The sequence below is a fragment of the Sinohyriopsis cumingii genome, chromosome 5 (assembly GCF_028554795.1).
Source record: "Sinohyriopsis cumingii isolate HCF-2022 chromosome 5, ASM2855479v2, whole genome shotgun sequence".
NCBI classification, from domain to species: Eukaryota; Metazoa; Mollusca; class Bivalvia; order Unionida; family Unionidae; genus Sinohyriopsis; species Sinohyriopsis cumingii.
The window spans coordinates 49,268,908-49,340,996 of record NC_142965.1 but is presented as its reverse complement, the minus strand read 5'-3'; the positions used below and the strand labels follow the sequence as shown (position 1 = coordinate 49,340,996).

At 35.5% G+C, this 72,089-nt stretch overlaps 1 protein-coding gene across 1 annotated transcript; it reads left to right on the top strand.

Annotated features, from left to right (window-relative positions):
• The first annotated feature begins 30,483 nt into the window (after positions 1-30,483).
• LOC149799125 (uncharacterized) lies at positions 30,484-36,594 on the top strand. The gene has a single exon (XM_089958139.1). The coding sequence runs from the start codon at positions 30,484-30,486 to the stop codon at positions 36,592-36,594; it is 6,111 nt and encodes a 2,036-aa protein (XP_089814265.1).
• Positions 36,595-72,089: the final 35,495 nt, after the last annotated feature.

Sequence of the window (72,089 nt, the reverse complement as noted above, 5' to 3'; positions counted from 1 at the left end):
ATCCGGTAGCTTTCTATAAAAGCAACAACAAAAAAAAAGAATAAAAGAATAACAAGTAAAATAAAATAAAAAGACGAATTATTTGTCTTCTCAAAGACAAACCTCAACATGATATTGAACCACATATCCAAGGCGTTTAAGTTGATCCTCGATGAAGTCGACAAACATTTGGCCAATGCAAAATAAGATATGAGCTGCGTCGTACAAGGCATTCGCTTCGGTTGTCATCAACGAGGTGGCAAGAAATGGAACAATAGCTAGAGGGAAAGCAGAACCGCGAAGAGATTATACGAAGCATCACTGCAAATTATCAACAAGATGTATTTCGTCTGTTTAAACAGCTGAACACCAAAAACGACTGAAACAATACGGCCGCTAAACAGCTGTGGCGGCAGCTTTCTTGCTCTCATACTCAGACTCAGCAATTAAACATAGATCAAAACATAAGGCCTAGTCCCAGCGTGCCATCATCATAGGATGTATTTCTTTTACTTTGATTACAGCTTCTGCGACATGTTTTTTTTTTATAAAAAAATTATTTTTGTGAGTGCATAAAATAAACCAAACACTGGCAGCCTCGCGTTCAACCGCTATCTTTCGATATGGTTTTATCTGTAACAGCATGTCGTGCACAATCAGTGTTGGTTTTAGCAGCATCTTTATTTATGACCACCAAATAACCAAGTCCCAGAATAGTGAGTGTTGTACTTGTCACGTGTAAAAGCACATCATTAAGAAAGAGCATGCGCACATTTCGCATTGCTCATGTTAAATACGCCTTTGGATCTTAACGAACAATTTTTTAACAACCTTTAAGCAGCAGAGAGGGTGAACAGACCACTTGCTGGGAGGTCCATTTTTAAAAAAAATAAAGCTTCGTACGACAACTGAAAATAAAAGGTCAATAACGTCAAACCGAAGTCTCGAACAAAAACTGAGACTTTCTCTAACCGAGTTAGTTTTTGTTTTTAATTTTTCTTTGTCGTTTGTGTTTTTCAAAATTTTGTTTACTCACCTTGACACTCCGTTGTGGTTGCACACTCTCTGCTGCTATAAATATGTGAGCAATTGAATCATTATTATATCAATCTCTCAACCAAAGATTTTACCAAGACCTATACGATATCGTGATCGAAGATATGTAAATTTATTGTTATAAATCCGTCTGGAGTAGATTATGCTTTTGAAAAGAAGTTTTTGAACTTAATCATGCTCATGTCCCTTGAACACCAAGTCTGATGAATATTTCGCAGAGTATGTGTATCGACTCCATTAAACACGACTAAAATATTACAATTATCTCTGATCCCTTGAGGTATTTGTATATATCGCTGAGTAACATAAATCACGTCTGTGTTTGTATGCCTGCCTCGACAAAATATTCTAGCTGGATTTGATTGTTTGTCCATCATTACATCATCGTATACTACGAAATTATTAATAAATCCGTCGAGGTCATCTACAGATAGGGCTTCATCAGTATCGTTGATAAAATCATTAATATCATTGCCGTCCTTGTCCAACAATTTTACATTTTCATTAAAATCTTTAAGTACATCATAACATCTCTGATCATCAACTGACGGGGCTACTACATACAACTTATCCTATTTGAGCCATCTCATTATCAGATTAAGTAATAATTGCGTCTTACTAGACCAGGATGGACCTATGATAATTGCTCTGATAGAATTTGGTAGCGCTGGATGATGTTTTACTGGCTGTTGCTTTCGTATCGCTGAGAAATCAATGACATCCATGTTATACAAATATAATAAATAATATGAATCTATATTGTGTTCCGTGTAGAGCATCCACACCCACAAGTGGATTAACAACAATAACAACAAAAAATAAAAAAACTTGCACTTACAGGCAAATGTGTGAAGTGTGGTACAAATAAATATAAATTTATTTTGTCTTGTATGAAGACAGGTGGTGATATCGCTACTTCATTAGGAAAATTACCAGAAACTCCATATGCTAAATACCCAGGAGAAAAACATCTTCCAGGATATAATTATTCTGGTCCTGGAATCCGACTTGATATCCGACTTGACGAACGAGATCAACCAAGACCTGGAGAGTATCCAATAAGTGCAATTGATCAAGCATGTCACATTCATAACGTAACTTACACAAATCCAGATCTGCAACAACGACATATTGCAGATGTAAAGTTGATTCACTCGTCAAATTCCATTAAAAAACAAATCTTTCAGAGAATCATTAGCTAATTGGTTCGTAAGTTCCGCGATGAAAAGTAAACTAGTATTAGGAGCTGGTAATTAATCAACCAATTATTATAAAATAATGGAATCGATTTATAATAGCCCAAAAGCATATTGAATGGGTAGAGCAGCGATTAGTAAGCTCGCTGATACTGCAAATGTTACATTTTCTGTTGCTGCACATTGGTTAGCACGACAGGCAATATGGCAATATTAGCTACCACCACCTAAAAAAAATCCACATGCACATTTTGAAGTCAGCACTCATAATGATGTTCACCAAGCAGATATTTTATTTTTACCACACGATACTATTAAAATTGGTAGACGCCAATCACGTGCATACAAATACGCGTTGACTGTTGTTGACGTTGCAAGTAGATATAAGGAAGCAGAACCACTATCAACTAAAACGGGAGATGAAGTTGTATCTGCTTTTGAACGAATTTATCAACGAAGACCCTTGCGATGGCCACAACTGCTACAGGTTGATCCTGGCAAGGAATTTCTTGGTGCAGTATCATCTCTGATGAAAAAACAACGTCAAAATCGGACGAGGACATACTGCACTTCATCGCGATCAGGCATTTGTTGAACGATTTAATCGAACACTTTCTGAGCGGTTATTTGGATATCAATATGCGAAGGAAATAATTCAGAAAGATATGAGATCTCGCGAATGGGTTGCAAGATTACCAAGTGTGATAACTGCGTTAAATAATGAAATTACTCGTGCAATTTCTATGAAACCCATTAATGCAATTACAAAAAACATATACCAATACAACCACATGACTTTTCAAAACAACCAGTACTAGGTAATGTTACTGTAAGATATTTATATGAACCGGGTGAACTTGAAGGTGGTAAAAAAGAGCGACTGATCCTATGTGGAGTATTACGACACACAATTTCCAGCGTGGTAAGCTCTACGGATAGACCTGCAATCTACAGATTAGTTTCAACTGCTCCTCAACGTGGATTTGTACGCAAGCAATTACAAGTAATTATTGAAGACACACAATTACCACCACATTCACTTTTCTAAACTGGCACCTCGACGTCGATTACATTCAAGACAGGTCAGCATCACATTTTCGCGTGTGTGACCAAGACTACTATGAATTCTATCTACGGTATATTATTTGGATTATTAATTGAATGCTGTCACAACATTACTGTGTTACAGCTCGCATAATGATTATTCTGTCGTTGTTTCAATGCCATGATAAATGCAGCATCGAGACCAAAGTCGCGCTTATCTTTTTGTCACACTGTTTATAGCTATTTTTTTCTTGCTATATCGTCGTTCATTTCATGAATTTGATTATTTTCTGTGAAGTCTATGATAACTCTCCGCAGCTGAGATATTCTTCTCACTCGAGACAGTTCGAGATAAATTAAGTTTGACCATTCGATACGATCATCAACGATCCAAACATTTGTATCAGAGATGGTTAATCCTTGTGATGAATGAATTGTTATTGCGTATCCTAGAGTCCACGGAGTTTTGTCCATAGTTAACGCTCTCTCAACAACACTGACAGGATCTAAAACAATATCATTTAATACAAGATTTGGTTTGTCTAACGATGGTTGTATATCAGCGTCGATATTTTGTCGTCGCGTATCTGCTGGTCGATAACACAATGGTACGGGTAGATTTGAAACTTTTTCTTTATGTAACAAAAATAATTGTTGTTGAAGTGTATCACGAACTATCTTTCTAGCCGCAACCATCAAGTCATTTGGTCTCCATAAATTTAAAAAATTGTTTATAGGAGTTTCTGAAATTATCTCGCGCATTATAGCATACTGAACTTTATTCGGTTGTAGTCTGATTAATTTCTTAAACTTTTTTCATTCTGGATCAAGCGCTCTATGATCATCAGTTATTTCTTCATAATAATTCACAAGTTTTTCAGCCATTTATGTGGAGATAATCCAACAAAATGTGGTGGTTGACCATGATCACCACACATTATTACAGCAGTATTTTTTGTCAATAACCAATCAAGAAATAGTTTTAACGTTTCTGATGAAACGTTACATAATTCATCCCAAACAATAATCCCTGGAATATGTTTCTCGCCCATGCGTTCATGAGTCCTTTATCTCCCTTCCATCGAAAGGATTTGTGAAAACTGCATGATTTAATATTTCTTTCTTTCATTTCTCTTGCGAGTATGTGTGTAGGTGTTAATACAACTATATCAAAATTCCAAAATAATTCAATCGCACGAGTTGTTTTACCAGAACCTTCCAGACCCATTGAGAAAAACAGTCTTATTTCTGGTCACAGGATCATATACCGATGGCACAGATGACAATTTTAATATTTGACTTTTTTGTTAATAAATATCCTTAATTTCAACGTCGGCGTATTCAGAATAATTGAGTATATTTCTTGTTTTATTCACCATTCACCCCATGATGCATAAGTACCGATATGTAGTTGTTCTAGCAAACCTGTATTTTTTTTTATTGATATAAAATGAATCCGTAGCGACTCTGACAGCAAACCCAGAAGCTCTACTTATCATCGGTAATAGGTTTATGGAAACGTACGCGAGCATTGAATATATTAAATGAGTCAACTGCGGTGACTCACCATCATTTTAACTCACAATTGTACCTAATTTAATTCCGTCTGATATATTAACATTTCTTCGACTTATAAATGTGATTATATTCGTTGTATCAGCAATTATAAAATTATTATTATTATTATTATTATTATTATTATTATTATTATTATTTAAATCAGGCCTGGATTCTATCACAGTCATTACTTCATTGTAAATTTTAATCATCTCCGTGAACTCAAAATCTGATATTTTTCTATCACTAATACTTGTTGATAATAGGGAAGATACTTAAGAGCATGCTAGCGTCGCTGTGTGTAATTTTATTACATAATCATGGAAGTTATTCATTTGTGCATGTACTTATTTATTTTTTGCAATAATATTCAGAAGGTCAGCATTAATTGTTGCAGCTGAAACACAAATTGTATCATTTGCTGGTGATGCCATTGTTATTGTTGATAATAATACGCCGGTTCCAGCAAGACCAGCAGACGCAGAATACACAATTATGTCAACAACAAATACAAGTCTGCGATATTCTTTACTTTTAATGTATATTTATCAACGATATTGTTTAGGTTTTTACGCCATTCACGTGTTTGATTATATCTAAAACGTTTAACGTTGATCGGAATGCTCATTATATTTTAATTAGGTGGAAATTTGGCGACAAATTCCTAATCCACTTCCGGTTTTTGGTTCAGGAGGTTTTCCAATCAGTCCAGTATAGAAAGCTTCTTCCTCTTCTTCTTCTTGTAATTGTTGTTCTCTTCTTTTTACACGATCTTGAAACAATTCAAATTATTCTTTATTATCAGCATCTTTAAGATCATTAGAACTAAAACCAGTACTGATGAAAAATACATTTTAGTCCAACCATCTTCTGTCCAGGATCCAACATATTCAGGTTCTAAATATCTAATCATTTCATTATGATTTGCAGCAATATCTACTTGTCTATTATAATCCGCATTTCTAATACTCTGTAAACCCTCAGTCGTAAATTTTTCTTTAAGAACAACTTCAGTTTTTGGCTGAGGTTTAGCGTTAGATACAATTTGTGTTGCTGACGTTGTTGTAATTGCTGTTCTCTTTTTCTTACCTCTTTTTTTTACTTTTTGATAATTAGGATCATCATCATCTTTGAGAGAACTTTGTTTAGTAAAGATGAGATATACATATTTAATCCAATCATCTTTCGTCCAAGGTTTAGCATATCTGATTCTTACATATTTTCCAATTTTATCATAATTTGCAGCAATATCATAAACTTCTGCTTCTGCATTCGTGATAGCATTAAAATCTTTAATCGTCAATTTATTTTCAAGAGCAACTTAAGGTTTAGGTTTAGGTTGACTTTTAAGATGTTGCCCTATCTTGAGGTTGAGCAGCAACTATTTCACCCGGAAGATCTCTTAAAATATTTTTTGTCTGTTTGGTTCTTCTTGCTATCTTTTTAGCTTGCTCAGCAGTTTGTTTTAATGCAGGAATAAGACCTTCACTGGCTTCTTCAACTCTTTAAGTAACCTTTGTAACAGGTTTACAAAAATTGTTCTTTATTTTCTGCATATTAAACTTGTGCTTCTTGTCGTTGCAGTTTTTGTGTAAGAGCATATGGAACAGTAATATATCTTCTAATTGCTTCTAATCTTTCTCTAGCTGATCTACTAGTGTAAGATTCCATTATTGATATAATAATGATTTAATTACTCACACATTTATAGCAACAGAGAGGGTACGACCACAAATGAGTGTCACGGTGGGTAAACAAAATTTTGAAAAACACGAACGACAAAGATAAAGAAACATAAAATATAACCCAATTAGAGAAACTCTCGGTTTTATTGTTAGAGGTTTCGGTTGACGTTATTGACCTTTTATTTTCATTTTTCGCAGGAAGCTTTATTTTTCAAAAATGGACCTCCCAACAAGTGGTCTGTTCACCCTCTCTGCTGATCTTTATGATATCAATTATCAACCGTCCATTCTGGCCTCCAACAGATTCATTGATTTGAAACCTATGGATCCGTTAAAACCAGAGCACGTCCAACTAGTTCACATTATAACGTTCATGCGATGGATTTCCTCTGGTAGTCACTTGGTTTGATTGATGCACACAGTAATTCGCATCGGTTAAACTAGAATGGAATGAGAGCGCTTACAGATTATAGGCCTATTTTCCCTTATAACCAGACCACAGTATTAGTTGAACATGTATAGTTCAGACTAACTACCGTTGCCTTCATACTTAAGGACGCCCCAAATGTACAATATTTAATGTCAGGCGAACAGCCATTTAACATATTCTGAAATGTTCTTATGCATATATTTGGGGATAAATCAACCTTACTTGCAGTGGTGGCCTAAAATAACACATCGCCAAAAGAACTCGGTATGACAACAGCCTAAATTGGAAAAATTATAAAATAACAACATCTAACCCCGATGACATGGGATATTTGAATGGTTACAGCTGTAATCTTTATGATTACTCAACACAAAGTAATAAAATATAGTAGTGTCGTAAATAAAACCGCTTGTACCAAATGAAAAGCCATCGATTTTATAAATTAGTATTTAGTTTATATAAGCACGCTTAAGTGAGTTGTGACCGTATGGATTTGCTGATGAAAACTAGTGCAAAAGTTACAACCACTGGGACAGAAGTATATTTTTATATTTATTTATTTGGGGACACCTGGTAGTCTGTAATAATTCATTCCTGTAGCCTGACACCTGGCAATCAGTATTAATTCGTTCCTGTGGTACAACACCTGATAACCTGTATCAATTCGTTCCCATATTATGATAGTTAATTGCGTGCTGGACTTGGATCGATGCTGGTTGTATACATAGACTCAATTATCTGCACTTCTTCTTCCAGGAATATCAGAATACCAGAATTAACCTCGGAAGTCCTAGCTTTCGTTTTACTCAGGGAACATCAGTGGGGGTTGAATTCAGGCAAGTGATAATCTGAAAGTTTCAGGAATTTTTAGTCTTGTTTTGCCCTAGAAGCTCCAATGGACTTAAATTCAGACACATATGTAATGAGTGGAGGCGAGATCCTTCCACAATGACGGTATGGAACTGAACAAATTCTGCCGGGGTGAGGGCGGAGGGCAGTCTAAGTGCATAAACTATATAAATCATCTTAGGATTGAGAGGTATGGGTTATGAGATGACCTTTTGCGTCTCCGCCATTCAACATTTTTTCTCCAGTATTTGTACCTTTTGACATTTTAAGCACCAATACATGACATCAAAAGCCACAAGCCCAATGACAAGACAGCCTTTTAAAGGCCTGCTGATCCAGTCCACATCAGATTGGGTGGGGGAGGCTGGAGCAGGACCTTCTGGTTGTAGAGGGCAATTCCGATATAACAAAATGAAAACGTACAATATAATTAATATTGCTTGATATTAGCAGAGAATTAAAGAGGTAAAGAGTCAATAACTCCACTTGGTAAACGTCGTATGTTTTTCAAAGCAAAGGGAATAGGAGCGACATAATATGCCTCTCAAACAATTAAAACAACACCACCAATAGAATCAGAGAAATCTGAAATAATCTTTCAAAACTGTTGCAAAATTGTAAGCATTTGAGGACTTATGGGCTTTACTACAGTTATTTATTTTTATAAAAAAAAACACAAACCTCAGGCTATGTGTGCTGTTGTAGCATTAGTTTCCCCTCTCCCGCTTAACTGTAACATTACCTGAGGTACTAAATCACTCATGTTGTTCTAATCTACAATATCATCTAACGAAATCGAATACAAATTATATTTATGCTGCAAAAGACTTTGTTTCACTAGTGCAAACTTGCTCATTTATTAAGGTCACGAAAGAACCAACTTCTTTTAAAAGTACCAGCTTCTTTTACAACTGATGTTTTGGTGTCAGACTCAGGGTAAATCATTGCTACATTTGATGTGCATGCACTTTAATGCCTTAAATCACGCATAGATGTGTTACGTTGTTTCAACGAAGTCGCACCACACCTATGAGCAACATCAAAATAAGGGAGGGGGCATTCTCCTCCCCCATTTTTAAAAATAAAGTGAGAAGTATATAGATGTATCTCTTTGATCTGACCACTCCGGTGGCCTAGTGGTTAATGCGTCTGCCTCGGATGCGGAAGGTCGCGGATGCTAACCCCGGCGAAATCATACCAAAGACTTATAAAAATGGTACTAGCAGCTGCCTCGCTAGGATTTCAGCATTAACAGGTTAGTGTTAGGACTGGTCGGCCTGGTGTCAGGATAATGTGACTTGGTGGGACATCATGCTACATGTCTGCGGCATGATGCTCCAGTGATAGACATCACTATAAACAGTCACACTGCAGACATCTTAGCGATACAACTGAAAAATTGTTAAAGCTACGTCAATAATCCAAATCACACACACACACACCGGGACATGTATCTGTGTTGACTGAATTCAAGTGTACTTAAGTCAAAGTCTAGGAGGTCTATATTGCTGATAAACCACATTGCGCATTTGACAAATGAGTTTCTCACAGACGTAAAGGTCGTGTAATGTAAGTACATAGACAGAGAGGGCACTGGATCTTAGTGCATTCAAAATAATACCACTGTTTCGCGTTAAGGCAAATCAATAAATTGACTGACAAATTTCGAGTATTCCAGTACCCTGTTAATAGGTGTGACATTTCATATCAGTAAAGATTGATTAATGTATTTTCATGGCTGGTACACAAGCTGCAAAGCAACAAACTATCGAAAACTGGACACTACCATAATACTAAATCTACTAAACACTAAATAGCAATGATATGCAGGTATGCTATAAAGTTGACTAATACAGATGCAGACATGCCATAACCTGTCGCTGATTCTTCTAATATGAGGATCATATTATTTGCTCCACTGTTTCTTTCACTTTTCAAGAATAAAATAAGCTTTAAAAATGACGTCGGGAGGATAAGTTGAATACAATAACATAATAACGGTCAGAGACTTGCAAAATGGCTAAAATTAATTCCAAGAGCTTTCTTTCTAAACGTCAACTTCAAAACATTGCAAGCAAAATGCACAAACGGTGGAAAATTAAATCGATGTTGGTTAAAATCAAATACTCGCTTATAATACACATTCACTAGGTATTTTTAAAACTGCGCCCGTGTATACAAAACGATACTGGCTTTAACAAGAAAAGATTCCAATAAAGGCAATCTCACCACATCCCACCACTTTCTCATTCTGAACCATATACAAGAAACTTTGGGTTCCCTTAAATATTCATCCAGCAGAGCAAAATGCGTCCCTTTGCAATGTTCACATCTTTCTTTCCTGTTTGGATTACCCGAAAGCAGATAATGATATCAAATAATCCTGGTACGTGGAGGGGTGCATGGTTGGCTTACGTAGCGCACCGATTAAAATTATAAAAGGAAAAAGACCAAGTAACATTCTGTGTAGAGAAAATAACTGGTTGTAAGACAGAGTTAGACAAATGAATCATTACAATCTTCAGTCATTATATTGATGTGTTTGAAGTGGATGCTAAGGTAATAGCCTAGGAATCGTTTGATTCATTTATGTTACAGAAAATGCATATTTTCAGGCTTGCGTAGACCAGATGCAATATTGCAATTCAGAATAAGAATATCGTTGGGTAATGATAGATATGTACTTCTAAACGGTTGCGTGTTTTGTAACGGTTATTTTGCTCCAAAAAGAACATATTTGTTGCCAAAAATTGTGTCTTAAGTTTGCAAATTTATTTGCGGAGAATTTATTTCTCAAACTGTTACTATATATGAAATTCTTAAATATGTTGGAATAGGCTGTATCAGTTGCTATTAATGCCAAATTAAGCTGCCTGAAACATTTGTCATTTGCATGTTATCGTATGTATTTTGCACTATTTTGTAGCATTTCATAAATCATTTGAAATTAATACATTGTATTTGTAGCGTGTAATAAATAAGCAGAACATAAAGTCAACCCCTATAAAATTTCTCCCTTGAAATATTTCCAAATTTAATTTTTACGATTATGGATACCCATGGCTATTAGAAATATACCAAACTCATGTGCAAGTCATGTGACTGTGAAACACAATTTAAGCTTCGTCTATAAAGTTAATTCTTACCGATTTGGAATGCCTTCGATTATCAGCAAGCGACAGCGCAAATTAAGTGTTCCTTTATTTTTGGATCATAGTTACATACGTTGTGTTCTTACAATATTTACATATACATGATAGGTGAAATGGACAACTGTTAAATTATGTAAACAATGTGAGACAAATCAAGCCACCTTGGGCCTATTGCTACAAATGTTATTAATATATCTATTTACATACCTTTCTGATAGTCATTTTCAACTCTACAGGTAGCACACCGGATTAAATTTAGAATGATCCTGCGCACGGCGTTCAGCCTCCATCTTTCAGAGTAAGTTGTCTGCTTGTAGTTGCCTGTTGCAACGACTACTTCTGAAAACATCTGGAAAGAAAGTCATCCATGAAACTTGGCATACAGTGCCATCTAGAAGTCTATTTGACCATAAAGAAAATGGTGCTCCTCACACACCAACATAGCTGCCATGGTGCTATCATTAAAAAAGTTATCACTGTTCTACACAATGAAGCAAATTATTACCTAAAGAGTGATACGTTAACGAAGACTAAACATGAAACTATTGGTATATTTTTATTTCCTTTTGCAGCCGTTTTAAGAAAGTGGAGTAATTGACAACGAATGTGATGACCAGACGGTGTAATCTAGCATAGCATTATTATGGCTGAGCTAGAACAGACCATATTCAAACTTGTGAAAAAATACCATCGCTTCAAGACGACTGAGGGGGCAAATGTATTCGATGTAAAAATTATTATTTTATCATTGACACGTGAAAATCGAATTTTCAATTACTTCCTATTTACAGACATGTTTTTATATTTATCGAGGGCAACGCCTTCTTTATAACACCGGTACGCACTAACTTAAGAAAACTTGCTCGTAACCATCACCCGTTTTATTTCTGTTGTAGCCCCAGGGGAGTGGGTTAGTGCAAAGTTGTATACTTGCTATTGTTTTAGTAATTTTATTTTAATTTTGTCTTTTCCCACGTACGGGATGTTAAAATAAAAAGCAAAACAAAGAAATATAAATACAAACAACGACCACAAAACAAAACAGCATCCCCAAAATATGACGAGATCACCTAGTCACTAGCCAAATAGCCACCTTGTCACTTAGCCGAATATATAAACGATTGCTATGACATGAAACACACAGCCAAACGAAAAGAAACTTATCCAAACCAGCTAAAAATTCTGGCTTTGGATGAATTCGTAACTTTTGCTTCTTACTGCTGACGATGACACCACTCTTGCAGTATATTAATATTCCTCGTTTCAATATCTGTAATGCTGATGCCTCCCCTTATTTAGAGTTTCTCTCTCTCCTTCGCCCCTGTCTCTCATACATATGTACTGCTACTAAATAATGATCATGATAATGAAAGTCAGAGAATATACAGATACAATTATTATATGTTGCCAACATAAAATAATAAGTAGAAGCAGAAATGGTAGAAGAAGCAGAAGGGACAGATGCTGAAGAAATAGACAAGTTGTAGAAGATGAAGTAGAAGAAGAAGAAAAAGTAGAAAAAGAAGTAAAAGATGATCTAGAAGTCGAAGTAGAATGAGGTTTAGAAGAAGTTAAAAAAGAAGTCAAGGTAGAAAAAGTAGAAGACGGAGTGGAAGAAGAAGTTAAAGAAGTACTAGAAGAAGAAGTAGAAGTCGAAGAAGATCATATGAGAATAAAGGCAAATACCATTATAAGAAATATCCTAAACACCTAACTGCATTGAACCTTTATGTCACTTTAATTGTGACTAATAAAACAGAACACAAAATAAAAATCTGCATACATGTTGTTGTTGTTGTTGTAGGGTTTAACGCCATTTTTCAGCACGCAATAGGCTATACATGGCGGCCAGTATTAATGGTGGAGGAAGAAACCGGGAAATCCCCGGAAAGAACCACCGACCCTCGAGAAGCTACTGGCAAGCTTTCTCACATATCCACATTGGCCGAATCCGAGACTCGAACCCACGCAGACAGAGGTGAGATGGCAGTGATCCGTAACGGTCAACGCTTTAGACCACTCGGCCACTCGGCTGCATACATGTAGATATAATCATAAATATGTGCGCATGCGTGGATGCATCAAAGGATTTTAATACCTGAAAATAAATTTGAGCATGATAATGCATTCATGTGATATGATGTTAGGTATAAAAAGGCAGTTTACATCTATGCATTGGTCGTATCTAACACTTCGCAACTTATCTAAATTATTGAAAAAATCTTTTGCATATATCATTGAAAACTAGAAAGTTTGTTTTGCCAATATTGTGGAAAATTAGAAGTTTGCAATGCCAGTATTTTTGAAGACTAGAAAATAAATTTAGTTTGCATTACCAATATCGTTGAAAATTTTAAAGACTGTATTGTCGATATCATTGACAACTAAAACGTTTCTATTGCCAATTTCATTGACAACTAGACATTTTGTATTGCTAATATCATTGACACCTAGAACGTTTATATTGTCAATTTGATTGACAACAAGAAAGTTTGTATTGCCAATATCACTGACTAATAGAAAGTTTGTATACTTAAGCCTATCTTACCCTACTGACGCTATGACAGTGAAATAAAACGCCAGTTATCTTGCACTTTATTTCGTTTACACACTTGACATATTCTGTCGTTCACACCAAATGCGGAATATCAACCAAGTTAAAAGTGCCATGTGTAACTTGTGACAAATATGATCCTTCCTTTATGTTCAAATCTGATTCAATTTAAAATCTAGCTTGAAGATATTAAGTGCTCTAAAGTTTGACGAACCGAACTTCTCAGTCCATTCCGGTTAGTAGTTTAGAAACAAAGAGTTATCGAAATCGATTGAATTAACTGAGAATTTATTTAAATATTTGTCTGCGAAATCTACATGATTAAGTATACAAATAGGGAGTCCTTGACCGAAGGGATATAGCATCTCTGTATTACGCTTGTTATTGGTTATCTCATTCAGTTCCTTCATCCAAATGTACGTTAATCTGTGTTATCTGAACTTTGCACTTACTGATGAGGGTGATCATATTTGGAATGATATTTCACAATTATAAATAGCTGACAATTCAATTGTAAAATCTGAATGCAGCTTCATGGGTATGTGGGTGGAGAGAGGGACAAGGAAAAACAGATGAAGATATTTGTAATAGCTGCCATTGTTTTCTATTCTACCGGTTGCTACTAGTATAAGTCACACAGATAACTATGATCCTGTGGAAACAAACCACAAAACATCATTCTCAATAAAGATTAACCATGCACACATGACCGAAACTGTCGGCATGGAAAAGAGCAATAAAATGACATCATACTTAACTTATAATATCTGTTTAAATATTGTCGAAATAATTTACTTGTCAGATGTGAGTACCAGAATCAATGACGGACCTTCCTTATCCCGTAGAGAAGGCAGACATTGAAGAAAGAGAGAAGCATTGGTGCTGAGTCAAAAAGTGTTTTTGACCTGATGGAAAACATGGATGTACCTACAGATAATGGTACGAAATTGAAAAGAGATGGGTATCAATGATAACACGAGATAAAAAAAGAGCCCAAAGTCATGAAAAATAAATCTTCAATACTTTGTGTCAACTTCTCTGATAAAACTGAAATTGGATCAAACCTGGCAGACTATTTGAAGTTCAAAATATTGAAAGCATTACAGCCAAAGCTCAGAGTAGTAGAGAAGTAACACAGTGTTTTCCAGGCAAAGTTACTGCCACTAAAGCTGATGTTTACAAGATAAAAACCACAACCTGGATTATGTAAAATGACAAAACCTAGACCTTGACCCATATAAACATATTTACTTCTATTAATACTAATAATGATTATAACCCCATACACATACAGAATAATTTAGCTATGTATTATTTGTTTACACAGAATAACATTTTAAAAATCGATTCAGGTCCAGCCGAAATGAATTTAATTCTGGATAAGATCAAGTCCAACATACAATGTTACATTACAATAGCATGTAATGAAATAAAAATTTTTTTAAATAACAACTAAAAATCAATTTAAATAAAATTTACTTAACACTTCCCATCATAAAGAAAAAGAAAGAAGTACGCAATGAAGCTTTCTTTTTACAATTTGTAAAATATACATGTGATTATTTTTTAAAACATGAAATCTTATAAATGGCACAAAGTATACATGAAGCAAACTATTTCTATACACGTGAAAATACATCTGCTATTAAATTGCCTTTTCCTTGGACGTGCCTGATGTCATTATTGTATTTATGCAACGTCAAACTCCATCTTCATAATCTCATATTTTGTTTATCATCTTGCCAATGAAAGTAAGGGGTGGTGATCACTAAACATAATAATCGAAGAAGGAGCTGAACTAATGTAGATTTCAAAGTGTTGTAATGCCAATATCAATGCCAAACATTCCTTCTCGATTGTGGAATAATTTCTCTGGTGCTTATTTAATTTCTCAGAAAAATAGCACACTGGATGATTTACATCATTTCTGTCTTCTCGAATCAATGCTGCTACAATCCCAACTTCACTTGCATCAACATACAGTTAAATGATTGCATGAAATTTGGAGCTGCAAGAACTGATGTACTCTTAAGTATTGCCTTTAACTTGTTGAAAGCCTTCTGACAATTTTCAGACCAAAGAGACATGGTTTTCTTACTCAAAACATTTGTCAGGGGCTCAGCAATTATGCAAAAATTGGAACAAAATTTCCGATTGTATCCAGCCATACCCCAAAATCCCATCAGTTGCTTTCTACTGATAGGTACATGGAATTCAGAGATAGCTTTGACCTTAGCATATATAAGTTTAAATTGTCCATGTCCTACGATATGTCCTAGAAATGTTACACAAGCACGGCAAAACCCACTTTTAAATAAATTAATTGTCAAATTTGCATTAGTGAGTCAGTCAAAGAATTTCCGAATTGTCGCTAAATGATCTTTACAGGTGTCGTTGTAGATGATGACGTCGTCGATGTAAGCATCACAATTATCTAGACCAGATGTAATCATGTTAATTAAAAGTTAAAAAGTAATAGTTGAACCTTTCATCCCCAACGGCGTCACTTTATATTGACAAAGTCCAGCTGGAGTCACGAATGGCGAAATTTACCTTTGCCCTTTCCATCAGTAGAATTAGCCAAATTTCTTTTAGAAGGTCAGAAATATTGACATATTTTGCATTTCCAATTTTATCAATGCAGTCATCGATTCTTGATACTGGAAATGAATCTGTGTTAGTCACACCGTATACCTTTATATAGTCAGTGCACATACGGAAGGTATTATCTGGTTTCGGAATAAGTATACATGGTGAACTCCAGTCACCTTTACTCGGTTCTATGAAACCATTCTCCAGCTAATACTAAAGGGTTCATCCTGTATGGGTTTTGTTTCACATGTGTTTACTTTAAAATCTGAATGTTATGGTAGATGTTATTTGTTCTTGTAGGAACATTTGGAAATAAGTGCTCATATTCAAGTAATAACTTCTTTAGTTCATTCTTTTCTTGTTGCTTCAGATGTTAAAGTTTCTGTTCCAGATTAATTATAATTTCTGAATTCCGAAGATTTGTTACTCCAAAGTCAAAAGAGTCCGATTGCATTCCTGCGTTTAAATCCTCACTGTGTGGGACAGGTGATACTAAATTAATTGCATTATTAACCTAGCGATCACTACCAACATAATCCTTTAACATATTTATATGGCAAAGTTGTTTTTAGTTTTGCCTCTCAGGAGTATCTTTGATATAACTTAAATCACTTACTTTTCTTTCAACTGTTTAAGGACCACAATACTTAGTCTGATGAGGATTTTGTGGTGAGGGCAAGAGAGCCAGAACTCTATCACCAGCTGAAAATCCTTTTCTTTGTGTTTGTATCATACCTTAATGTCATTGTTGACTGAGAAGAGTGCAGATTAGTTCTTGCAAACACAGAAGCTTTTGACAACTTATAATTAAAATTGGAAACATAATCGAGAAGCATTATTTCTGTATCTTCTTTAGAAATAAGTTTCACTTTTAACAACTTCAGTGGTCCAAAGACAGTATTCCCAAACATTAGTTCCAAGGGACTGAATCCTAAAGATTTTTGAACTGATTCCCTAACACCAAACAATAGTAAATGAGCGCCTCCATCCCAATCTTTACCCGTATCAGAACAGTATGACCGCATCATATTTTTTAAAATTTGATGAAATCTTCCTAAAGCCCAATGGATCTCAGGTGATAGAGACAACATTTAAATTGCCTAATTCGTACAGAAATTGCTGGAAAATTCCAGACATTAACTGTGATCGTTGATCAGATTAGACAAATTGAGTACAAAAGACTTATCAAAGCTTTTACTATTGTTTTAGTTTTAATATTCCTCAAAGGAATTGCCTCAGGGAATCTTGTGGATGTACACATTATGGTGAACAAGTATTGGTTACCTGACTTGGTCTTAGGTAAGATACCAACACAATCTACCATCATTCTGCTGAACGGTTCAAGTACAGGAATAGATTGCAGATGAGACTTGGGTATCTTTTGAATGGGTTTTCCTACCATTTGACATGTGTGTCAAGATCTTCAGTATTTACAAGCATTGTTTTTAATTTTTGGCCAATAAAAGTGATTCAAGATCTTGTGATAAGTCTTACTGCTTCCGAAATGACCAGCCAAAGGAGTTTCATGGACCAGACTAAGAATTTCCTATCTGTACGATTTTGGAACTACTATCTGATAGCCCACTGACCACTCTTCACTAGCAGGTACCTCAGGTGGTCTCCATTTTCTCATAAGAATGCTATTTCAAACGAAATAACAAACAGGTACTTCCGTGGCTTCAGTATCACTAATAGGCCTTTGAAACCAAGAGGAGATTTCATGATATTTTGATGTTCGATGACAAGTGATTGTCGTTTGTCACCCTGATTAGAATAAAGTGAATGAGTAGTTAAAATAGGATCACTGTGGTCAATACCCTTTGAGTGATCCAAGCAAGGAGTAAAATTGACCTCGTCAAATGCTTGACCAATACATGTGTCAGCTAAAGAAATACGTTCCTGATCAACATCATTTGCAAGAGCTTTCTTTGCCATAGCTCTAGTAACTGCATAAACAAGGTATAAATCAGGGATTTCTTTTTCAACAGGATTGACTTTCTGATCCAAATAAGGCTTGTCAGTTACAAATGGATTAACCATAACCTTATCTCTAGCTAGGTCAGTCATTGTTTAGTAATAAATGAAAGCCCTAGACACTAAGTATCAGACTGTCACGGGTCCTGAGGCTAAGTCTGATGATAAATTTACACATTGGAGAGGAACATTATCAAAGCCGCACTTTACTCCCTGAATAAGAACACTCTCATTAGAAGAAGACTTCTCGAAAAATGCTAAGCACATGTTAATAAAAGACTCTGAGAAACTCCTGTCTCCCCTAAAATTGCAATAGGGATAGGATCACCCAAGAAAGATATAGAACCTTTCGACATGAATGGTTCATAATTTTCTTTAATAAAATCAGACTAGGGTTTTATTGCTTTCAATACATAATCATTATCTTGACCTCTTTTAAATAAGAGCATTTGAAATAGATATGTCTTGATTATGTTGCTTTTTTCAATGTGTAGCAATCACACAAATAACGTGTCCTTTCTTCTTGCAATAGGTACACGTAGGAAGAGATAATGACTTCTGACCAGTCTTATCAGAAACGTGATTTGTAAAAGTTGTGCTAGACTGCGATTTGGAAGGGCTTGTATTATGCTGAAATATGATATTACCAGACGGCTGATGAGTGGAAGACTTACTGATAAAATAAACTTTATGAGCTAAGGAATACTCGTCAGCAATACGAGCAGCATTTTCTAAGTTTCTACCTTATGCTCAACAAGGCAAGTCTTAACGTCAATATGGACACAATTCTTGAACTCTTCAACTAATATGAGTTGTATGAGATTTTGGTAATCTTGATGAACTTTCTTGGCTAAGCACCGCCTGTCAAATAACTGCTATATTTCTCTTGCAAATGCGATATGAGTTTCTCCAGTTTCTTGTTTTTAATTTCTGAACGTTTGTCGATAAGCCTCAGGTTCTTGCTCATAACCCTTTAAGATAATTCTTTAACCAGATCGTAGTCAGCCCTTTGCTGTACTGACTGGGAAGCGTCAATGTCTCGAGCGTTGCACTTTATAATAATAGAGTCCAATGCTCTCTTGGCGATTTCGAATTTTCAGTAATTCTTTTCTAATGAGGAAAATATGTAGCTACATCTTTTTCCTTAAAAGGGGGTACTAACGTAATATTCTTAGTAACATCAAAAGTTGAATTTTTTTGTAAAGTGGAGGATTGCATTTCGACTGCCAGCACTGATTCTTTTAATCTAAATTGATACTTCCTTTCTTCCTTTTCTCTTTCTCTCTGCATCTGCATTTGCATTTGTTTTTCTCTTTCCTCTTTCTTTATTTACATTTAGTTCTCCTTTTTCTCTAATTGCATTTATCTCTCTCTATCCCTCTTCTTTCTTCAATTGCATTTTTTCTCTCTCTTTCCTCTTTATCTAATTGCATTTGTTTTTCTTGAAGCTCATAAACCTTAACTGGATTACATTCTTGTATTTTAATTTCAATTCCATAACATGTAAATTAGAGCCGACTAATCAAATCCAAATCACTTTTATCTAAAACATTCTTTTTCTCCAAATGTTGGACCAAAATATTTTTTTATTTCTTGATTCGTTAAAGAAGTCTTTGCTTCGGAAAGATCATATTTTCTGGCAAGCTGAAGCAATTTATCCTTTCTCAAAGAGTCTAACTGTTACTGGGGAGGATTTTAAATAAAGATCTCTACTTTAGATGTCATATTAAAAGCTTGTTGGTTTCACTAAAGTTGTCTAAAATGTATAATAATACTGGAAATTTAAATAATTCCAAATAAAGTTGAATCGAAATTTCAAAAAAGATCTTCTGAATTATTTTAGAGAAATTCGTATCCCAAGGACGAGCACCCAATTTTCAGTTACGAATCTATGCTCTTAAAATAAGTAAGAAACCTTAATGAACATTGATCTGGTGTAAGGAAACAAAAATGACTGCCTTACTCAGAAGGTCTTATCAGGGTTGACAGTTCTGTCAAGAAAAACGACACCTGCTTGGTTACAGATTATTTATACATGCATTTCACATACTTGGAACCAAATTCTCTTCCTGTTTGAAATTACAAATGTTGGTCAAGGATCAAGATACCTTGTGCGTTAGGTATTTTCCAAAATTTATCTTGCAATAAAACCTTACCTAGATTGTTTCATATTGAAATATAAATCATCGCTTATTTCTATGTAGACCAGTACAATTTATGTACCTATGGTATTGAAGATTTGGGTCATAAAGTAAATACGTATCACGCGTGTCTATTTAAACTTTATTTGTATATGATAAAACAATGTTGCTTAAAATATGTACTATATAATATCACCAAATACTCATCACGCAGCCCAATACCACGCCTCTGCAGTCCTGTCCTTAAATGGGTACATTTGGTATAGAAGTAGGATAATTAAAGTCAAACTTAATTTTTTTTAGAATTTATTTATAATAATGCATGGTTATATTTATTACATGTTTTTAACATAATATTATTACATACTCTCTTTTCTCCCTGTACCACTCCTACCCATGGGTCATACCCCTGTGTGGGGTTATCCATCCATGTGTTGTACCACTCCTACCCCTAGGTTATACCCCTGTGTGGGGCTATCCAGCCATGTGTTGTACCACTCCTACCCCTAGGTCATACCCCTGTGTGGGGCTATCCAGCCATGTGTTGTACCACTCCTACCCATGGGTCATACCCCTGTGTGGGGCTATCCAGCCATGTGTTGTACCACTCCTACCCCTAGGTCATACCCCTGTGTGGGGCTATCCAGCCATGTGTTGTACCACTCCTACCCCTAGGTCATACCCCTGTGTGGGGCTATCCAGCCATGTGTTGTACCACTCCTACCCATGGGTCATACCCCTGTGTGGGGCTATCCAGCCATGTGTTGTACCACTCCTACCCCTAGGTCATACCCCTGTGTGGGGCTATCCAGCCATGTGTTGTACCACTCCTACCCATGGGTCATACCCCTGTGTGGGGCTATCCAGCCATGTGATATACCACTCCTGTTGGCGCATTATTTTAACACAAGTCTTTTTGCACAATGTCTTAAATCATTAATTATAGACCTATGCTACTGTGATATGGGGCTTTTTCTCTTGAGTGTGGAAAATAAGCCATTTGCACGTATTAAATTGTAAATGTTCACTGTGTATATGTACAAAACAGTGATATTTATAATTATCTTGATGTATATTAAAACACAACGCATGAAATGGTATAAAAGGCTACATCTCAACATCTAATTCAACCTTTTTCAGTCCTCTGCTAACACGTCTGTGGTAAATTTACTTGTCTGATCCTGTTAAAATTATGGGCATTTAAATTAAACATTTGTTAGACCCTGTAGTTAAGATGCGACACAAATGCATCATGTCACATACATCTCTATCAGCATCTTTGAAATCCTTGGTGTTTTGAGAAAAAATTGGGGGTATACCTGACCTGTAACAACTCTCAAATTACAAAATGCAGAGGTCACAGTTTCTGTCTCTTTGCAGAGGGTACAAACTTGATTTAAATGTTTCAAAACGCATGCCGCTTCTGTTTGTGGTCAGTGGATTGTTGATCAATGAAAATTTAACCTAATGACAAAATGATCCCAAATGATGGATGTAATCACAGTGTGGAGTTCTGATCTTCTGGTACAACTTTAACTTAAACAGCCGTAGCCATCACTGAAAATTTTATTTTGTTCTCGGAGTTTGATATATTTGTACCTTGCATGTACAGGATTGTCAATTTTGTCATAGTAATTACATGTTAGTACATGTATGATTTAGTGCACTATATAATATGTTTTATGTAGATTCTGGTATTGAAAAGAGAAAGTTGTCTGAAGCCCTTTAATATCTGGTGCCATCTCCATCTATCGTCCGCTGTTTGTCTTCATCATTAATTTTTCTCTCACCAGAGGTGAAGAGAACCTTACACACAAATGTTGTCCACAATGCTAATTTCAAATACTTTTAGGTAATTGGTAAAAGTGTAATATAAAGTTATAAATCAGCTTTAATTATGAGCTGTTTTATTATCCATGACTGGTGCTTTAATATTGCGTGTCAGTTCTTGCTTGTTGAATACAGTTTTATATCAAGAATTCTGTAGTATGTAATTTATAGCATATTATCTTTTCATCGTATAGAATCACTTACTGCTTGATACAATCCTGTGATAAGCAACTACATGTATCCACTTGATTTGAAGATGCTTCGTGGACATAAGTATATCAAATATCAGGGATTTAGTAAAGTGCAACAGTGGTAGCTTTCAGAAAAATTAAATGAACGCCATCATATTTTGAGAATTAATAAAGATGAAAGATTATGTGAGATATGATGAGGAAAAGAGACTATCAAGCTTTCTTAATTTGAAACTTTGAGAAAATAAATTAAACAGGAGCGATACTGTCAATTGAGGTTCAAAAGAAATGTCTGTGGTGGATACATTCATTTCACTCAATAGCTAGTAACTGACAGGATAAGGAAATTTATGAGTCAATATTTCTAAAATGCTACGAGATATATGTACAACATAGACACCTGTAATATGTCCTTATATTTTAATGACATTATCACGTATTTAAAGTATATTAGGTTCTTAGATTGTTAATTGTATCTATCATATTAATCAATACTTGTAAATAAATCTATATGCTAGTCTGGTTGTTTTCTAATTGGACAAAGTACACCATAATTACTGGATGTGTTTGTTGTGGTTGATATTAGGTTTTGATCTTTCTCTTTCTCTCTCTCTCTCAAAAGCTTCCTGGTCATATAAGAGATTGTATGATGCTTATTTGACATCTACCTATTTATGGTGAGATATAAAGTTAATGAAAATAATGTTTTATCCATCCTTTCACGATTTGTCTTTTGCGTTATCATTTATGCCATTATTATCTGTCTATTAATAAAATCTTTCAAAAAGTTTCCTTGTTGGAAAACAAAAAAGAAACATATAGAGATTGGTTAAAATAGATGTTCAGTATAAAGCACAGACAATGTGAACTGACTTTTAAAGGAGCTCAATATCTACCAATCAACCCCAGCATCCAAAATAGATGAAAGATATTGACTGTAGCTGTATGCAGTGGTATACTATCCATGGTAATGACATTACATGTTAAAATGTCAGCTGTTGAACTGCATCCTCACTCACATGCACAATAAACTGCAAACCTGTTGAGAATAACCTATCACAAATACGATGCAAAATGATTAGCAAAGATAGTGTACCACGCATAATTGTTCATACTTTTAACTGGTGGACGAGAGAGAGAGAGAGAGAGAGAAAGAGAGGTGTGAGGTGGGTGGCGTTGATTACACAGATTAATGCTATTCAGTTAGATGATACTTACCAACCTTCCTGGCAGACTAGCAGGGCTATATATGAAAACTTTTGAAAATGACAGTTTTAATGTGCGTATATCAAGCTCAAATTTGCAATCTTGAGAAAGCCAATAGGAAAAGTCGTTTGAATCATATAATCATATGTTCGAAACAACAGAATAAGCAAGCGCGAGATAGCAAGTCAGAAAGTTGGTTTTAATCATCTGATTTCTCCATATATCGCATATTCAAGAATCAAGATTGTGCATTAGAACCACGAAAATACAAATTACTTCTTGAATATTCAGTTAGGAGGGAGATCACGTGATAAAAATATTTCTATGACTGGCTCTCTCATGTTAGCGTTTTCAAGCTTCGATGAAGCTAATTCGTTCTGTAATTGTATAATTGAAGGAACTCGTGTACTTGGTTCTCTCGAGATTATGTTTTAGAACATTGAATACGCACATTCGAGCTTCGACAACGCGACAAAATTGTCATGTTATGTCCCTGTTTTTGGCTTGGTAGTTGAATTATGCAAGTTTCTATTTTGCGTAATGGAGAAATTTAGTGCGCATAATGAACGGTTCAGTTTCGTGCATTACAGAGATTATGTGATTGAAACATAACTTCTGGTTTGTTCTTTGAATCCGTATAATCCAGCCATGTGAGAACAAAGCATTTCCAAGCTATGGCCCCTGTGACTTGACATAAATGTTGTCACTTTTAACTGAAATATCTCAAGAATAAAGTGGTGACATGTTCAGAACGAAAGCTTAAGTTTCAAAGAAAATGCTATGCTATTACCACTATATAGTTTACTAATCGTATTGATACCATGTTGTGCCGTTTCAAGCAATTTATTCTGAATATATACGAACTCATAAATGTAACAAGGTTATACTTCAGTGTATACGAGTGTCAAGTAATGCTATAGTTATCAAGAAGATATTTGTCGACAAGTGGAAGAAAGTTACCGTCAATGTTTTTATCCATTGTTAATTGGTTCAAAATACAAACTATGTCGAGGGGTCACCACAAATGCGACTCAGCAGTGAGTGCCAGGTCCTTTTGTCAAATCCAGATTGATAATACCGGTTTTATCTGTGCGTCGCACCATCGATGCAAGTTCATTTCGCATAAAGACAACAAGAACATGCTTGACTGATTCTGCTATCTCAAGTAAATCAAGATTTGTTAATGGCGTGGCCTTCTGCGTGTTGTACCTAGTAATCGAAGACCTCTTCACGATGGTATTTGACGATTTGTTCCTGGTAATCGAAGACCTTTTCCTTTTTTATTTGTATGCGACTCCTGGCCACTTTTTCAAAGCCATCCCGGATGCAGTTCCGACGGCCCCTGGCTTCACATGAGGACTAGTCATGTCTAAAAAAAATCAAAGGCGAAGAACAATTTGTTGGTCTAGGCACTAAATAGCCATAATTGTGCTAATATGTTGCTAAACCACATACATACATACATGCATACATACATACATACGAAGATACATACTTCCGTTATAATGAACCCACTATATCAAAATAAATTAGGGATACTATATTTGAACTGTCAATAAAGAGGACACTGCGGAAAGTGGGTGTATCTGTAATATATATAGAGAGAGAGAGAGAGAGAGAGAGAGAGAGAGAGAGAGAGAAAGAAGGAGAGAGAGAGAGAGAAGGCGAGAAAGGAGGACGTGGCCAGGAAAAAGATAACTTATGGTAACCCTAAATAAATAAATTAATTAATAAATGAATAAATTAATAAAATAAAAAGACAAAGCATAGTCTGCTATTCATTACATTTGAAGAAAATACAATACTGAGATCGTAAAAAAACATAGCTGGCATGTTTTCGAACAGTTTTCTATTGGAGACGAACCGCTAGAAAAGTTTTGGAACACAACTTTGATGCTGTAAGAAAGAAATCCAGTAAAACTGTAAGCTTAATCTCGTTTTAAGTAAGGGATGTAATATTTCCTGAAAAATCCATGCTTCAAAATCGAAAGTGGTTTTGTAATTCAATGTAATGTATCATTTGGGAGTGGGAGTATCAGACGATCGAAATGACAAGCTAATCGTACAAAGTACAGGTACTGATCTGGTGATAAAAGCTTACGATTACACAATGACGGTCTTGACTTCAAATTGTTACTGATCTTTTAGATCCGGCGGCCTAACTTGTATATTATTACCTTAAAAACCGCGGCCTATCTGACCAGACTGCCATTTGGACCAGTCTTTGCAATTGTTTATCCGTATTGTAAGATTATATTTATATCATATATAATGCAATTATGAGATGTCACAAATTTACGTCGGATTTTATTGACAGACTCCAGTGCGATCGGAAAATAGCCGGATCATTTCTGTCAGGTAATGAAATAACTAAGAAATTAGTTGTAGGAATACACATCAAATTAATCTAAAGTTCTTCATTTGCAAATATTTCTTAAACCCTAACAGTTTCTCTTCATACATGGCATTAATCATTATGAACTTAGAAAATGCACCATGTTACCCTGGGTTCATAGCTCAGCTAAACCTCAGTAATAAAGAAATTTATGATATGGTTTTGAATAAAGTTTTTTCATTTATATATATTTCTTAGATCCTTTGATGTATTGTCTTCATACATTGGATAAATCACGACTAAGCTACTACAATTCATTCTGTGACAGGCTTGACCTTGGGATCATGTGATCGACACTCTGCCTCTGGCCTTCTTGTTTCATCACTGATAATTATAAAAACATCGGAAAAAAAGAACTTAATAAAAAGATGAAAAGGAAAGTGCCTTCACTCAACATGTAGGTAAATGTAGGCATACAGGCAAACATTCCACCCCTCCCCTCATGACGTTTTATAACTATGGTTCAAGCAAATTCATATCGCTGTTTTAAATATGCAGTGTAAGATCTTTAGTTATTTTACAGCATTGGATGAAGGGATATAGCCAATACAATCAATGTTCTACAATTCCGTTCTACTGGAATATTTAAAACATTAAAGGTAAATAAAGAATATTTGTATCATTGTGTATTGGGATTAGATAAAGAAAATTAATATTTATAGGATTATTTCTTTCACACCCATTGTAAATATTCTCTGAAGAATTTGGTATCAGTTGTATTTGAAATTCGTCTTCATTTCAGTGGCTCCCATGAAAGGCAAGGAAGTGCAGACTGTTTGGAAAAAGAAATGCAAACCAGTCTGTTTACATATTTGATATCAGTACATAAATGCAAACCAGTCAGTTTACATATTTGATGTCAGTTCTTTGAGATACACAGTGATTAATGACTGATTTATCATACAATGTTTCTTGACACTTTAAAAATGAATGCCCTCTACACACACTTATTCACACTGTTATCTTTGTTAAGACTTTTTTTATATAAATAATTTCTTCTAACGCCTTTCTGGAATACACAGATAAAATTTTCTTGCACAGAAAACTATTGTTGATTAGTTTGTCAAACTGAATGACTATCTACCTATCCATCTATCACAGGTAAATTTGTGTAAATATAAATAAGTGTGCCTTTTATAATAAACCGTGGACGTGTGGGACATTTTTAAAAAATGCTTTACTTTATTTCCTTGTAAAGTAAACAATATAGACCTAGATCCAACATTGAAAACTACAGAGGCAGATGAGAGTCTGTGCTGAGTCCTAATGATTTTCAGTGATTAGTACTTACGATATAGGTACAGCAGAAGACCTTTTGCTACTTTGTGAAGATATTCATTTTGATATTGTATCAGATATTGTTTGTTACATTTTTAAGTATTATAGTACATTTGTCAGTATATTTAAACAAAAACTTTCCTAAACAAAATAGTCGTTCAGAGTGGCCATATTGAAAATCTCATTATCTCTGTTCATGAAGAGAAAGTCACATCAACATTAGTTTACATGAGCAGATTTTTTATGATGTCCAGTGTGTCTTATGAATGGTTCTGCTTGGATATCTATCATGGCCACCAAAATGGCCATCTTGAAAATTGTTTTATTTGCTACTCCTCCTGAATGGCTGGTCATATCAACATGGGGTTTTCAGTGAATGACTTTTTCTGTGTCTTGTTGAGCTTAAATGAAAATGGTACCGCCTGGACAAACAGTATGGCCACCACACTGCCATCTTGGAAATATTGTGACTTCAACTTGTTCTGAATGGAAGGTAATATCAGCGTAAGGCTTTAACTAAAATATATTTTATAATGTCTAGTTGGTTCTAAGTGAAAATAGTGCTGATCTGACATCCAATATGGCCTCCACAGCAGCCATTTTGAAAATCTTGTCCCAACTCCTCTTGGATTTAAAATCAGTAATGACCATCTTGCAAATCTGGTTATCATCACTCCTGTTATTGACATAGTATTTTGCTGTTTATGATTGTCTGGGTAGTCGTATATGAAAATAATACTAATCTGACACAGTGTAGTGGGCATGGTGTCCATTTTATAAATTGTTTTGTTGCTACTTCTCTAGAAATGGTGGCCACATCAGCATTCAGTTTTCACTGAAAGACTTTTTATGATATCTAGTGAAGCCTAAATATAGATGGTGTGAACTTTATACCAAATGTAGGTGTCATGGTGGCCATTTTGAAAAACTTTTTATAGCTGCTTCTCCTGAATGGATGATCATATTTTATGGAGTTTTCATAGAAAGTCTTCTACTGATATATATAAAGAAGAGCTTCAGTTCATTCAAGGAAACTTGATAATAATGTCAGAATATTTTTCTTACCAGATGTCAATGACAAAATGGATCACAAGCATTCTGAAACCCACACAGATACTGCAGGTTCTGATGTCTCAAGGCAGACAGTGGTAACTAATTTGAGGTTTGGTACATCATCAGGAGAAAGGAGACCAGCTTTGCATAATCTGGGGGAAAAATCCCAATCTGAACCAGGGGAGGACTACCTCACAAGGTCATTGACCTTTTATAGGAATGGGAGCAAGCCAAATTTAAGCAGCAAAGAAGATGGAAATGAAAAAAAGGAACGGGTCAAGAAGACTGCAGGCAAGTCTAAAACGACTCTGTCAGTGCAGGCAGATGGACAACTTGCAGGAAGCAATTTTGGAAGGACAGAATTTCCCAGTAAAATGAAATACTCTTCTGACCTGTCTTCAGCCAAATCAAGAAATGAGTGTTTTGAGCCATCAAAATCTTTTTCAGGAAAGAGTTCAGAAGATGATGTTCGTGAAGAAAAGCACTCAGTATCAGAGTTGAGGGCAAGGTTTCAAAGCCAAAATGAAATAACTTCAGTTCCAAGAGTAGGATTTTGCAATGCTCATTTGAAGGAGAGTAAATCTAAAGGAGAAGTGTTTGAAAGGTGCTGGAGAGAAAAAGAGAATGGATCCAGAGATAGATGGGGGCCAGAGGATGAAAACCCTTTTCTTGAAACTCAATTAAAGCAAGAAAGAAGGAACAAAAGTATAAAGCACAAGACTGAACATTTGGATGGGACAGGTAAATTGAAGCCAGAAATGAAAAAGATGAGATAAACTAGAGATTAGACTTGTATGGCGACAGCATTAATTTTGCTTAGTGTTCTTCTTGGCTAGTGTGGAGTAGGGTTCCAAACCTCCAATAGATACCCATCCCAATCTATCTCAGCAGTGTTGAAAAACTGAGTAACCTCTAGAAACTCCCAGAAACCCAAACATACATCCACATTATTCTATAGATCAAATTGTAGACATTGCTTATCTACGGACATCCATTTGCACATTTGAATCAGACTAGGACGGTGGTGTGTGGTGGGGGAACAATGAAACTAAAGATACATCTGTAAACAAGTAATCATTGTAACCCATTAGGGACAATTTTCCATGACATGCCATACCCATTTTAAGTGCTGGAAACCTTATGCTAGCTATACTTCAGGCTTCATCATTCTTATTGTTTTCCCTTCACTTTAGTGGGATACTATGATACACAGTCTTTCCATGAGTCCATAACTGTTAAATCATAAGATACACTGTATCTCTCAGTCTGTCCATCAGTCTATAACCTATAACTGTTCAATCCTAAGATACACTGTATCTCTCAGTCTGTTCATCAGTCTATAACTGTCCAATCCTAAGATACTAAGCAGAAATTCCAATAAGGGGGAGAGAAACATGTTTGATATTGTGCTTCACTAGCATAAGTAGATAACAAGAACCATATAAAATTATGAACGTAGCTCCAAGGAGAAGGTACAAAATACAAATGTGCAGATATTAGTGAGGGATAACATCTTTAATTATTGCTTCTTTCTGATTATGGTTAGCTATGCCTACAATGCCTTGCTATACCACCATAGGATGGTGAAGAAGGAATAATCATGTATGCATGACTGAAACCATCTGCATGGAAAGGAACAATGAAACGTAAAAGAGCCTAATTATTCTGATAATGCTGTTCTTTAATATTGTCAAAATATTTTTTAACAGATGTGAGTGGCAGAATGGATAGCACATATTTTGGAGACCCGGCTGACATGGCAGGCTCTGTAGACACCTCAGAAGTCACAAGACAGACAGTGCAAGGTAATTTGAAATTCGACCCATCATCAGAACAGACAGTACAAGGTAATTTGAAATTTGATCCATCATCAGGAGAAATAGGAGCAGCTTTGCGTAATCTGGGAAACAAATTCCAATCTGAACCAGGGGAGGAATATCCCACTAGATCTATGGTCTTTCACAGGAATAGGAATAAACCAAGTTTAGCTAGTGAAGGGGATGGAAGTGAAACAAAAGAAAGGGTCAAGAAGATTGCAGGTGGCTCTAAAAAGATGACTCATTCAGTACAAGCAGATGGAGAAGCATCATGTTCACTTGGAGGAAGGGATGTGGAAAAGACAGATCCTTCCAGTAAATTTAATACCCTTTCTGCCTCTGCACTGCAGTCAGAAGAATTTGCTGGGACAAGACCAAGGTATTGGAGAGGAAAGGAGAATGGATTCAAATATCAATTGGAAACGGGATAGTGTTGTGCTTTCACAGAGGTCGAAGCCAGAACATGAAGTCCCTTGTCTTGAATATCAGTCAGGGCAAGAAAAAATGCGAAAAGATAGAAAACTCAAGGAATTGTCTGGAAAACCAATGAGGTTCTCTAATTCTAAAGATGAAGAGAAGTTTAAAAAATTCATCAGTGCAAAGCATGGATCTTTGGAGCAGTTACCTTTGCTAAAAGGAAGTGAACCTCTTGGTTCCAAGGAAAATTTTCAATTTGTGGATGGCATTAATAGGCAAGAGGTTATGAAAAGTAAGGAAACGTTGGATACTGATAAAAAAGTAAAAGGAATGAAAGGCAGGGAAAACAAGGATGTACCTACAGCAAAAGGAATGAAAGGCTGGAAAAACAAGGATGCACCTCCAGCAAAAGGAATGAATGGCAGGGAAATTAATAAGAATGTACATACAGTAAAAGGAATGGAAGGCAGGGAAAACAAAGATATGCCTACAGTAACAGGAATGGAAGGCAGGGAAAACAAGGATGTGCCTACAGTAAAAGGAATAAAAGACAGGGAAAACAAGGATGTACCTACAGCAAAAGGATTGAAAGGCAGGGAAAACAAGGATGTACCTACAGTAAAAAGAATGGAAGGCAGGGAAAACAAAGATGTACCTACAGCAAAAGGAATGAAAGGCAGGGAAAACAAGGATGCGCCTACAGTAAAAGGAATGGAAGGCAGGGAAAACAAGGATGTACCTACAGCAAAAGGAATGAAAGGCAGGGAAAACAAGGATGTACCTACAGCAAAAGGAATGGAAGGCAGGGAAAACAAAGATGTACCTACATTAACAGGAATGGACGGCAGGGAAAACAAGGATGTTCCTACAGTAAAAGTAATGAAAGGCAGGGAAAACAAGGATGTACCTACAGTAAAAGGAATGGAAGGCAGGGAAAACAAAGATGTATCTACATTAACAGGAATGGACGGCAGGGAAAACAAGGATGTTCCTACATTAAAAGTAATGAAAGGCAGGGAAAACAAGGATGTACCTACAGTAAAAGGAATGAAAGGCAGGGAAAATAAGAGTGTAACTTCAAGTAATGGTAAGACAAGAAACAAAAAAAGTTACAAAACAATGAAGCAGGAAGATCAAATGAATCCCAAATCAATGAAAATTCAGTGTTCTTTACTTTGTGTGAACTTTTCCAATGAGGCTGAAACTGGATCAGACTTGGGGGACTACTTAAGATATAGACTTGGAGATGGATTTAAATACAAATTTGAAGTTCAAAATATTGAAAGAATTACATCAAATGGACAGGGAAATACAAAAGTAACACTGTCTTTTCCCAGCAAAGTTGTTGCTAAGAAAGCTAAAGAATGCCTACGACAAAGTAACAGGAAGTCAGCTACAAAGCTACTTACCTACTTTCCTGAAGAGAAAGTGAGGGAGTTAATTGTTTTAGACCCTTGTGAAACTGAATCTAGGTTTGAACAACATTTAAAGATAATAGTGGAACAGGCCACAGAAACTTTGGCATTACACAAGGCAAAAATAAATGAGAAGAGTGAAGGAGTGATGAAGCTTGAAGAGAGCCTTTCGGATGGAAATCTGTCAGTGAGAGAATTTGAATGGACAGAATCAAAAATAAAGGCAACAAAAGATAAATGTGAAGAACTTGAACTTCAGAAGAAAGAATTTTGTTTCTACATTAAAAGTGTTCATGACAAGCTAGAGGAAATCAAGAACTCTGTGAAATTTGAAACAAAAATGAACGAAATTAGAATTGCTTTTGGAATAGAGTGCAGGCGACTATCAGATGCTTTGCCAATGTATGTATCAGACATACTCAGTGCAGTGAAGAATTCACAAGTGTCAGTTATATTGGGGGAGACAGGATCAGGAAAAAGTACACAGATGACTCAGTATCTCTACCAGGCAGGATTTGCAGAACATGGTCTTATTGCTTGCACACAGCCAAGAAAGATAGCTGCAGTGACTCTAGCAACACATGTAGCTTCTGAAATGGCATCAGGCATTGGACAAATTGTTGGATATCAAGTTGGCATGAAAGTTAAAAGAACGAAAATTACAAAGATCTTGTACATGACAGACCATATTCTTCTGAATGAGTGCATCCAAGATAATGAACTTAAAAACTTTTCATGCATCATCATAGATGAAGCACATGAACGAAGCATTTTTACAGATTTATTGCTCGGAATGATTAAGTCAGCATTGAAGAAGAGACCTGATTTGAAAGTGATAATAACATCGGCAACAATTAATCCAGATGTCTTCGTTTCCTATTTTGGTGGGGTAGAAAAATGTCCAGTTGTTCATGTTTCAGGTAGGGCATTTCCTGTTGATGTAATATGGCTAAACCCAAAGGATGACGAAAATCCTTTTGATGACTATGTTACTAAAGCAGTTAATATTGCAGTGGATCTTCACCGACAGAATCCACCGGGTGATGGGGACATACTTGTCTTTCTCACTACACCGCTTGAAACTGAAAAGTGCTGTGAAGAGTTTGTTCAGAAATGTCGCACAGACAAATCCTTCCAGTGTCTACCACTGCATGGAAAACTTCAACCAGAAGAACAACAGAAGGTCTTTCAGCCAAATACACCAAATAAACGTAAAGTTGTTTTTGCTACCAACAGTGCGGAAACATCTATCACTATTCCTGGGGTTAGATATGTTGTTGATACAGGACTTGCAAAAGAGATGCAGTTCAACCCAAAGCGGAATATTAGTTCACTGTGTGTGTATCCAATTAGCCAGAGCTCAGCAGAGCAAAGGAAAGGGAGAGCTGGAAGGACATCTCCAGGGAAATGCTACAGACTTTACAATGAAAAAACATATGAAACAATGGAAAAAAGTACAAAACCAGAGATTTTGAGAGTTCATCTGGGGCAAGCACTTCTTAAGCTTTTAGAGCTTGGAGTAGATCCTCTCTCTTTTGACTTTGTGGAGTCACCAACACAAGGAGCACTAGAAAATGCCATGCAGTTTCTCCGTGATATTGGAGCAGTTGAAGATGCCAAGATTACCAAACTCGGACACTGGATATCAAAATTGCCTATTGAACCTAGACAGGGGTTACTTTTGAAAAAAGGAATACTGGCAGGCATAGCTATGGAGGCTCTTGTTGTGGCATCATTCAGTGGAGGAGGTGGAACTTTCTATCGATCAGGGACAGAAGAAGAAAAGAAGAAAGCTGATATAAAGAAAATAGAATTTTGCCACAAGGGAGGTGACATTTTGACATTACTCAATGTTTACAGAAGATGGGATAAAGTTGCAGAGAAGCAGAAAGGTGCATGGTGTTTTCAAAATTATATCAATGCCAAATCATTGAGAGGTGTGCGAGAGACAATGAATGAACTCCGAACTATTTTAAAGAGGGACTTGAGAGAAGACATTCTTTTTGAGTTCAGAATAGCAGAGGAGGCTGACCCTATACTAAAAAACGTGCTGATAGAGACTATGAAAGAAAATGTTTGCTGCTTTCTTGGACATGAAAAGGCAGGATGTTTTAATTTAAAGAATCACCAGCATGTTCAGATTCATCCATCATCAGTACTGAAGCCATTAGATCTCCAACCTGAGCTTATTGTTTATGAGCAGGTACTTCAGACATCTGCAGATTTTGTGACCAACATTACTCCTGTTAATGAAGATGAAATGATGTTCTTGCCATCAGAAGTGCTAGATATTTACAAAAGCACAAAGGACAACATACGTGTTTCATTAAAGCAGACATATTGGGCAGGGAAAAAAGTAATGAGACAATTTATTGGTCCATTACATCAGAATAGAAAAGAAGTAGAAGATAGACTGAGTACAGCATGTGAAAATCGGACTGTGGTACTTGATGCCAACAAGATTACTGGAAAGATACAGCTCTACTGTAGTAAGGTGGATGAACAATGCACTGTAAGAATGCTTGAAAATGTTTTGGATGGGTTAACTAAGCCATTGTTGCAAAAGTGTGTTGAGGTGCCAGTTGGAAAGTCGGACGGTGGGGTACGAGTTGTTTTGGGTGCGGGTGGTGAGGTATTAAATATACTCATGCCATACCAGTATAGGACCCTCATTGTCAAGCAGAAACTACTATCAGATAAAGAGATAGAGATCTCGGATGTTGAGGAGGTTTTCTCTTTGTATGGAGAGATAACCGACATTAAACCATTCGTGAAGAAAGATGGAAAAGATCCTTCCTACTGGGGAACAGTGACCTACACGAGAGATATAGATGCCAAGAATGCCTTAACTTTGTTTACATCATCTGCAAACAGATTTTTTGAAGTCATTCCTCAGTTGCCAAAAACAAATTCTAATACTTCCAGGGATTTTAAACTCAAATTATCTTGGTGTCGTAGGCATGGGAAGAGAATCGCGTATGTCAAAATGGCTTGGCCAGAGGACTTCGTAAAAGCTATGGCAGCAAGATCTGTTACAATTGATGGTCGGGTAGTTTCAATTCAGCAATCTAGAGATAATGGTACACATGACACCACAAATCAACTGTATTTGACAGGTTTACGGTATAACATTCTTGAGGAAGATATAAAAGCTGCCTTCAAAGGATTGCTTGGACTCTCAGAAGCACAAGTCAGTGACAGAATAAATCATATTGTTATTCCTAGAGAAGCCTCCAAAACTTCCAAACAGATGTATATTGCACTTCGTGAGAAAATTGAGAGGGAAGTTTCACAGTATGCTCCGAGAGGATCCTTTGATATCACATTTGTACCAGATCCAGTGAAAAATCAGAAATGCGTTCGATACACAGTACTTGTCAGTTTCAGCAACCCTAATGAAGGCCAGACTGCGTTAAATGGGATGCGTATAAATCCACCAAGTTTCGGTATCTATCCTGTTCATGTAACGGCTGACTTGGAAACATCAGTCACTGTCTGGAAGAATGTTTATAAGGCAGTGAGCTCTGATATTGAACACACCATTGAATTCATTATGTCTCACATTCCGAATGTTAGTGTAAAAACCAACAGATCCAGGGCAGGAAATGTCTTTTTAAATATAAAATCTGAAGATGCCAGTTTATTGGGTCGTGCGAAAGTATTATTACATGATGTAGTTCAGGGTGATATCCTTGAATGCAGACAAAATAAAGAAATAGCTAGACTTTTTACCAGAGATGGGCATTGTGAAATGAAGAGAATTGAGAAAGAAACTGGAGCTGTTATTTTTGTTGATAACAGGGCAATGTCTGTTTCCATTCAAGGAACACAGACAAGAAGAACAGAAGCTTTGTCTGCCATCAACAAGTATTTGAATACATTGGCAGGGCTTCTTGAAAGACATTTACAGTTGAAAGGAGATGGTAAACCACGTGGGTTGATGAAGGAGATCATATCCAAATATGGTACAGACCTTGAACAGATGAAGAAATATACAGGAGTTAAATTCCTGAAACTTGATCTACGAAATCACCAGATAACCATTCTTGGAGATCAAGACTCTGTTGGCAAAATGGAGAAAATGCTGCAAGAAATTTGTGATCATTTACAGAAAGGCACTTGTTTTGAACCTTCAGAACTGCCAGACTGTCCAGTTTGCATGTGTCCAGTGGAACCTTCTAACATGTATTGTCTTGAGTATTGTGGACATCCATATTGCGGTGAATGCATAAACAACCTTCTGAAGTCTGGCATCCAGGATAAAAATTTTCCTATTTTATGTGTTGAAGAAAACTGTGAACAACCTTTGGTTATTGAAGACTTCAATGCTTTTATTCAACAAGGATGTACTACACAACAAGATCTAACGAAATCTTCGTTGAGTCTCTTTGTAAGCAAAAATAATACACAGTTCCGCTACTGCATTACACCTGACTGTCATATGGTTTACAGGATCACAGCTGAAGGAATACCATTTGCATGCAGTGAATGTCAGCAAAGGATTTGTACAGCTTGCCATGTTCAGTACCACAATGGCCTAACATGCTCCATGTACCAGGAAGAAAAGAGAGATGAAAACAAAATTGATTCTTGGCTAAGGAAGGACAGAGTAAATAGAAAGCTTTGTCCAAAGTGTTCTGCTCCAATTGAAAAAGCTGGTGGTTGTAATCATATGGAGTGTGAAATTTGTCATATTCATATTTGCTGGGTTTGTTTGAAGACATTTTCTAGTGGAAGTGATTGTTATGGGCACTTGCGTTCTGCTCATAATTCTTTTGTATAAAGAACCCCAACATCAAATAAACTTAGCAAGAACACCAATATTAAGAGAACTCAACATGAACGCCAACATTAAATGAACTTAACATGAAACCCAACATTAAATGAACTTAACATGAACCCCAACATTAAATGAACTTAACATGAACCCCAACATTAAATGAACTTAACATGAAACCCAACATTAAATGAACTTAACATGAAACCCAACATTAAATGAACTTAACATGAAACCCAACATTAAATGAACTTAACATGAAACCCAACATTAAATGAACTTAACATAAAACCCAACATTAAATGAACTTAACATGAAACCCAACATTAAATGAACTTAACATGAAACCCAACATTAAATGAACTTAACATGAAACCCAACATTAAATGAACATATCATTAAAAAGAAATACTTTTTCATTTGTACAAAGAACCCCAACATTAAATGAACTTAGCATTTAAGAAACACATATATTTTCTTTCGCATCCTAACCCCCAACACTAAATCAACTTAGCATTAAATAAAGGTACACAGACATACACAGATACACATGCACACATACACACACAAAATACACATACACAGATGCACATGCACATGCAAACATACACACACAACATTCACATACACACACAACTTGCACATACACAGACATACACAGATACACACACAACATACACAGACATGCACATATACACATGCACAACATACACAGACATACACAGATACATGTGCACACATAAACTCACAACATACACACACACATACGTTAACAGATACATACACATACACACAACATAAACATACAGACATACACAGATACACATACACATACACACATGACATACACAGATACACATGCACACTTGCACAACATACACAATCATAGATATACATGCACACATACACACAAACCATTCACATACACAGAGATACACAGATACACGCACACATACACACAATATTTTCACTAGGCTTGTTATTTATCTGTATAATCTTTTCCAACTGTCTGGTCAATTTTATGGTTTAGAGCTTAATTAATACATTGAAACCTCACCAGACTGAAACCTCTCTGTATGCCACTTTTAGTCCTCTGCCGTCGGTCTCCAGAAAAAGGGGGGATGCTGATGGGAAAAGATCAGGTGAGAATACCGTCCATTAGTGGATGTAACATAATTACATTCGATATAATCAGTTAAAGTAAATTTACTGTAGAAAATTTTTATTTACTGTAATCATTAGACTTCTATCCAGGGTCCAACACTAGTCATTGAAGATTGTGAATAGACTAGAAGTGCTTACAAATTGCTGTGAGTAAACAGAAATACTCTTGAACCTGAAATAGTATTTCTGGTCCCAAGGTTCCCTTCTTGTAATGAAATAACTAAATCAATTTTAAAATAAAAACATTCACATTCAAGAGTTCTGTTTGGTCCCGAGGGCTTTTGGTCTTGAGAGGTGTTACTCTATTCAGCCTGTTATTATCTATCCTAATACCAATTGTCTGGACAGATTACACACACTCATAATAAAAGTTTAAATCAGACATTCTATATTGATGAAATTTTCAGTTATAACTGTAGAAATATTTATTGAGATTTGAAATTACTGTATCAACAAAACCAAGATGAATAGGACCATTAAAGTAATATCTGTTTATCTCCACAAGAGAGTGTCATTTTGTGCACTTAAAATATAACTTTTAAATGATTGCTCATACTGTTTAATTTACATTTTACATTTTTATGCCCCCTACACAGTCATTGAGTACTGAAGTTAGATCATTTTTAAGTCATTAACCTATTAGCCAGCTCACTTCATATTTGGAACACTTCTATCATCACCCAGTACTTCTATTTCCCTCAATCTCTTTAGAAAATATATTATGTTGCAATGTTAGTCCATCTATATGTCTGGTAACAATTTGGTTTCTGTTCAAAACTCGAGTTGTCCATTATCTGCAGTTCACAAATATTGTGGATGGCTTGCACTTTCAGTAAGGAAGAATTTTATTAACTTTTAAAGGTCAAAACTCAAGGTCAGGGTGACTAAAGGACCAAAAGATGATTCTGCAATTTTAACAGTGTCAATTATCTACCATCAACAGTTACCAAACAGTGAGGATCAGTTGCACTGGATCTAAGAAAGAGCCCATTGATTTCAGATTTAAAATGTCAAAACTGAAGGTTATTGATATTGATGAAATAAAAGTAGTTTCCACACAGTTAAATTAGTTCATATCATGTATCTTAACCAGACTTTGTGATGGCCTGCACTTGGGGTAAGGCAAAAGTCTATTGATATTGAACCAAAGGTAAAGTACACAATGACTAAGGCAAGAAAAATGGTTTCAGCACAATATCATTAGTTCCACATCACAGACATAGATCAATCTTTTTGGATGCATTGCATTTTGGGTAAGAAAGAAGGATGTTAATTTGGGTGTCCAAAGGTCAAAGGTAAGTGTCACTAGCTGGGAAAGGAAAAGTGTTCTGCATAACCGTGCTATTTTAATTGTAGGAATACAATATTTGTTACTATTGCAAAACTTTTCTTTTCTGGGACTCTAGTTCTCTGAGTTCAAGCCTCTTGTAATTAGTATTAGAACGTATTAGTATATAGTATTATAAGTCTTAGTCACAGCCAAATATGGAGTATCATCCTTTATCCTTTTTGTGTGTGCTTATTTGTTAACCCAAATTGACTTTCATTTTGTCTTTTAATGTCTTTTTGGCATTTCATCTACCTATTTATATTGATTGATTGTCTCCTCAGTCTTTGCGTTAGCAGAGTGTTATCTGTAACAGTTGTTTTTGTAAATATCTTTCTTTTTACACTCTGCCTAGTCTTAACAAGAGGGACCATTTTTTGGTGAAAATTAAATCTGATAAAGTTAGGGTTTTTGCTACCTGTTGAGAATTTTCCACTCTCATATATTTGTATGTTTTTACAAGAGTGTGTCAGTCTCACACTACCTACTTTTACCTTTGATATTTGGGGTATTTTGTGACTGCTAAATTCTGCAATGTTTTTGTAGCAGGTAATAGAATGCTGCTATTAAAATGTTGTTTTTTTTTGTTTGGGGGGGGGATAAAGCTTATTTTAATTATGTTTTATTTATCAGCTACTGTTATAAAGATTCCATCCTTCCATACCACTCTGATGTCCTGTGCTATAGATCTAAGTCAAAAGATGTGTACAGTTTAAAGTTTTTAAATGACTTTCATTATTTTAATATTTTATTATCTGTTAGTGCTTATGACAGGCTGTGAATAATACACTGTTTATTATAATTTTAAACTGCTATTATATAAAGTTGCAACAGAGTACCAAAGATAAGTAGAACCCATCAAGAATATTATGCACAATTCTAATTTTTAATGACTTTCATTATCATAATAGATACACATCTTTAAGTGCTACAGACAGTTTTTGGCTAATGCATAGTCTATTTTAATTTTGAACTGCTATTTTACAGAGATCCAACAGAGTGTAATAGTGTAATGTCAAGTTAAGAATCAGTTTTAGTAGTGATTTTTTTTTCTTTAACTCACTTGACCACAAATCTTAAAGAATTTATTATATGGTACTTCACCCTGTATAGCTTATTGTATGGTCCTGCACCCTGTATAGCTTATTGTATGGTCTTGTACCATGTATAGCTTATTGTATGGTCCTGCACCCTGTATAGCTTATTGTATGGTCCTGCACCCTGTATAGCTTATTGTATGGTCCTGCACCCTGTATAGCTTATTGTCTATCCATCGACATTTGATTGTTACCACTCTGGAGGCAATATTTCTAATCTGATTATGATTCAGACTTGGAATATGGTGTTATATAATCTTGATTATGGCTGACATTGAAAATGAGAAATATCCACAAATATTTATGATTGGCTGAACTTGTTACCTATCCTGAAGTAATGTTTCTGGTTCAATTTTGGTCAAATTTTAACATGAATTTATCATTATGATCAATGTATCATCTGGGTTGGATAGGGAGTGAGATCCACACATATCAATGAGTTGATCTCACATGTAATGAGCTAAGCTTGTTACCACTCTGGAGACCATATTTCTTATTGAATGTGCTCAAGTACTCTGGAGAACAAATGTCTGATTGACTTTCGGTCTTACCACTCTGGAGACTATATTTCTGATTGACTGAGCTTATCACCACTCTTGAGACCATATTTCTGATTGGCTGAGCTTGTCGCCACTCTTGAGACCACATTTCTGATTCAGTTTTGATCAAACTTGGCATATTGGCGAATTTTGTCAACATCACAGAAAAATTAAATACTAATCAGATCTATACATATTAATGAGAGGAACATGCATCTGATTGCCTCAGCTTTTCACCACACATGAAGCAATATTGCTGATCTGATTCTGGGAAATATGTTAACATAGTCATTATGATCAAGGTATCTTTTGAGTTAGATAATGAACAAGATCAATGCATATTAATGATGTAATCTTGCCTCTGATATGCTGAACTTGTAACCAGTCTAGAAACTGTATTTTGATTTTTTGATCAAACTTGGCAAGTTTATCTAAATCATACAGATAGATGGGTACAATTAGGAGCAAGATCCTTGTGTAATAATAATAATAATAATAATAGTAATAATAATAATAATAATAACAATGCTAAAAATAATAGCAATAATAATAAGAATAATAATAAAATAATAATAATAATAATAATAATTATTATTATTATTATTATTATTATCAGGTGATCTTGCATCAGATCGATTTAACAACGCTAAGAATTATTATTTGTTAATTTCTGATCAAACTTGTTAAATGGTCTTATATAGTCAAGATGTTGGATGGTCTCATCAGAACAAGATCTGTGTATATTTATGAGAAAATCTTGTATCTTATTGGATGAGTGATCACCGCTATGGAGACTTATTTTGATCATAGTTTGCTCCAACTTTGTAAATATCATCATTATCTTCAACATATTCTGTATTAAATGAGACCTGCACACATTACAAACATGATTTTCCATCTGGTTAGCTGAGTTTGTTAATTGCCTAGATCTTGAGACCATATATCTTGTACAATTCTGATCAAACTTGGCAAACAGGTTTGATGAATTTGATAATAAGCACAAGAATATCATATTAATTATACCTGTATCTTTGGAATGAATTTTATTGGATTATAGTAGAATAAATAAAATTGACATAATATAAAGTTTATTATTCTTATAACATTACATTGGCATGCTTAGTGAAATGGTTAACTGTTAAATTATGTAAGGTAGGTGAGTGACATGAGGCCCACTTGGGCCTCTCTTGTATCATCCATAACAGATGTTTAATATAATAAGTCAACTCCTTGTTGGATGAAATTTTATACTGATTTATGTAACAATTTTGGATATCTTATATATAATCATGTTATTTGTATGACTGTATTTGACAACTGTCTAACTGATTTGGGACATGAATCAAGGTAAAAAAAATCTAGTTCCACTTAATTTTAAAATGTTCCAGTAACAAAAGATACAGGTGTTATAAAATTAAAATTCTTAAAGATTGTAAACAAAATTATTTAATTAAATATAAGTAATGAATCCCCAAAATTGGAATAATTTTTAAAAAGTGTAATACATGTATGAAGCATTCTCTTTTATATAAAATAATAAGTGACGTGATAATTTATATAAGTAATGGCTTTCAGAAAATCACATGGAAACCACAATGTTTGCAAACATAATAAAAATAACTAATATAATTGAGATATGATGGGGAGAATAAAGAAAAGAAGTCTGAGATGTGAAGCTTTTTAGTAACTGAATTTGAAAACGTATACAATAAATAATGGATTGAATAGCAAAGGTAGTGTTAATTAAAGTTTTAAACTAAAGTCTGCAGGCAGATTTTATATATATATATATATATATATATATATATATATATATATATATATATATATATATAATGCTTGATCTTTGTCCCTTACTGAGAGTAGAGTTATTGCCTACCTGACTTTTTCATTTTTAAAAATATGTTTATGTGGATCTGAGTTCAAGACTTTGGGTTTTCTCTTGGAAGTTCTATTGTGTTTTCGGTGAAGTGAAAGATGTATATCAAACGGATTTAGGAAACAATTATTCAGTCCTCTTTCAATAGAGTCTTTGGGAATCTGTGATTCATGTTTATGGTTATGTTCAATTATAATTTGAGAGGAAGTATTTATTTAAATTATTAAGTGTAATTACAAGGTGCTAATTTATTTTGCTTGGACTAAAACACTACTTGGTGATTATTGAGGACTCATTTAAAGACATTCTGGTTAATACATTTATATTATATCAGGACATTCAAGATTATTGGAATTCATTCGGAACATTCCATACTTTGATACTCCTGATTAAATAATTAGGATTAATTACATTTAATGCACTATCCTGTGACTTTTGAATTTTCATTTTGTATTACACTGAAATAAATTCTTTGTTGATTTTACTAAGCTAGTTTGTGTTGTTTCTTCCAGTTACATAGTTTAGGACCACAGAGTAGTAACAGTGTCTATATACATAGTAACAGTGTCTGTCTACAATTTGCCAAAATTTAGAGCATTGAGATCTGATATGTCCCCATATTTTAATTGCACTAATTGTATCATATTTTTAGAATAGATTGGGTTCTTAGTGCAATTAATGTATTTTGTCATATATTGTGTTTATTAGATCTGTAAATGTAGATGCTGTTCTTTTCATTTTTGAACTGTTGAGGATCCGCAAGAATGTGCTGGAACATATTTTTCTTGGTTACCACCACTTCTCTCTCTCTCTCTCTCTCTCTCTCTCTCTCTGCATGAAAACTATTATATCCATGTTTGTACATCTATATATTTTTTCTTACCACTGAAAGGTTTACTCATTGCAACTTATATTATAGGATGTATTTATGACAATTAATGCAGCTTTATAAAGTTAACAAAATGAACTCTTACTGGTCTGATTAGGAATGCCACCAGTATCTGTCTACACATTATTTCTGCCAAAGAGGAAGATCTTGGACCAAAAATCATTTTTCACAAAGAACATAAATTTATACATTGATTAAAAGTGTCATGCATTGAGGCTATGGCTTGGACATTTACGAATTTAAATCATAAACATATCAGTTTTAACTTTGACATTGATCTCAGGCCAGATTATGCAGTGAAAATATCACTGTTGTTACAAGTTTGCAATTACTTGGATACTTTCAGCAACAAATTTTTTAAAATAAATTTATATATATAAATCTACAGGCATGATTGAAAAATAAGATATTTTGTGAATCAACCTCTGTTTCTAGAGATACAATTTTCAATCCACTCTTAAAATGACCTGAAGTGAAAGTTTGTTTCATATTACTTTGTTAACATGATCTATGTTAATATATGAAATAATGCATTTGCCACAAGGAGTTGAACTGTTTCACTGAATTATTTTTATTCTGTGTTTTAGTATTGCATGTATAACCAATATTTTCCTCACTTGTTAGACAAATTGACTTTGTTAAAACATTTTATAAACCTTACAGTTAATGAGCTTTGATATATTGTTAGATATGTTGTTAACTGTTTTGAACTGTTTGGTTGCATACCTTTCCAATTAATTTATAAATTTAAATAAAAGATCTATTCTGTATTATATTGCTTTTTATTATATGCTAATGTTTGCAAATTACTGCTGTAATTTTACTCCTGTTCACAAAATATGAATGTATAAATAACATAATTCTATGGGATATTATGATGGAATTAAAGGGGTAAAAAAGTAATAAATCCACTAAGTAAAAGCTATATATTTGTCAAACGTACCTTGTAAATAACACCTGGTAGAAGCCCTGAATCTGAAAAACTGAAAAAATATTAAGTGTTGTGACATTTATAGGTTTTACCTTAGTTATTGAATGCTGGAAATTGAACAAAAAATTAAGTGTTACAACAGTTACAGGTTTTACCACAGTTATTGAATCCTAGAAAAATTAAAATAAATAATAAGTGTTCCAACAGTTATAGGTTTTACCACAGTTACTTAAGGGAGCCGCAGTAGCTCAGTCAGTTGAGTGTAAGGTAGGAATATGTTATCTATTAATAAACAGGCCAGCCTGGATCAGCAGATCTCTTTTCTTTTCATGAAGCAAGGAGATGGTGTTGAGTGAAGACCACAATCAGGCTGTTAAGAATGCCTATGACTTTCGCGTTTATAGCAAGAAATTTGACCACGACCATATGCGACACCATTGCCATAATGTTGGACAAGACTGCAGAGCCGCCTATCAAGCTGCACATGTACCCAGACAAAATTAAACAGCTGTTGTGATTCATAATCTGGGTGGCTAGGATGGCCATCTGATTATGGTGGTTGTCACAACAGTGTCAGAGAAAATGATAAGTGTAATTCCAAACAACTTGGAGAAGTCCACGATGTTCTCACTAGGTTAGTTGCCATTTGCAAGTGCGTTTTCCCACATGATTACACGAGTAAGCCATTCGAAAAGAAAGCAGCTTCCACTTACTACAGCTAGCTTAAGCACCATTGTATAACCACAAACAAATTATGAACAAGCCCTGAATATATGAAAGATCTCTGGCAGCAAAATCCTGGGCGACTATCATAACCTCTACCAAAAAAAAAGCGAACCGATGAGCCTCTGCTACCGTATGTGTTTGAAGCATTTCATGACACCTCTCTCCAACACAAATGCCTTGACCCAGGCTATTAATATAGTTTGCCGGGTATGAGCAGGGGTGCCCTTATGCAGACTATGATAGCGAAAATCCAAACAGCTAGGTAACCTACCTTATTCCAACAACCTCTATAGCTGGACCAAATTGCAGTCTATCAAATGGCTGCTCTAAGTGGGTTCATTCAGTTAACTTTGTTGGCGAGATTATCGTCATTGCGGCTGATTCTCAAAAATGATACATCCTAGAATTAGACCTCGAGTATTTGGAGAAGTTCATTACACACAACAGCGACTGTCCAATGGCTCCTGAGGTTATTATCCATTATCATTTAAGAGAATTGGATGAGGAAGTATAAGCGCAATCTAATGTGCGAACATGGAGGTACTTTCACTGAAAAAGAAAATCTCCATCCCAAACTGTATGACATATTGTTTGCGAAGCAATAAGAGATTCGCATGGATGGAGGCATTTTACTGATGGTAGTTAAAACCGCCTTCTGCCACAGCCTTTGCTTGGAGTGTATCCAGAAAAGAAAAGAATATCACCATGACTACCACTCACTCCAAACGCAACAAAATGGGGTTCGCCGTATAAAAAAAGGATTAGCCTACACCCACTGGACGTTAAATAAATATATAGTTCCTAATGTCATCACAATGCTGGTATATGGCCACTACTGAAGCACACAGTCCGAACTACTGGAAAAGCCGAAATTGATTGGATGGCAGGAATATCACGAAATCGCCACGCCCACCAGGGCCGTTAAGCACCTCAAGGAGCTCCGTTACGATGGCATCGGTAGAGATACCATGGTTTTGAAGAACGAAGCTTCTGCGCTGAGCGTCGCTACCAAACAGATGTTATATAGGTGGCTGGCCCGGGATGACAAACCCATCAGCCATGGTGATTCACTTGCCATTTTTAAAGCCCCTTGCCACTACTTATGTCTCACCAGCCCTTTGGGTATACATCTAGCAAGTCATTTCCTCGATTGTCACGGACACTTTGTTGAGAAGGTTATCGTGAAAATACTTATAATCGCGTGTTAAATCAGCGTCTTGCATCCTGTCCTGGAAGAGTAGGACTATCATCTTCATACTTTTCGCGGGAGCGTTGATGTTGATATTCTACACACTGTTGCTCTTGTTTGGTACCGCCCTGCAGTAGTGCAGCGCTCTGGTCTGTAACACAGACACTTTTCCCATGTACTGATTTTAAATGATGTGAGATCTGCGTGGGACAATGGTCGACCTCCAACAAGAAAATATTGTTGGTGTAACTCGCCCCATTAGGAGTACTGCAGATGACCCCGTCGTAGTCTTTACGCATCATTTCAAAGGTGAGATGGTCTGAAAGGCCACGATTAGTAGAATAGCATGTGGTCATTTATCAGCTAGATGTTTTGTGGCAAGAAGAAAGAAACGGCTTCCAAACGAGGCAGCGATATACATTTAGGTCTAGGTGGCGGCAACAGTCCTGTAAGCAAGAACACGTATAGCGGCATTGTTCGTGTTCTGTATGCTATATTAAAACCCGTTAGTCTTCTCATTTTCAGTCAGCCAAATACCTTTGCAGATGAACCAAACTGCCTCCAGTTACAAAAGATCATTTGTCGGAGCGTGGTGTTTCAAAAGATGCATGTCGAGATTATAAATAATTAGTCCAATGATTACAAAGCTCAATAACCACATCGCCGTAGAAAATGAAAAGCTGGCACGGGTGGAAAATGAGATGAACCTAACTCAAAAGGACAATGCAAGGATGATACTGGAGATACGAGACTGCATGCGATAGCATTTAAAACCTAGAAGCAAAATCTCAGGCCTCAGTTAGAAGTAGCCAGCACGAGCCGAGTAGCCTGTCACTCCCAGGTAAGCCGGATTAGAGAAACCATGAACAGGAGGGAGGACATAACCTTAGCCCAGAGGCTGAGAACACTTCCGCCAACAGGGTATCACCAGATATTCAAAACGTGCAATAACAATAGTTGTCCCTTCTTTATTTTTTTTAGTCAACAGTTGCACAAGTGCCTAGTGCGCGAACGTTAAAACTACAAGAACCACAGCGATGCCAGCCACAATTAATGCCGTTTTATTGGTTCCTGAAATTCAGCTTCCACAACGTTTTTACCTCATCCGCTGTGCGTGGCTTCCTTGCAGAGCCGGTGTAACCAGCAATAGCAATAATCGATGCGATAGGAGATCCAACAGGCGAAATGTAACGCAGCTTGCTGTTTGTCGACGAGCAATATGTGTCAAAATCCAGCTCTTCATGCTTCGTTGTCTGTGGTTGTTGAATGCTCTCTTTTCGAATTAACTTCAGCAACTGCAGTATGTGACACGGGACGGGCTGGTGTCCTTCTGGAGCCGCGTAGACACTGACACATCCCTTCTTTTTTCTTTGAACAGATGGCTGTTATATACCGAATGGTGGACACAGTCACTTCAGTTAGTAGTGTTATGGCAATAAATGTGTGGGTTTGTATCAATGATATTCAACGGAAAACCTTTAAAATGTTGGTGGCTTTACACTCATCAACGACAACGACACTATCATCGTCCCTGGCTCCCAGTATTACTTCAATAACCTCAATGTAGTTTGGATGACGGATCGTGGGCCTCTGTTGGAATTCGTTTAAACGGGGTATTAATGACACATAATGGTATTATTCTTGCTAACGTCTCATACGAAAGCGTTCCAACTAGCTTTGCGTCTATGTGTTAGACAGCATTAGGTTGGAGGGTCTTAAAGTCACCGCACAGCCGATTGGATTTTCAACTAATCTGATAATTCATTGGCTAGCTCTTCGCAACGAATTTGGCAAGTAATTTGACCTCGCACAGCTTGAACCACTAGCTCTTTGTAAAGTGAAATCACAAGCAAAGCCATGGAGTTGGTGCAGCCATACAAAGTTAAGGAATATGAAACACTGGTGCCGCCTAACGATCCCGAGTGGGCGGACGATGTTGTAGTATTGGATCAGCTCGCAAAAGCAAGCGTCTGAACAACAGGGAATATAAACCACTTGTAGAAGAATATATGCACCAACATGGGGTTGACATACCCAGGTTCACATTAACATGGAATAAGGGTGAAAAGCATATAGATGTTAAGCACTGAGACCGCTCAGAGTAACTTAAGCGAAGTCGCGCACTGATTGATGCTATTGTTCTTTCGCTGCAGCAGAAACAAAAACCAAGCTACTGCCATCGGGTGGTCGTGGGCACGATTGATACTTAAATTCCAATATGGTATTTGGTGGAATGTATCACTAGGCTTAACAGACAAAACATGTGTGTGTGATGTTTGAAAAATTCACGTTCTCCTGAATTACAGTACTTGCCCACAAAGAAGCAAGTAATCACTAAACGTACGGACTGACGGGACGAAAGTTGCAACTCTTGGGAAGAGTATTTGTCGGCGTATGGAAAGTTGTGCCATTTCCGGATCTAAAGTTATTAAGGAAACTACTATTTTCGTTTACATCTATGTCTTGCCAGTACACCAATCCAATAGGATAGAGGTGTTGCTTGCCGAGAAGCTAAACCCCAACTTTGCCGGAAAGCTAAGCCCCCAACGTTGTCACCATTAAACTTTGATAGCATGCTTCTCATAGAGATATTTAAGTGTTGCAGTATCAAAAACTCCAATACAAAAAGGTACAACAACGCGGTAGACGCGTTTAATGGTGTTGGTATCTTTCTTAAGGCTGTGTCTGTAGGCAATGTCTGAGATAGCAATGATTGCCGCCCTTTGCCTTTCGCCGCAGCTGGTTTTCAGCTCACAACTTTGGGCTGCAGATTTGTTTTCTATGGCCGGAAACTTCATTATCCGGTAGCTTTCTATAAAAGCAACAACAAAAAAAAAAAGAATAAAAGAATAACAAGTAAAATAAAATAAAAAGACGAATTATTTGTCTTCTCAAAGACAAACCTCAACATGATATTGAACCACATATCCAAGGCGTTTAAGTTGATCCTCGATGAAGTCGACAAACATTTGGCCAATGCAAAATAAGATATGAGCTGCGTCGTACAAGGCATTCGCTTCGGTTGTCATCAACGAGGTGGCAAGAAATGGAACAATAGCTAGAGGGAAAGCAGAACCGCGAAGAGATTATACGAAGCATCACTGCAAATTATCAACAAGATGTATTTCGTCTGTTTAAACAGCTGAACACCAAAAACGACTGAAACAATACGGCCGCTAAACAGCTGTGGCGGCAGCTTTCTTGCTCTCATACTCAGACTCAGCAATTAAACATAGATCAAAACATAAGGCCTAGTCCCAGCGTGCCATCATCATAGGATGTATTTCTTTTACTTTGATTACAGCTTCTGCGACATGTTTTTTTTTTATAAAAAAATTATTTTTGTGAGTGCATAAAATAAACCAAACACTGGCAGCCTCGCGTTCAACCGCTATCTTTCGATATGGTTTTATCTGTAACAGCATGTCGTGCACAATCAGTGTTGGTTTTAGCAGCATCTTTATTTATGACCACCAAATAACCAAGTCCCAGAATAGTGAGTGTTGTACTTGTCACGTGTAAAAGCACATCATTAAGAAAGAGCATGCGCACATTTTGCATTGCTCATGTTAAATACGCCTTTGGATCTTAACGAACAATTTTTTAACAACCTTTAAGCAGCAGAGAGGGTGAACAGACCACTTGCTGGGAGGTCCATTTTTAAAAAAAATAAAGCTTCGTACGACAACTGAAAATAAAAGGTCAATAACGTCAAACCGAAGTCTCGAACAAAAACTGAGACTTTCTCTAACCGAGTTAGTTTTTGTTTTTAATTTTTCTTTGTCGTTTGTGTTTTTCAAAATTTTGTTTACTCACCTTGACACTCCGTTGTGGTTGCACACTCTCTGCTGCTATAAATATGTGAGCAATTGAATCATTATTATATCAATCTCTCAACCAAAGATTTTACCAAGACCTATACGATATCGTGATCGAAGATATGTAAATTTATTGTTATAAATCCGTCTGGAGTAGATTATGCTTTTGAAAAGAAGTTTTTGAACTTAATCATGCTCATGTCCCTTGAACACCAAGTCTGATGAATATTTCGCAGAGTATGTGTATCGACTCCATTAAACACGACTAAAATATTACAATTATCTCTGATCCCTTGAGGTATTTGTATATATCGCTGAGTAACATAAATCACGTCTGTGTTTGTATGCCTGCCTCGACAAAATATTCTAGCTGGATTTGATTGTTTGTCCATCATTACATCATCGTATACTACGAAATTATTAATAAATCCGTCGAGGTCATCTACAGATAGGGCTTCATCAGTATCGTTGATAAAATCATTAATATCATTGCCGTCCTTGTCCAACAATTTTACATTTTCATTAAAATCTTTAAGTACATCATAACATCTCTGATCATCAACTGACGGGGCTACTACATACAACTTATCCTATTTGAGCCATCTCATTATCAGATTAAGTAATAATTGCGTCTTACTAGACCAGGATGGACCTATGATAATTGCTCTGATAGAATTTGGTAGCGCTGGATGATGTTTTACTGGCTGTTGCTTTCGTATCGCTGAGAAATCAATGACATCCATGTTATACAAATATAATAAATAATATGAATCTATATTGTGTTCCGTGTAGAGCATCCACACCCACAAGTGGATTAACAACAATAACAACAAAAAATAAAAAAACTTGCACTTACAGGCAAATGTGTGAAGTGTGGTACAAATAAATATAAATTTATTTTGTCTTGTATGAAGACAGGTGGTGATATCGCTACTTCATTAGAAAAATTACCAGAAACTCCATATGCTAAATACCCAGGAGAAAAACATCTTCCAGGATATAATTATTCTGGTCCTGGAATCCGACTTGATATCCGACTTGACGAACGAGATCAACCAAGACCTGGAGAGTATCCAATAAGTGCAATTGATCAAGCATGTCACATTCATAACGTAACTTACACAAATCCAGATCTGCAACAACGACATATTGCAGATGTAAAGTTGATTCACTCGTCAAATTCCATTAAAAAACAAATCTTTCAGAGAATCATTAGCTAATTGGTTCGTAAGTTCCGCGATGAAAAGTAAACTAGTATTAGGAGCTGGTAATTAATCAACCAATTATTATAAAATAATGGAATCGATTTATAATAGCCCAAAAGCATATTGAATGGGTAGAGCAGCGATTAGTAAGCTCGCTGATACTGCAAATGTTACATTTTCTGTTGCTGCACATTGGTTAGCACGACAGGCAATATGGCAATATTAGCTACCACCACCTAAAAAAAATCCACATGCACATTTTGAAGTCAGCACTCATAATGATGTTCACCAAGCAGATATTTTATTTTTACCACACGATACTATTAAAATTGGTAGACGCCAATCACGTGCATACAAATACGCGTTGACTGTTGTTGACGTTGCAAGTAGATATAAGGAAGCAGAACCACTATCAACTAAAACGGGAGATGAAGTTGTATCTGCTTTTGAACGAATTTATCAACGAAGACCCTTGCGATGGCCACAACTACTACAGGTTGATCCTGGCAAGGAATTTCTTGGTGCAGTATCATCTCTGATGAAAAAACAACGTCAAAATCGGACGAGGACATACTGCACTTCATCGCGATCAGGCATTTGTTGAACGATTTAATCGAACACTTTCTGAGCGGTTATTTGGATATCAATATGCGAAGGAAATAATTCAGAAAGATATGAGATCTCGCGAATGGGTTGCAAGATTACCAAGTGTGATAACTGCGTTAAATAATGAAATTACTCGTGCAATTTCTATGAAACCCATTAATGCAATTACAAAAAACATATACCAATACAACCACATGACTTTTCAAAACAACCAGTACTAGGTAATGTTACTGTAAGATATTTATATGAACCGGGTGAACTTGAAGGTGGTAAAAAAGAGCGACTGATCCTATGTGGAGTATTACGACACATACAATTTCCAGCGTGGTAAGCTCTACGGATAGACCTGCAATCTACAGATTAGTTTCAACTGCTCCTCAACGTGGATTTGTACGCAAGCAATTACAAGTAATTATTGAAGACACACAATTACCACCACATTCACTTTTCTAAACTGGCACCTCGACGTCGATTACATTCAAGACAGGTCAGCATCACATTTTCGCGTGTGTGACCAAGACTACTATGAATTCTATCTACGGTATATTATTTGGATTATTAATTGAATGCTGTCACAACATTACTGTGTTACAGCTCGCATAATGATTATTCTGTCGTTGTTTCAATGCCATGATAAATGCAGCATCGAGACCAAAGTCGCGCTTATCTTTTTGTCACACTGTTTATAGCTATTTTTTTCTTGCTATATCGTCGTTCATTTCATGAATTTGATTATTTTCTGTGAAGTCTATGATAACTCTCCGCAGCTGAGATATTCTTCTCATTCGAGACAGTTCGAGATAAATTAAGTTTGACCATTCGATACGATCATCAACGATCCAAACATTTGTATCAGAGATGGTTAATCCTTGTGATGAATGAATTGTTATTGCGTATCCTAGAGTCCACGGAGTTTTGTCCATAGTTAACGCTCTCTCAACAACACTGACAGGATCTAAAACAATATCATTTAATACAAGATTTGGTTTGTCTAACGATGGTTGTATATCAGCGTCGATATTTTGTCGTCGCGTATCTGCTGGTCGATAACACAATGGTACGGGTAGATTTGAAACTTTTTCTTTATGTAACAAAAATAATTGTTGTTGAAGTGTATCACGAACTATCTTTCTAGCCGCAACCATCAAGTCATTTGGTCTCCATAAATTTAAAAAATTGTTTATAGGAGTTTCTGAAATTATCTCGCGCATTATAGCATACTGAACTTTATTCGGTTGTAGTCTGATTAATTTCTTAAACTTTTTTCATTCTGGATCAAGCGCTCTATGATCATCAGTTATTTCTTCATAATAATTCACAAGTTTTTCAGCCATTTATGTGGAGATAATCCAACAAAATGTGGTGGTTGACCATGATCACCACACATTATTACAGCAGTATTTTTTGTCAATAACCAATCAAGAAATAGTTTTAACGTTTCTGATGAAACGTTACATAATTCATCCCAAACAATAATCCCTGGAATATGTTTCTCGCCCATGCGTTCATGAGTCCTTTATCTCCCTTCCATCGAAAGGATTTGTGAAAACTGCATGATTTAATATTTCTTTCTTTCATTTCTCTTGCGAGTATGTGTGTAGGTGTTAATACAACTATATCAAAATTCCAAAATAATTCAATCGCACGAGTTGTTTTACCAGAACCTTCCAGACCCATTGAGAAAAACAGTCTTATTTCTGGTCACAGGATCATATACCGATGGCACAGATGACAATTTTAATATTTGACTTTTTTGTTAATAAATATCCTTAATTTCAACGTCGGCGTATTCAGAATAATTGAGTATATTTCTTGTTTTATTCACCATTCACCCCATGATGCATAAGTACCGATATGTAGTTGTTCTAGCAAACCTGTATTTTTTTTTATTGATATAAAATGAATCCGTAGCGACTCTGACAGCAAACCCAGAAGCTCTACTTATCATCGGTAATAGGTTTATGGAAACGTACGCGAGCATTGAATATATTAAATGAGTCAACTGCGGTGACTCACCATCATTTTAACTCACAATTGTACCTAATTTAATTCCGTCTGATATATTAACATTTCTTCGACTTATAAATGTGATTATATTCGTTGTATCAGCAATTATAAAATTATTATTATTATTATTATTATTATTATTATTATTATTATTATTATTATTATTTAAATCAGGCCTGGATTCTATCACAGTCATTACTTCATTGTAAATTTTAATCATCTCCGTGAACTCAAAATCTGATATTTTTCTATCACTAATACTTGTTGATAATAGGGAAGATACTTAAGAGCATGCTAGCGTCGCTGTGTGTAATTTTATTACATAATCATGGAAGTTATTCATTTGTGCATGTACTTATTTATTTTTTGCAATAATATTCAGAAGGTCAGCATTAATTGTTGCAGCTGAAACACAAATTGTATCATTTGCTGGTGATGCCATTGTTATTGTTGATAATAATACGCCGGTTCCAGCAAGACCAGCAGACGCAGAATACACAATTATGTCAACAACAAATACAAGTCTGCGATATTCTTTACTTTTAATGTATATTTATCAACGATATTGTTTAGGTTTTTACGCCATTCACGTGTTTGATTATATCTAAAACGTTTAACGTTGATCGGAATGCTCATTATATTTTAATTAGGTGGAAATTTGGCGACAAATTCCTAATCCACTTCCGGTTTTTGGTTCAGGAGGTTTTCCAATCAGTCCAGTATAGAAAGCTTCTTCCTCTTCTTCTTCTTGTAATTGTTGTTCTCTTCTTTTTACACGATCTTGAAACAATTCAAATTATTCTTTATTATCAGCATCTTTAAGATCATTAGAACTAAAACCAGTACTGATGAAAAATACATTTTAGTCCAACCATCTTCTGTCCAGGATCCAACATATTCAGGTTCTAAATATCTAATCATTTCATTATGATTTGCAGCAATATCTACTTGTCTATTATAATCCGCATTTCTAATACTCTGTAAACCCTCAGTCGTAATTTTTTCTTTAAGAACAACTTCAGTTTTTGGCTGAGGTTTAGCGTTAGATACAATTTGTGTTGCTGACGTTGTTGTAATTGCTGTTCTCTTTTTCTTACCTCTTTTTTTTACTTTTTGATAATTAGGATCATCATCATCTTTGAGAGAACTTTGTTTAGTAAAGATGAGATATACATATTTAATCCAATCATCTTTCGTCCAAGGTTTAGCATATCTGATTCTTACATATTTTCCAATTTTATCATAATTTGCAGCAATATCATAAACTTCTGCTTCTGCATTCGTGATAGCATTAAAATCTTTAATCGTCAATTTATTTTCAAGAGCAACTTAAGGTTTAGGTTTAGGTTGACTTTTAAGATGTTGCCCTATCTTGAGGTTGAGCAGCAACTATTTCACCCGGAAGATCTCTTAAAATATTTTTTGTCTGTTTGGTTCTTCTTGCTATCTTTTTAGCTTGCTCAGCAGTTTGTTTTAATGCAGGAATAAGACCTTCACTGGCTTCTTCAACTCTTTAAGTAACCTTTGTAACAGGTTTACAAAAATTGTTCTTTATTTTCTGCATATTAAACTTGTGCTTCTTGTCGTTGCAGTTTTTGTGTAAGAACATATGGAACAGTAATATATCTTCTAATTGCTTCTAATCTTTCTCTAGCTGATCTACTAGTGTAAGATTCCATTATTGATATAATAATGATTTAATTACTCACACATTTATAGCAACAGAGAGGGTACGACCACAAATGAGTGTCACGGTGGGTAAACAAAATTTTGAAAAACACGAACGACAAAGATAAAGAAACATAAAATATAACCCAATTAGAGAAACTCTCGGTTTTTTTGTTAGAGGTTTCGGTTGACGTTATTGACCTTTTATTTTCATTTTTCGCAGGAAGCTTTATTTTTCAAAAATGGACCTCCCAACAAGTGGTCTGTTCACCCTCTCTGCTGATCTTTATGATATCAATTATCAACCGTCCATTCTGGCCTCCAACAGATTCACTGATTTGAAACCTATGAATCCGTTAAAACCAGAGCACGTCCAACTAGTTCACATTATAACGTTCATGCGATGGATTTCCTCTGGTAGTCACTTGGTTTGATTGATGCACACAGTAATTCGCATCGGTTAAACTAGAATGGAATGAGAGCGCTTACAGATTATAGGCCTATTTTCCCTTATAACCAGACCACAGTATTAGTTGAACATGTATAGTTCAGACTAACTACCGTTGCCTTCATACTTAAGGACGCCCCAAATGTACAATATTTAATGTCAGGCGAACAGCCATTTAACATATTCTGAAATGTTCTTATGCATATATTTGGGGATAAATCAACCTTACTTGCAGTGGTGGCCTAAAATAACACATCGCCAAAAGAACTCGGTATGACAACAGCCTAAATTGGAAAAATTATAAAATAACAACATCTAACCCCGATGACATGGGATATTTGAATGGTTACAGCTGTAATCTTTATGATTACTCAACACAAAGTAATAAAATATAGTAGTGTCGTAAATAAAACCGCTTGTACCAAATGAAAAGCCATCGATTTTATAAATTAGTATTTAGTTTATATAAGCACGCTTAAGTGAGTTGTGACCGTATGGATTTGCTGATGAAAACTAGTGCAAAAGTTACAACGACTGGGACAGAAGTATATCTTTATATTTATTTATTTGGGGACACCTGGTAGTCTGTAATAATTCATTCCTGTAGCCTGACACCTGGCAATCAGTATTAATTCGTTCCTGTGGTACAACACCTGATAACCTGTATCAATTCGTTCCCATATTATGATAGTTAATTGCGTGCTGGACTTGGATCGATGCTGGTTGTATACATAGACTCAATTATCTGCACTTCTTCTTCCAGGAATATCAGAATACCAGAATTAACCTCGGAAGTCCTAGCTTTCGTTTTACTCAGGGAACATCAGTGGGGGTTGAATTCAGGCAAGTGATAATCTGAAAGTTTCAGGAATTTTTAGTCTTGTTTTGCCCTAGAAGCTCCAATGGACTTAAATTCAGACACATATGTAATGAGTGGAGGCGAGATCCTTCCACAATGACGGTATGGAACTGAACAAATTCTGCCGGGGTGAGGGCGGAGGGCAGTCTAAGTGCATAAACTATATAAATCATCTTAGGATTGAGAGGTATGGGTTATGAGATGACCTTTTGCGTCTCCGCCATTCAACATTTTTTCTCCAATATTTGTACCTTTTGACATTTTAAGCACCAATACATGACATCAAAAGCCACAAGCCCAATGACAAGACAGCCTTTTAAAGGCCTGCTGATCCAGTCCACATCAGATTGGGTGGGGGAGGCTGGAGCAGGACCTTCTGGTTGTAGAGGGCAATTCCGATATAACAAAATGAAAACGTACAATATAATTAATATTGCTTGATATTAGCAGAGAATTAAAGAGGTAAAGAGTCAATAACTCCACTTGGTAAACGTCGTATGTTTTTCAAAGCAAAGGGAATAGGAGCGACATAATATGCCTCTCAAACAATTAAAACAACACCACCAATAGAATCAGAGAAATCTGAAATAATCTTTCAAAACTGTTGCAAAATTGTAAGCATTTGAGGACTTATGGGCTTTACTACAGTTATTTATTTTTATAAAAAAAAACACAAACCTCAGGCTATGTGTGCTGTTGTAGCATTAGTTTCCCCTCTCCCGCTTAACTGTAACATTACCTGAGGTACTAAATCACTCATGTTGTTCTAATCTACAATATCATCTAACGAAATCGAATACAAATTATATTTATGCTGCAAAAGACTTTGTTTCACTAGTGCAAACTTGCTCATTTATTAAGGTCACGAAAGAACCAACTTCTTTTAAAAGTACCAGCTTCTTTTACAACTGATGTTTTGGTGTCAGACTCAGGGTAAATCATTGATACATTTGATGTGCATGCACTTTAATGCCTTAAATCACGCATAGATGTGTTACGTTGTTTCAACGAAGTCGCACCACACCTATGAGCAACATCAAAATAAGGGAGGGGGCATTCTCCTCCCCCATTTTTAAAAATAAAGTGAGAAGTATATAGATGTATCTCTTTGATCTGACCACTCCGGTGGCCTAGTGGTTAATGCGTCTGCCTCGGATGCGGAAGGTCGCGGATGCTAACCCCGGCGAAATCATACCAAAGACTTATAAAAATGGTACTAGCAGCTGCCTCGCTAGGATTTCAGCATTAACAGGTTAGTGTTAGGACTGGTCGGCCTGGTGTCAGGATAATGTGACTTGGTGGGACATCATGCTACATGTCTGCGGCATGATGCTCCAGTGATAGACATCACTATAAACAGTCACACTGCAGACATCTTAGCGATACAACTGAAAAATTGTTAAAGCTACGTCAATAATCCAAATCACACACACACACACCGGGACATGTATCTGTGTTGACTGAATTCAAGTGTACTTAAGTCAAAGTCTAGGAGGTCTATATTGCTGATAAACCACATTGCGCATTTGACAAATGAGTTTCTCACAGACGTAAAGGTCGTGTAATGTAAGTACATAGACAGAGAGGGCACTGGATCTTAGTGCATTCAAAATAATACCACTGTTTCGCGTTAAGGCAAATCAATAAATTGACTGACAAATTTCGAGTATTCCAGTACCCTGTTAATAGGTGTGACATTTCATATCAGTAAAGATTGATTAATGTATTTTCATGGCTGGTACACAAGCTGCAAAGCAACAAACTATCGAAAACTGGACACTACCATAATACTAAATCTACTAAACACTAAATAGCAATGATATGCAGGTATGCTATAAAGTTGACTAATACAGATGCAGACATGCCATAACCTGTCGCTGATTCTTCTAATATGAGGATCATATTATTTGCTCCACTGTTTCTTTCACTTTTCAAGAATAAAATAAGCTTTAAAAATGACGTCGGGAGGATAAGTTGAATACAATAACATAATAACGGTCAGAGACTTGCAAAATGGCTAAAATTAATTCCAAGAGCTTTCTTTCTAAACGTCAACTTCAAAACATTGCAAGCAAAATGCACAAACGGTGGAAAATTAAATCGATTTTGGTTAAAATCAAATACTCGCTTATAATACACATTCACTAGGTATTTTTAAAACTGCGCCCGTGTATACAAAACGATACTGGCTTTAACAAGAAAAGATTCCAATAAAGGCAATCTCACCACATCCCACCACTTTCTCATTCTGAACCATATACAAGAAACTTTGGGTTCCCTTAAATATTCATCCAGCAGAGCAAAATGCGTCCCTTTGCAATGTTCACATCTTTCTTTCCTGTTTGGATTACCCGAAAGCAGATAATGATATCAAATAATCCTGGTACGTGGAGGGGTGCATGGTTGGCTTACGTAGCGCACCGATTAAAATTATAAAAGGAAAAAGACCAAGTAACATTCTGTGTAGAGAAAATAACTGGTTGTAAGACAGAGTTAGACAAATGAATCATTACAATCTTCAGTCATTATATTGATGTGTTTGAAGTGGATGCTAAGGTAATAGCCTAGGAATCGTTTGATTCATTTATGTTACAGAAAATGCATATTTTCAGGCTTGCGTAGACCAGATGCAATATTGCAATTCAGAATAAGAATATCGTTGGGTAATGATAGATATGTACTTCTAAACGGTTGCGTGTTTTGTAACGGTTATTTTGCTCCAAAAAGAACATATTTGTTGCCAAAAATTGTGTCTTAAGTTTGCAAATTTATTTGCGGAGAATTTATTTCTCAAACTGTTACTATATATGAAATTCTTAAATATGTTGGAATAGGCTGTATCAGTTGCTATTAATGCCAAATTAAGCTGCCTGAAACATTTGTCATTTGCATGTTATCGTATGTATTTTGCACTATTTTGTAGCATTTCATAAATCATTTGAAATTAATACATTGTATTTGTAGCGTGTAATAAATAAGCAGAACATAAAGTCAACCCTTATAAAATTTCTCCCTTGAAATATTTCCAAATTTAATTTTTACGATTATGGATACCCATGGCTATTAGAAATATACCAAACTCATGTGCAAGTCATGTGACTGTGAAACACAATTTAAGCTTCGTCTATAAAGTTAATTCTTACCGATTTGGAATGCCTTCGATTATCAGCAAGCGACAGCGCAAATTAAGTGTTCCTTTATTTTTGGATCATAGTTACATACGTTGTGTTCTTACAATATTTACATATACATGATAGGTGAAATGGACAACTGTTAAATTATGTAAACAATGTGAGACAAATCAAGCCACCTTGGGCCTATTGCTACAAATGTTATTAATATATCTATTTACATACCTTTCTGATAGTCATTTTCAACTCTACAGGTAGCACACCGGATTAAATTTAGAATGATCCTGCGCACGGCGTTCAGCCTCCATCTTTCAGAGTAAGTTGTCTGCTTGTAGTTGCCTGTTGCAACGACTACTTCTGAAAACATCTGGAAAGAAAGTCATCCATGAAACTTGGCATACAGTGCCATCTAGAAGTCTATTTGACCATAAAGAAAATGGTGCTCCTCACACACCAACATAGCTGCCATGGTGCTATCATTAAAAAAGTTATCACTGTTCTACACAATGAAGCAAATTATTACCTAAAGAGTGATACGTTAACGAAGACTAAACATGAAACTATTGGTATATTTTTATTTCCTTTTGCAGCCGTTTTAAGAAAGTGGAGTAATTGACAACGAATGTGATGACCAGACGGTGTAATCTAGCATAGCATTATTATGGCTGAGCTAGAACAGACCATATTCAAACTTGTGAAAAAATACCATCGCTTCAAGACGACTGAGGGGGCAAATGTATTCGATGTAAAAATTATTATTTTATCATTGACACGTGAAAATCGAATTTTCAATTACTTCCTATTTACAGACATGTTTTTATATTTATCGAGGGCAACGCCTTCTTTATAACACCGGTACGCACTAACTTAAGAAAACTTGCTCGTAACCATCACCCGTTTTATTTCTGTTGTAGCCCCAGGGGAGTGGGTTAGTGCAAAGTTGTATACTTGCTATTGTTTTAGTAATTTTATTTTAATTTTGTCTTTTCCCACGTACGGGATGTTAAAATAAAAAGCAAAACAAAGAAATATAAATACAAACAACGACCACAAAACAAAACAGCATCCCCAAAATATGACGAGATCACCTAGTCACTAGCCAAATAGCCACCTTGTCACTTAGCCGAATATATAAACGATTGCTATGACATGAAACACACAGCCAAACGAAAAGAAACTTATCCAAACCAGCTAAAAATTCTGGCTTTGGATGAATTCGTAACTTTTGCTTCTTACTGCTGACGATGACACCACTCTTGCAGTATATTAATATTCCTCGTTTCAATATCTGTAATGCTGATGCCTCCCCTTATTTAGAGTTTCTCTCTCTCCTTCGCCCCTGTCTCTCATACATATGTACTGCTACTAAATAATGATCATGATAATGAAAGTCAGAGAATATACAGATACAATTATTATATGTTGCCAACATAAAATAATAAGTAGAAGCAGAAATGGTAGAAGAAGCAGAAGGGACAGACGCTGAAGAAATAGACAAGTTGTAGAAGAGGAAGAAGAAGAAGAAGAAGGGACAGACGCTGAAGAAATAGACAAGTTGTAGAAGAGGAAGTAGAAGAAGAAGAAGAAGGGACAGACGCTGAAGAAATAGACAAGTTGTAGAAGAGGAAGTAGAAGAAGAAGAAAAAGTAGAAAAAGAAGTAAAAGATGATCTAGAAGTCGAAGTAGAATGAGGTTTAGAAGAAGTTAAAAAAAAAGTCAAGGTAGAAAAAGTAGAAGACGGAGTGGAAGAAGAAGTTAAAGAAGTACTGGAAGAAGAAGTAGAAGTCGAAGAAGATCATATGAGAATAAAGGCAAATACCATTATAAGAAATATCCTAAACAACTAACTGCATTGAACCTTTATGTCACTTTAATTGTGACTAATAAAACAGAACACAAAAAAAAAATCTGCATACATGTAGATATAATCATAAATATGTGCGCATGCGTGGATGCATCAAAGGATTTTAATACCTGAAAATAATTTTGAGCATGATAATGCATTCATATGATATGATGTTAGGTATAAAAAGGCAGTTTACTTCTATGCATTGGTCGTATATAACACTTCGCAACTTATCTAAATTATTGAAAAAATCTTTTGCATATATCATTGAAAAATAGAAAGTTTGTTTTGCCAATATTGTGGAAAATTAGAAGTTTGCAATGCCAGTATTTTTGAAGACTAGAAAATAAATTTAGTTTGCATTACCAATATCGTTGAAAATTTTAAAGATTGTATTGTCGATATCATTGACAACTAAAACATTTCTATTGCCAATTTCATTGACAACTAGACATTTTGTATTGCTAATATGATTGACACCTAGAACGTTTATATTGTCAATTTGATTGACAACTAGAAAGTTTGTATTGCCAATATTACTGACTACTAGAAAGTTTGTATACTTATGCCTATCTTACCCTACTGACGCTAGGACAGTGAAATAAAACGCCAGTTATCTTGCACTTTATTTCGTTTACACACTTGACATATTCTGTCGTTCACACCAAATGTGGAATATCAACCAAGTTAAAAATGCCATGTGTAACTTGTGACAAATATGATCCTTCCTTTATGTTCAAATCTGATTCAATTTAAAATCTAGCTTGAAGATATTAAGTGCTCTAAAGTTTGACGAACCGAACTTCTCAGTCCATTCCGGTTAGTAGTTTAGAAACAAAGAGTTATCGAAATCGATTGAATTAACTGAGAATTTATTTAAATATTTGTCTGCGAAATCTACATGATTAAGTATACAAATAGGGAGTCCTTGACCGAAGGGATATATCATCTCTGTATTACGCTTGTTATTGGTTATCTCATTCAGTTCCTTCATCCAAATGTACGTTAATCTGTGTTATCTGAACTTTGCACTTACTGATGAGGGTGATCATATTTGGAATGATATTTCACAATTATAAATAACTGACAATTCAATTGTAAAATCTGAATGCAGCTTCATGGGTATGTGGGTGGAGAGAGGGACAAGGAAAAACACATGAAGATATTTGTAATAGCTGCCATTGTTTTCTATTCTACCGGTTGCTACTAGTATAAGTCACACAGAGAACTATGATCCTGTGGAAACATACCACAAAACATCATTCTCAATAAAGATTAACCATGCACACATGACCGAAACTGTCGGCATGGAAAAGAGCAATAAAATGACATCATACTTAACTTATAATATCTGTTTAAATATTGTCGAAATAATTTACTTGTCAGATGTGAGTACCAGAATCAATGACGGACCTTCCTTATCCCGTAGAGAAGGCAGACATTGAAGAAAGAGAGAAGCATTGGTGCTGAGTCAAAAAGTGTTTTTGACCTGATGGAAAACATGGATGTACCTACAGATAATGATACGAAATTGAAAAGAGATGGGTATCAATGATAACACGAGATAAAAAAAGGAGCCCAAAGTAATGAAAAATAAATCTTCAATACTTTGTGTCAACTTCTCTGATAAAACTGAAATTGGATCAAAACTGGCAGACTATTTGAATAATAGACAGGGAGATGTGTTCAAACACAAGTTTGAAGTTCAAAATATTGAAAGCATTACAGCCAAAGCTCAGAGTAGTAGAGAAGTAACACAGTGTTTTCCAGGCAAAAGTTACTGCCACTAAAGCTGATGTTTACAAGATAAAAACCACAACCTGGATTATGTAAAATGACAAAACCTAGACCTTGACCCATATAAACATATTTACTTCTATTAATACTAATAATGATTATAACCCCATACACATACAGAATAATTTAGCTATGTATTATTTGTTTACACAGAATAACATTTTAAAAATCAATTCAGCTCCAGCCGAAATGAATTTAATTCTGGATAAGATCAAGTCCAACATACAATGTTACATTACAATAGCATGTAATGAAATAATTTTTTTTTTAAATAACAACTAAAAATCAATTTAAATAAAATTTACTTAACACTTCCCATCATAAAGAAAAAGAAAGAAGTACGCAATGAAGCTTTCTTTTTACAATTTGTAAAATATACATGTGATTATTTTTTAAAACATGAAATCTTATAAATGGCACAAAGTATACATGAAACAAACTATTTCTATACACGTGAAAATACATCTGCTATTAAATTGCCTTTTCCTTGGACGTGCCTGATGTCATTATTGTATTTATGCAACGTCAAACTCCATCTTCATAATCTCATATTTTGTTTATCATCTTGCCAATGAAAGTAAGGGGGTGGTGATCACTAAACATAATAATCGAAGAAGGAGCTGAACTAATGTAGACTTCAAAGTGTTGTAATGCCAATATCAATGCCAAACATTCCTTCTCGATTGTGGAATAATTTCTCTGGTGCTTATTTAATTTCTCAGAAAAATAGCACACTGGATGATTTACATCATTTCTGTCTTCTCGAATCAATGCTGCTACAATCCCAACTTCACTTGCATCAACATACAGTTAAATGATTGCCAGAAATTTGGAGCTGCAAGAACTGATGTACTCTTAAGTATTGCCTTTAACTTGTTGAAAGCCTTCTGACAATTTTCAGACCAAAGAAACATGGTTTTCTTACTCAAAACATTTGTCAGGGGCTCAGCAATTATGGAAAAATTGGAACAAAATTTCCGATTGTATCCAGCCATACCCCAAAATCCCATCAGTTGCTTTCTACTGATAGGTACATGGAATTCAGAGATAGCTTTGACCTTAGCATATATAAGTTTAAATTGTCCATGTCTTACGATATGTCCTAGAAATGTTACACAAGCACGGCAAAACCCACTTTTAAATAAATTAATTGTCAAATTTGCATTAGTGAGTCAGCCAAAGAATTTCCGAATTGTCGCTAAATGATCTTTGCAGGTGTCGTTATAGATGATGACATCGTCGATGTAAGCATCACAATTATCTAGACCAGATGTAATCATGTTAATTAAAAGTTAAAAAGTAATAGTTGAACCTTTCATCCTCAACGGCGTCACTTTATATTGACAAAGTCCAGCTGGAGTCACGAATGGCGAAATTTACCTTTGCCCTTTCCATCAGTAGAATTAGCCAAATTTCTTTTAGAAGGTCAGAAATATTGACATATTTTGCATTTCCAATTTTATCAATGCAGTCATCGATTCTTGATACTGGAAATGAATCTGTGTTAGTTACACCGTACACCTTTATATAGTCAGTGCACATACGGAAGGTATTATCTGGTTTCGGAATAAGTATACATGGTGAACTCCAGTCACCTTTACTCGGTTCTATGAAACCATTCTCCAGCAAATACTAAAGGGTTCATCCTGTATGGGTTTTGTTTCACATGTGTTTACTTTAAAATCTGAATGTTATGGTAGATGTTATTTGTTCTTGTAGGAACATTTGGAAATAAGTGCTCATACTCAAGTAATAACTGCTTTAGTTCATTCTTTTCTTGTTGCTTCAGATGTTAAAGTTTCTGTTCCAGATTAATTATAATTTCTGAATTCCGAAGATTTGTTACTCCAAAGTCAAAAGAGTCCGATTGCATTCCTTCGTTTAAATCCTCACTGTGTGGGACAGGTGACACTAAATTAATTGCATTATTAACCTAGCGATCACTACCAACATAATCCTTTAACATATTTATATGGCAAAGTTGTTTTTAGTTTTGCCTCTCAGGAGTATCTTTGATATAACTTAAATCACTTACTTTTCTTTCAACTGTTTAAGGACCACAATACTTAGTCTGATGAGGATTTTGTGGTGAGGGCAAGAGAGCCAGAACTCTATCGCCAGCTGAAAATCATTTTCTTTGTGTTTGTATCATACCTTAATGTCACTGTTGACTGAGTAGAGTGCAGATTAGTTCTTGCAAACACAGAAGCTTTTGACAACTTATAATTAAAATTGGAAACATAATCGAGAAGCATTATTTCTGTATCTTCTTTAGAAATAAGTTTCACTTTTAACAACTTCAGTGGTCCAAAGACAGTATGCCCAAACATTAGTTCCAAGGGACTGAATCCTAAAGATTTTTGAACTGATTCACCAACACCAAACAATAGTAAATGAGCGCCTCCATCCCAATCTTTACCCGTATCAGAACAGTATGACCGCATCATATTTTTTAAAATTTGATGAAATCTTCCTAAAGCCCAATGGATCTCAGGTGATAAAGACAACATTTAAATTGCCTAATTCGTACAGAAATTGCTGGAAAATTCCAGACATTAACTGTGATCGTTGATCAGATTAGACAAATTGAGTACAAAAGACTTATCAAAGCTTTTACTATTGTTTTAGTTTTAATATTCCTCAAAGGAATTGCCTCAGGGAATCTTGTAGATGTACACATTATGGTGAACAAGTATTGGTTACCTGACTTGGTCTTAGGTAAGATACCAACACAATCTACCATCATTCTGCTGAATGGTTCTTCAAGTACAGGAAGAGATTCAGATGAACCTTGGGTATCTTCTGAATGGGTCTTCCTACCATTTGACATGTGTGTCAAGATCTTCAGTATTTACAAACATTGTTTTTAATTTTTGGCCAATAAAAGTGATTCAAGAACTTGTGATAAGTCTTGTTGCTTCCTAAATGACCAGCCAAAGGAGTTTCATGGACCAGACTAAGAATTTCCTATCTGTACGATTTTGGAACTACTATCTGATAGCCCACTGACCACTCTTCACTAGCAGGTACCTCAGGTGGTCTCCATTTTCTCATAAGAATGCTATTTCAAACGAAATAACAAACAGGTACTTCTGTGGCTTCAGTATCACTAATAGGCCTTTGAAACCAAGAGGAGATTTCATGATATTTTGATGTTCGATGACAAGTGATTGTCGTTTGTCACCCTGATTAGAATAAAGTGAATGAGTAGTTAAAATAGGATCACTGTGGTCAATACCCTTTGAGTGATCCAAGCAAGGAGTAAAATTGACCTCGTCAAATGCTTGACCAATACATGTGTCAGCTAAAGAAATACTTTCCTGATCAACATCATTTGTTAGAGCTTTCTTTGCCATAGCTCTAGTAACTGCATAAACAGGGTATAAATCAGGGATTTCTTTTTCAACAGGATTGACTTTCTGATCCAAATAAGGCTTGTCAGTTACAAATGGATTAACCATAACCTATCTCTAGCTAGGTCAGTCATTGCCTAGTAATAAATGAAAGCCCTAGACACTAAGTATCAGACTGTCACGGGTCCTGAGGCTAAGTCTGATGACAAATTTACACATTGGAGAGGAACATTATCAAAGCCGCACTTTACTCCCTGAATAAGAACACTCTCATTAGAAGAAGACTTCTCTAAAAATGCTAAGTACATGTTAATAAAAGACTCTGAGAAACTCCTGTCTCACCTAAAATTGCAATAGGGATAGGATCACCCAAGAAAGATATAGAACCTTTCGACATGAATGGTTCATAAATTTCTTAAATAAAATCAGACTAGGGTTTTATTGCTTTCAATACATAAGCATTATCTTGACCTCTTTTAAATAAGAGCATTTGAAATAGATATGTCTTGATTATGTTGCTTTTTTCAATGTGTAGCAATCACACAAATAACGTGTCCTTTCTTCTTGCAATAGGTACACGTAGGAAGAGATAAGGACTTCTGATCAATCTTATCAGAAACGTGATTTGTAAAAGTTGTGCTAGACTGCGATTTGGAAGGGCTAGTATTATGCTGAAATATGATATTACCAGACGGCTGATGAGTGGAAGACTTACTGATAAAATAAACTTTATGAGCTAAGGAATACTCGTCAGCAATACGAGCAGCATTTTCTAAGTTTCTACCTTATGCTCAACAAGGCAAGTCTTAACGTCAATATCGACACAATTCTTGAACTCATCAACTAATATGAGTTGTATGAGATTTTCTTATTCTTGATGAACTTTCTTGGCTAAGCACCGCCTGTCAAATAACTGCTATATTTCTCTTGCAAGTGCGATATGAGTTTCTCCAGTTTCTTGTTTTTAATTTCTGAACGTTTGTCGATAAGCCTCAGGTTCTTGCTCATAACCCTTTAAGATAATTCTTTAACCAGATCGTAGTCAGCCCTTTGCTGTACTGACTGGGAAGCGTCAATGTCTCGAGCGTTGCACTTTATAATAATAGAGTCCAATGCTCTCTTGGCGATTTCGAATTTTCAGTAATTCTTTTCTAATGAGGAAAATATGTAGCTACATCTTTTTCCTTAAAAGGGGGTACTAACGTAATATTCTTAGTAACATCAAAAGTTGAATTTTTTTGTAAAGTGGAGGATTGCATTTCGACTGCCAGCACTGATTCTTTTAATCTAAATTGATACTTCCTTTCTTCCTTTTCTCTTTCTCTCTGCATCTGCATTTGCATTTGTTTTTCTCTTTCCTCTTTCTTTATTTACATTTAGTTCTCCTCTTTCTCTAATTGCATTTATCTCTCTCTATCCCTCTTCTTTCTTCAATTGCATTTTTCTCTCTCTTTCCTCTTTATCTAATTGCATTTGTTTTTCTTGAAGCTCAATAAACCTTAACTGGATTACATTCTTGCATTTTAATTTCAATTCCATAACATGTAAACTAGAGCCGACTAATCAAATCCAAATCACTTTTATCTAAAACATTCTTTTTCTCCAAATGTTGGACTAAAATATATTTTTATTTCTTGATTCGTTAAAGAAGTCTTTGCTTCGGAAAGATCATATTTTCTGGCAAGCTGAACCAATTTATCCTTTCTCAAAGAGTCTAACTGTTACTGGGGAGGATTTGAAATAAAGATCTCTACTTTAGATGACATATTAAAAGCTTGTTGGTTTCACTAAAGTTGTCTAAAATGTATAATAATACTGGAAATTTAAATAATTCCAAATAAAGTTGAATCGAAATTTCAAAAAAGATCTTCTGAATTAATTTAGAAAAATTCGTATCCCAAGGACGAGCACCCAATTTTCAGTTACGAGTCTATGCTCTTAAAATAAGTAAGAGAACCTTAATGAACATTGATCTGGTGTAAGGAAACAAAAATGACTGCCTTACTCAGAAGGTCTTATCAGGGTTGACAGTTCTGTCAAGAAAAACGACACCTGCTTGGTTACAGATTATTTATACATGCATTTCACATACTTGGAACCAAATTCTCTTCCTGTTTGAAATTACAAATGTTGGTCAAGGATCAAGATACCTTGTGCGTTAGGTATTTTCCAAAATTTATCTTGCAATAAAACCTTACCTAGATTATTTCATATTGGAATATAAATCATCGCTTATTTCTATGTAGACCAGTACAATTTATGTACCTATGGTATTGAAGATTTGGGTCATGAAGTAAATACGTATCACGCGTGTCTATTTAAACTTTATTTGTATATGATAAAACAATGTTGCTTAAAATATGTACTATATAATATCACCAGATACTCATCAGGCAACCCAATACCACGCCTCTGCAGTCCTGTCCTTAAATGGGTACATTTGGTATAGAAGTAGGATAATTAAAGTCAAACTTAATTTTTTTTAGAATTTATTTATAATAATGCATGGTTCTATTTATTACATGTTTATAACATAATATTATTACATACTCTCTTTTCTCCCTGTACCACTCCTACCCATGGGTCATACCCCTGTGTGGGGCTATCCATCCATGTGTTGTACCACTCCTACCCTAGGTCATACCCCTGTGTGGGGCTATCCATCCATGTGTTGTACCACTCCTACCCCTAGGTCATACCCCTGTGTGGGGCTATCCATCCATGTGTTGTACCACTCCTACCCCTAGGTCATACCCCTGTGTGGGGCTATCCAGCCATGTGATATACCACTCCTACCCATGGGTCATACCCCTGTGTGGGGCTATCCATCCCTGTGTTGTACCACTCCTACCCCTAGGTCATACCCCTGTGTGGGGCTATCCAGCCATGTGATATACCACTCCTACCCATGGGTCATACCCCTGTGTGGGGCTATCCAGCCATGTGATATACCACTCCTACCCATGGGTCATACCCCTGTGTGGGGCTATCCAGCCATGTGATATACCACTCCTGTTGGCGCATTATTTTAACACAGGTCTTTTTGCACAATGTCTTAAATCATTAATTATAGACCTATGCTACTGTGATATGGGGCTTTTTCTCTGAAATGTGGAAAATAAGCCATTTGCACGTATTAAATTGTAAATGGTCACTGTGTATATGCACAAAACAGTGATATTTATAATTATCTTGATGTATATTAAAACACAACGTATGAAATGGTGAAAAAGGCTACATCTCAACATCTAATTCAACCTTTTTCAGTCCTCTGCTAACACGTCTGTGGTAAATTTACTTGTCTGATCCTGTTAAAATTATGGGCATTTAAATTAAACATTTGTTAGACCCTGTAGTGAAGATGCGACACAAATGCATCATGTCACATAAATCTCTATCAGCATCTTTGAAATCCTTGGTGTTTTGAGAAAAAATTGGGGGTATACATGACCTGTAACAACTCTCAAATCACAAAATGCAGAGGTCACAGTTTCTGTCTCTTTGCAGAGGGTACAAACTTGATTTAAATTTTTCAAAACGCATGTTGCTTCTGTTTGTGGTCAGTGGATTGTTGACCAATGAAAATTTAACCTAATGACAAAATGATAGTCATAGTAATTACATGTTAGTACATGTATGATTTAGTGCACTATATAATATGTTTTATGTAGATTCTGGTATTGAAAAGAGAAAGTTGTCTGAAGCCCTTTAATATCTGGTGCCATCTCCATCTATCGTCCGCTGTTTGTCTTCATCATTAATTTTTCTCTCACCAGAGGTGAAGAGAACCTTACACACAAATGTTGTCCACAATGCTAATTTCAAATACTTTTAGGTAATTGGTAAAAGTGTAATATAAAGTTATAAACCAGCTTTAATTATGAGCTGTTTTATTATCCATGACTGGTGCTTTAATATTGCGTGTCAGTTCTTGCTTGTTGAATACAGTTTTATATCAAGAATTCTGTAGTATGTAATTTATAGTATATTATCTTTTGATCGTATAGAATCACTTACTGCTTGATACAATCCTGTGATAAGCAACTACATGTATCCACTTGATTTGAAGATGCTTCGTGGACATAAGTATATCAAATATCAGGGATTTAGTAAAGTGCAACAATGGTAGCTTTCAGAAAAATTAAATGAACGCCATCATATTTTGAGAATTAATAATGATGAAAGATTATGTGAGATATGATGACGAAAATAGACTATCAAGCTTTCTTAATTTGAAACTTTGAGAAAATAAATTAAACAGGAGCGATACTGTCAATTGAGGTTCAAAAGAAATGTCTGTGGTGGATACATTCATTTCACTCAATAGCTAGTAACTGACAGGATAAGGAAATTTATGAGTCAATATTTCTAAAATGCTACGAGATATATGTACAACATAGACACCTGTAATATGTCCCTATATTTTAATGACATTATCACGTATTTAAAATATATTAGATTGTTAATTGTATCTATCATATTAATCAATACTTGTAAATAAATCTATATGCTAGTCTGGTTGTTTTCTAATTGAACAAAGTACACCATAATTACTGGATGTGTTTGTTGTGGTTGATATTAGGTTTTGATATTTCTCTCTCTCTCTCTCTCTCTCTCTCTCTCTCTCTCTCTCTCAAAAGCTTCCTGGTCATATAAGAGATTGTATGATGTTTATTTGACATCTACCCATTTATGGTGAGATATAAAGTTAATGAAAATAATGTTTTATCCATCCTTTCACAATTTGTCTTTTGCGTTATCATTTATGCCATTATTATCTGTCTATTAATAAAATCTTTCAAAAAGTTTCCTTGTTGGAAAACAAAAAAGAAACATATAGAGATTGGTTAAAATAGATGTTCAGTATAAAGCACAGACAATGTGAACTGTCTTTTAAAGGAGCTCAATATCTACCAATCAACCCCAGCATCCAAAATAGATGAAAGATATTGACTGTAGCTGTATGCAGTGGTATACTATCCATGGTAATGACATTACATGTTAAAATGTCAGCTGTTGAAC

What these genes read in the sequence shown, in the direction of transcription:
- LOC149799125 (XM_089958139.1), top strand. Translation starts at nt 30,484, where the DNA reads ATGCGAAAAGATAGAAAACTCAAGGAATTGTCTGGAAAACCAATGAGG.